Source organism: Nyctereutes procyonoides, unplaced genomic scaffold (assembly GCF_905146905.1).
Source record: "Nyctereutes procyonoides isolate TBG_1078 unplaced genomic scaffold, NYPRO_anot_genome, whole genome shotgun sequence".
NCBI lineage: Eukaryota > Metazoa > Chordata > Mammalia > Carnivora > Canidae > Nyctereutes > Nyctereutes procyonoides.
In genome coordinates, this window is record NW_026575046.1 from 37,409,632 (window position 1) to 37,479,030 (window position 69,399).

The 69,399-nt window shown below is 44.7% G+C and overlaps 1 protein-coding gene across 1 annotated transcript; it reads left to right on the forward strand.

Moving 5' to 3' along the window:
• The first annotated feature begins 1,333 nt into the window (after positions 1–1,333).
• On the forward strand, positions 1,334–50,161 carry ADRA1B (adrenoceptor alpha 1B). The gene is made up of 2 exons (XM_055325867.1): positions 1,334–2,412; positions 49,563–50,161. The coding sequence occupies exons 1-2, from the start codon at positions 1,464–1,466 to the stop codon at positions 50,159–50,161; spliced, it is 1,548 nt and encodes a 515-aa protein (XP_055181842.1). The 5' UTR covers positions 1,334–1,463.
• The last annotated feature ends 19,238 nt before the right edge of the window (positions 50,162–69,399 follow it).

The window sequence follows — 69,399 nt, forward strand, 5'->3', positions numbered from 1 at the left end:
TGTCCCTCAACCCGTAACTTCTCTCCTAAGTACCATACACCCACCTTCGGGAGTGTGTCCCTACAACTGCATGTCCAACATGAATATCAGACAGAAAAGGAAAAATAATCAATAAATAACCCAGATTTCACAAGTCCCTTCCCCAAATGCCTGGAGATCTCTTATGCTGTCACCACCACCGCCCCCGCTCACCCACAGATAGTCCATTGGTTTGTTCCTCCCTACTTTCAGGACTTGACTCAAGCATCACTTCAGTGACGTGGGGAGAACCCATTTAAAACTTCCAATACCCTTCCCCGCAACATACATCACCACGCCATTTCTCCTTCCAGGCTTTATTTTCTGTCACACCTGTCCGTGGAGGACACACCTCGTAATTGGACTACTTATGTGCTCATTGTCTGTCTCCTCCCGGTGGAGTGCAAGCTCCTGGAGGGCAGGGGTCTTTGCCGACTTGGTTCAATTGCTATGTCCCCCAGTGCGGGCAGCCGGTCCTGGGTTAAAAAATTGTTGAATGAACGAATGAGGGAGGGAGAGAGAGAGAGCAAATAAACAAATGAACGATGAGAAGCGTCTGGGCTTTATTAGGAGACCAGAGAGGCTTCCCAGGGGAAGTCAAGGCGGGGGGTGGGGGTCTCAGATCCCACTCAAGTCCCTCTCACCTGCCTTGCCTCGCGATCCTTTTCTTTCCAGGCGCCACGCAAGTTGCACATCCCCCCTAAATCTGGGTGCTGCCTGCAGGCGCGCCCCCATTAGCAGCAAGCGCCCCATTCCACTCTTGGGACTGCAGCAGGGGGACTAGAAGGGGCAAGGATCCCGCCAGGCCACCTCGGGGTGGGGGGACACGGGTCCCCACTCTCGGGTCGCTCCTCCCCCCTCCTCTGCGCGAGGCTCGCGTCGTTTGGGGGTTGGGGGTTGGGGCGGGGCGGGGCGGGGGGCGCGGGGCCCGCGGCCGCCCGGGGTGGCGGCGTCGGGGCTGCGGGCGCCTTGGCTGGGCCCGCATTGCCCCCTAGTGCCGCGCGGAGTCAGGGCGCCGGGCTCCCCCGCCTGATGTCACCGCCGAGCAGTCAGCCCAGAGGCGGCCGGGTGCGAGCAGACCCTCCTCGGCGCAGGCTGGGCCGGGCCGGGCGCCGCCGCCCGCCGCCCGCCCCCCGCCCGCGGGGCGCCCCCCGCCCGCGCCCCCGGCCGGCCCCCGCGCGCCTGACGCGCACCATTAAACTTGGAGCCGGCCGCCGCGGCCCCTGTGTCGGCCGCCTCCCCTGGCAGCCGGCGGGCGGGCGGCTCGGTGCGCGCAGGAGACGCGCCGCGGGGCCGCGGGGCCGCGCCGCCGGGGAGATGCGCCCTCGCCGGGAGGGCGCCGCGGGGAAGCCGAGCGCGGGCCACGCCGAGGCGCGGGGCAGCTGAGCCGCGCGGCCGCAGCCCTTCCAGCCCGCTCACCCAGGCTATGGAGCGCCGACTCTAAAATGAATCCCGATCTGGACGCCGGCCACAACACATCCGCACCTGCCCGCTGGGGAGAGTTGGAGAATGCCAACTTCACTGGCCCCAACCAGACCGCGAGCAACTCCACACTGCCCCAGCTGGACATCACCAGGGCCATCTCCGTGGGCCTGGTGCTGGGCGCCTTCATCCTCTTCGCCATCGTGGGCAACATCGTCGTCATCCTGTCGGTGGCCTGCAACCGTCACCTGCGGACGCCCACCAACTACTTCATCGTCAACCTGGCCATCGCCGACCTGCTGCTGAGCTTCACCGTGCTGCCCTTCTCGGCGGCCCTGGAGGTGCTCGGCTACTGGGTGCTGGGACGGATCTTCTGTGACATCTGGGCCGCCGTGGACGTCCTGTGCTGCACGGCCTCCATCCTGAGCCTGTGCGCCATCTCCATCGACCGCTACATCGGGGTGCGCTACTCGCTGCAGTACCCGACGCTGGTCACCCGCAGGAAGGCCATCCTGGCGCTCCTCGGCGTCTGGGTCTTGTCTACGGTCATCTCCATCGGGCCTCTCCTTGGGTGGAAGGAGCCCGCGCCCAACGATGACAAGGAATGCGGGGTCACCGAGGAACCCTTCTACGCCCTCTTCTCTTCCCTGGGCTCCTTCTACATCCCGCTGGCGGTCATTCTGGTCATGTACTGTCGCGTGTACATCGTTGCCAAGAGGACCACCAAGAACCTGGAAGCCGGAGTCATGAAAGAGATGTCCAACTCCAAGGAGCTGACTCTGAGGATCCACTCCAAGAACTTCCACGAGGACACCCTCAGCAGTACCAAGGCCAAGGGCCACAACCCCAGGAGTTCCATAGCCGTCAAACTTTTTAAGTTCTCCAGGGAGAAGAAAGCAGCCAAGACCTTGGGCATTGTGGTCGGTATGTTCATCTTGTGCTGGCTACCCTTCTTCATCGCTCTACCACTTGGTAAGTTGGGGACTGCTGGAGGGGAACCGGGTGTTTTCAGATCTTGGGTTCACCGATGAGCTTACCGAAAAGTTTTGTGGGTGTGGGTGTGTGTGGGTGTGGGTGTGTGGGGGGGTTGTTTTTTATGCAGTCTCTGTGTGTTTGGAGATTGAAGAATACTGTTTGTTCTGCAAAGGCTTTGCAGATTGGGCAGCTGGCTAAGAACCGACTCAGGTGTTAGGGGAACACAGTAAGTAAGGTGCTAGTCACTCGAAATAGAACCACAGGAGGAAAATCTGGTATGTAGCATGACTCATTCAACAGCGTCAGTTTAATAATTAAAAAGGACACTGGACTTGAACATCACACCAGTGTTATCTCAGTAGTAATGATGTGCCGGCTAAGGCAGCGTCACTAATGCAGCATACAAAATAGTTTGTAGTTACCGCAGACGCGGCATTTGGGAAGCAGGCAGGCAGCTCGTGTACGCAGAGAGGCAGTTTTCATTCAGCATTTCCAGGGCTCTTGCAGAGACCCACGTTCCCCCGTGAGCTTTGCAGAGGCTGCATTCTCCCCTCCTCCCTTCACTGCCTGCTCTCACCTCAATGCACTTCCCTTCACTATGAGTTAATAAGAACATTTTAACACCCGCACTGCCCCAATCAGCCTTTGAGTTATCCAAAGCTTGAGATTTGAAAGAGAAGGAGGACAGCCAGAGGGCCACATGTTTTCAGTTTTTACCCAAAAATGTTCCTAACTCTGGTGACTCATGGAATACCCAGGTTTAAAGTACAGCGGCCCCTCACCTTAGGCTGCCGGACACCAAACCCTGCTGGGATGAAACGGAGTTCTTCCTCTCCTATACAAATATGTCCATCTTCTTTTGTTTAGTGGTCTTACTAAGTTACTCAAAAAGCTTCCTGATTTTTCCTAAGAAGACAAGGTCTGGTTCGGAGGTAAACCTACAGGAGGGCACTGTGACATGCTGTCCACAAGGCTTGGGAAACACTTGTCCCTTCTCTAAGGCACGGATCTGCTTTGGTTTCCTCTCCCATCCCTGGGGGACACTCCAGAAAATGAATGGAGGGAGGTGATCATTGCAAAGTCATGTGCCATGATATCAGAAGAGGTAACGGCTGCTACATGCCATGCACCGTATATGCCTGTGATCACACCCGGGGCTCCATTAGCACTGAACATAACCAAATCCCTCAAATAACTAAAATTCTGGAGACACACTGCTTTCACAAGAAAAAGGGCAAATGGAAAGAAAGCAAATTGACATCACGAGTTTCCATTTTAAAAAGATAAAGGGAAAAAAAGGTGTTTAACCTACTCTCCGTGTTGTCATTTCTAAGGCAGGCTTGCAAGTTAAGTTAATGCCTTTGGGAAATATTTTTAGTATGTTACGTGGAAAGCATTTGAAGCTGTACCCCACCCCCAGGAGTGGTCACATCTCACTGCAGAGAAGCTTTCTTTTTTTTTTTTTCCAAAGTCTTGGGGTCCTCTTGCAGGCTTGTTGGGTTAAAGTGGGTAAGAGTTCACACTGGTTTGGGCTATGTAAAGATCATGGTTGTACATGGAAGCGATTTGGTCATATACTAGCTATAGACCTTGGGCAAATGACTGATGGTCTGTGAGCCTCAGTTTCTCCATCTGCAAAATAGGGCTAATTATTATTTGCTCCATGGGGTTTGCACTAATGCATGGAAAGGACTTAATGCAGTGTCTGGTGCACAGCAAAAGCTTAATGAAAGTTAGCTTTGTACTACAAACCAAATCCCAACCGCCCCTCAGCTATAATTGTGTTTCTCCTTCTCTACTCAGTTGCCAATCCCACACCGCTATTAAAGGCTCAGAAGAGAATTGAGTCTTTCTCCTTTCTTCCTTCTGCCTCTGCCCTCCAGCCTGCAGAGGCTATGACCAGAGCATCCTCAGGAAGGAGAAGGCCACAGCAGGATGCAGGGAATGGATCAAAGGTGCAAGCTTTCACTTTAGGGGGCAATGGAAACAGGTCCAAATAGGCGCAGAGGCTGCCTGCATGCTGAAAGGGAAAGAGCACTGCCCTGGGGGCCAAGCGCAATGGAGTCTTCCTGTGAGGTTTGCCATCAGTCAGCTCTGTTACCCTAGGTTTGTTGCTTAACCTCTCTGGACTTCAGATCTCACTTCCAGGGAAAAAGAGAGTTGGACTTAATCAAGGGCTCTCAGATTTTAATAAAGATCAGAGTCATCTGTAGAACTTGATAAACATTCACCGTCTTAGACATAATCCACAGACAATCTGATTCAGTAAATCGGATGGGTCCCAGGAATCCTCATGTTTAACCAGCACACCAGGTGATTCTGAAGAAGTGGTCCACAAATCAAGGCTTTGAGAATCACTAGCCAGAGGACCTCTCAGCAACCTTCAGGCTCCAGCCTCCTGGACACCAAGGTTTTAAATGCTGCAAAGCTTAACCCTTCCCCAGGCACGTGGTGGTATAGGTTGATGTGGTTTCTCTGTGGGTCCTGCTCTTCAAACTCAGTTTCTCTCTCAGTTTCTTCTCACCCATGCTAGCTCCTCCACTTTTCTTCCCTTTCTGTTCATGACTTTCTGAGACTTTAACCCCCTGACGTCTCAGGTCCCTGGCCTCCGTGGCATGCTCTCAGAATTTGTTTCTCCTCTCCTTGCCATGAAACCTTTCTGAACACCCCTGACACTGCCTCCTGGAGATCTCTTGATGTGCTATCCCTAAGCTACTCTACCACCTCTTCTCCCTTGGCTTCCCAAGTCTTGACAGGTACAAAATATGGACTTCAGGCCTTGGGTTTGAGATGGACTCTGAACAACAGAGAAGGTGCTTAATTAACATGTTCTTAATAACTTAGGGAAAGTATCGCAGCAAAAGGGAGATATGGGTTTCTACTTCCCCTGAGTTCAAATAACACCCAAACAAAAGGAGCATGATGTAGAACAATAACTCTTTGGAATCTGAACAAGGTTGCAAATTCAAAATTTTCCATGAAATGCTTCTCACTCACAAGGAGAGAAAGCGGATCTAGGGGGAGCTGGTCATTGGCAAGCAGAGAAGTGCAGGTAGGAGTACCTTCAAATTAGTGACAGACTTCCAGGTGCCTGGATGGCATGTGATTTCCATAGCTGTGTTTGTCTTCTCTGTGGGAGAGAAGGGTTGGGATCCCTCCTGGGAAGGAGAGAAAATATCCGTGCCCTCTATGGGGTACTGGTCAGGGGGCCCCAATTGTTTTCCTTCCTCCCTTATTTTTATTTTTGGGAGCAGGGTTGGGTTGCATGCAGGGCTGGGCTTCTCATCTCCTGTGGTGCTCTCCCCACCTGTAACACCCTCCCTACCTCCTCCCCACCCTTCCCCTGTGGCCTCAGACCAAGTTGGGCCAGGGACCAACTCTCACTTACTCAGGAGCAGGGATGGACTCCACCAAACAAGGACCTCTTTATGCGGCCCCTGGAACTGGGCCATGGAGGGACAGGAAATAATTGGAATATAATACAGCAGCATTTCTACTCAATGGGCCATGTGCAAGATGTCCAAGGAATCTTCAGCTGCCAGGCCCAAGAATGAAGCCTAGCTCCCACCCACCTGGGGAAGACCTGGGCTGGTCAGGGTCTCAAGGAGCAGCTGGGCTACTAAGGGATGTACACTGCATTGTGGGGATAGATTGGCGGGTGGGGGGTGTGGGGGCAGGAAGTGCTGGGCAGCCAACTGGTAGCTGAGTTTAGTGCGTTGTTTAGAAAACACTGGAACCTTGCCTTGCTCCAAATCTTTCTTCCGTCTTTTAAAATGCTGAAAGGCACCAGGAAGCCATTATTGAACTAACTGCTTTCCCCTCCAAATAAATGAAGGTCAATTTCAAAGAAACAGTTGTGTTCTCATAGTGCTGGGACCAAATAGGAATCCCTCTCTCCGTTGATTTGTTTCTCTGCTCCTCTCATTCAAATCGAGGCTGATGAGGCTGACGAATTCCTGCCTCCCACAAGAGCACAAGGGAGGGCAAGGGTCTCAGAGATGACTCAGGACAGGGCCACCGCCACAAATATACACACTAACCCTTTGGCTCTGAGGTTTCAAAACACAGGAATTTGAGTCTCTCACAAAGCAATTGGTTTGAATGAGGGAGAAATTTTTAGACACAGGGAATCCTTCCTGGAAAAGGAAATCCTTCTGAAGGAAAATACGTTCAACCATTTATGAAATCATTAACAAAGACTTCCTAACACACCTACTAAGTGCTATGTGGCCTCCTCCTGCAGGATGTTTACAGACTCATGAGATCATATTTTTATGAAGCATGTACTATGTGCCAGACATTCTTCTAGGCTCTCCACAGACATTCTCTCATTAATCCTCACAGCTACCCTGACAGGAGAGAGTAATTGCTCCCTCTCTAACGATGAATATGCAGGAGCTCAGAGAGGTTGGTCTTCTTGTCCCAGGTCGCACAGCAAGTAAGTGATAGAGCCAAGGGTTGAATCCCAGTCTGTCAGGACAGGCACAGACCTATTCCACTGCAGCTGGGAGATGTCTGGCCTTCTTGGTCCCTAGTCCCAATCTGCTCCCATGGCAAATATGCTCCAAAACTCCAGAGCCACCGTATCGAAAGCTGGGTATTGCGCTTCTCTTACAAGACCCTGCCTTTCTTCCACTCTCTGCTCATCCCTGCAAAAAGACTCACCCAGAATATGTCAGCAAAGTCATCTACATTCTAGCTCAGGGCTAGATTTGCTCCACACCTCCAGCACTGCATAGGATGTGGGTCTCCCAGTGCTTGGCCTTTCATCACCCCAGCCAGAGGAAACAGTGAGACCTTGCCCTTCATCTAAGAATCTAGCTCTACATCTTTAATCATTCGTTCATTCATTCATTCATTCATTGAATAAGTATATATTTATTGGATGCCTACTGGGTCCAGGTGTTATGCTAGAGATACAATGGTGAGCAAAACATCTATGCTCCATGTCCTCATAGAATTTAGTTCTAGTGGGAAACAGATCATTGGAAAAACACATGCACACAATTAAACATGAACACAAATTGTAACAGGCAACCTGAAAGTAAAGGGGTGAGATGCTATTAGAAGTAAATAACAAAGGCAGCCTGTGTGGCTCAGCAGTTTAGTGCCACCTTCAGCCCAGGGCCTGATCCTGGAGACCCGGGATTGACTCCCACATCAGGCTCCCTGCATGGAGCCTGCTTCTCCCTCTGCCTGTGTCTCTGCCTCTCTCTGTGTCTCTCATGAATAACTAAATAAAATCTTAAAAAAAAAAGTAAATAACAAGAGTCAGCATATCACAGGGGTCCCTGAGTGACATGGTGTGGAGGGGCTAACTCAGTGAGTGAAGGCGGCAGGTAGAAGAAGAGGGTCCAAGCAGAAGGAAAGGCATGCCCAAGAGTCCTGAGGCAGAAGCTGGTGGGGAAGTAGCAAGCCTGGACAATATGGGGAGCCAGGGGCAAGTCAGGGCTGCAGGTGTGGGAAGAGGCCAGGCCAGACAAGGATTTTAGGCCACTTCTAGGACTTAGGATTTTATCTTAAGCTACACTGGCCACGACCAAAGCATTTGAAACAGACAAGAGATACCATCTGAATTATATCTTGAAAAGATGAATCAGGCCTCACTATATGGAACACATGCCAAAGGCACGGCAGTTAGATGTCCACCATCCCAGTGAGAGCTGATGATAACTTAGACTCAGCTGGGGGCAGTGAAGGTGGAGAGAAATGGACAGATACAAGGACTTGGAATTAGTTGGTACTATGATTTAGGAGGGTTGGTGAGAACAAGAAATGTGTCTGGAATAACTCTGAAGTTTCTGAGCAATGCAGGTATCATTTATTGAAATGCCAGCAAGACACAGCCAAGAGGATTCCTCCTGGGACCTTCCTCAGACCCTATTCATCAGGGTTCATAGGACAGCATGCTAGGAGTGACCTGCCAGACATTCTTCCGAGTAGATAAAATGTCCCAACTCAAAAGCTTGGAGCCGTGACCAATTACTGACCAGCTATTCATCAGACACATCTAGCTCTTCCCAAAAGCATAGATTCTTGGGCTCCATCACAGACCAGCTGTTTCAGAATTTCTCATGAGGAGTGGAGAACTGCCATTTTTAACAAGTTCCCAGGTGATTCCAATGCAGCCAGAATAGCGCCAGTCCTCCCCATGCCTGGGAAACCCTGGAATGAACACCCCATGGGGAGCCAAGAGAACTTGCTGATGCTTCCCCAGTGAGGCCAGAAGTACTTCCAATCCTGCCTAGTCCCTTGGGTTAGTCCACATGGAGAAAGGCAGAAGGCTGGCAGGAAGGAAGGTGAATTCTTTAAACTAGAGCTTCCCTGGAGAAGAGAAGAGCAGAAGAATAGAAGCAGCTCTTCAATGTACTGGGTACACTGCTCAACACTGAATGTGATGTATTGCTCATAATTCTCACAAACCCCCTCTGGAGAGCAAGTATCATCATCCCTGTGTTTAAAGGTGAGGGAACAAGAGCTCAGAGAGGTTTGGTAACTTGCCCAAGGCCACACAGCTAGTAAGTGGTCAAGTCTATCAGACTCCACATTTGACACTCAATAAGCATTTGTTATATTATTCTTGTCATTACTGCAGTACTTTCTGAACATTTGTCTGGGGTCTGGTGCCCATGGATGTAACATTTTCACTGGCTCATGACAAAATGAGAAAAAAATTAGAAAAATTCTGTGTTTTTCCAAATGTATTCAATATAAATGACTGTCCTTTTATTCTAAAGATTATGTCCTTTCTATTTTGGGACACTGAAATAGCATTTCTTTGATGGAATGATGGTAATAAGTAGTGATGATAGTCATGTGTGTACGTGTGTGTTAAATGTCCTACTTGGCAAAATAACAAGTTGGTAGCCCTATGCCTATCCACACCAAAAATGTTTTGAAATTTTACTGTGAGTCTCATAAAGTCCTGGAATCGTAGAAGATACCAGGTAGTTAGATGCAATACATGTTTGTGGAAGAAAGCAAGACAAAAAAGGAGGGAAGGAGGGCAGAAGGGAGGGAGGGGATGGATAATGAGTTAGCCTCCCTTTTGTAGTGACATTCAAAGGACTGGGGCAGAAGGGCAGGAGGGGGAGGGACAATATGTGAAGGATACGACAGGATGGGGGGCCATTTGCGGAGGTACCGAATCCTGCTGGGGCAAAACAGGCCACAGAAATGCCAACGGGTGTGTGTGTAGCTGCAGTGCCATCACAGATGGGCCCGTTCGGATCTCTAATGCAGGAAATGCCTTTACCTGAGTGTGTGCGTGGCTCATAAAAATAACTGATGGCCGCTGGGCCACACTGGGAAATTGCTTTCTCCGATATCTGCAAGATGTTTCCGCAGTCACTGTGCTCCCAGACCACATCTGATAATAATAATACTAATAGATCCCATTTATTAGGTCTTGCTATGTTCTGCACCCACTGTGCTACACAGGGCTGAGGGGTGCTTCTCTGCGTTCTCTCATGAACTCCTCTCTCCAAAGGTTTACGAAGCAGGCACTGTTACTGTCCTCATTTTACAAATAAGGAAACTGAAGCTCAGAGAGGTTGAGTGATTTGCCTCAGGCCACTCAACTGATTAGGGATAGAACCTAGATTCACATGTAGGCAATCAGATAATACTAAAGGGTCATCACTGGGGGTACCCAAAGTGTGGAGCTCTGAGCTTCCATTTTTGAAACCCAAAAAAAGGAGTTGGGGGAAACCAGAGTTTATTCAGAGAGGAGGAAAGGAAGGGCAAGTGACTGCCTATCATTTGGCAACTGAGAGGCATCATGTCCTGGTGAGAACATAAATATAAAAATGATTAGGTCTTTCCTCTAGCAAGATAACTCAAAATTTACCTCTTATTATGGATACTTAGACATTTTGCAACCTTATGATTGGTAATTTCGCATACTTTTTTAAGGATTTTTATAAAATTTGAGGGCGCCTAGGTTGCTCACTGGTTAAGTGTCTGACTCTTGATTTTGGCTCAGGTCATGATCTTGGGGTCAAGAGATCAAGCACTACATCAAGCTCCACACTCAGCATGGAATCTGCTTATCCCTCTCCCTATGATCCTCCCACTGCTCTCTCTCTCTCTCTCTTGCTCGTTCTCTCTCTCAAATAAATAAAATTTGTATTAAAAGATTTTTATCAAATTTGGGAAAATACAGAACTTGGAAGACTTTTGCACAGTTTAGTTTAGTTTCTGTCTAGATATATTTCAGACCATGATTCACCTCTGCTACCCACATACGTGTGGTTGTAGCACCATAGGACTTATCATATCATGACTCAGCCTCCGACCCCTCTTGATGCTACGACCTCTTGATGCTACGAGTCAAGGTGAGTCAGCATCATGAACAAGAGAGTATTTCGAGAAGCTATCTTTCCACCTTACAAGTTACTGACTAGTGATGACCAAGCTATATAGAATGAAAAGTCTGCAAATTATATATATATATATATATATATATATATATATATATATATATATATATAGTAGAACTCAAATGAAATACATCTCGACTCTTAATAGCTCCCAAAAAATGCTTGTGGCCCCTATCCTAACACCGATGTGAGGGGAAATATGACAGAAGTCAAAGTGGAAACAGACAGTGGCCCTAATCAATTGCACTTAATAGATCTTACTTTTGAAAACTTTATAAAATCATACAACTATGAGGAAAATTCCTGAGGGTCCCTCCCAAGACCTTGGAGTTCTCATAAAGAGAGGAACCCTGGCTTAGTTGGAACCCTGAGTGGCTTAGTTGGATAAGTGACCAACTCTTGATTTTGACTCAGGTCATCATCTCAGTGTCGGGGGATGGAGCCCCACATGGGGCTCTGTGCTCAGCAGAGAGTCTGCCTCTCTCTCTCTCTCTTTCTCTTTTTTTCTCTCCTTTTCTCTCTGCCCCCCCCCAAAATAAATAAATCTTAAAAAGAGAGAGAGAAAAGAACACCAAGGCTAGGCAGAGGCCCTTCATTCACACCCCAGCACTGCAGGGATGCTCTCCCTAGCAACCTGGTAACTAACTGATCACTTACCTCTCTCCTGTACAAACTGTGAATGTCTTGTAAGCAGTGACTTCATCTTTCCTGTCTGCCTAACATGAGTGTTCACAAAAGCTAAGCAAATGAGTAAATGAGCAGCAGTGTGGGTTTAGCAGGAGAATTAGGAGTGTACTATAATTCAGAATTAGTTGTGGTTTCCCGAATACACCTTGCATGTTCTTTCCCAGTGCATTTGCTCAGACTGTTTCCTCTTTACTAGAAATGTTCTACCTGTACCCTCTGAATATCCCAATCCTGCCTATGTGTAAAACCCCGGTTCTGTGGACACCTCTCTCATGGAAGTTTCCTTGGTTCCCATGCCTTTCCTGGCAGTGACCCCCCCCCCCCGCCTCCTGGGTTTCTGATGCTGGCTACATCTGTCTATGGGGACCAGGACGATGTGCACATTGTTGGCAGCGCTATCAGGCTCAGACCTCTGGAGGACAGGGTCCAGGTTTGACTCATCTCATCCTCCATGCCTAAAGACATGTACCTAGTAGATTCTCGGTAAAAAATATCAATTGCAGCTATGACTCATACAGTGCATTCCAGACTTTATCTACCACTTTCCCATCAGATAGGTATTAGGGTATTACCCATTTTATAAATAAAGAAATGGGCTTAGAGGCATTAAATGACTTATCTCATTCCCAGAAATGATCACAAGCACATTGAAAGGAGACTATCATGAATGCTTCTTGTAAAACCAATGCCAATATGGGCCTGGTCATAGGGCCAATGAAGAAAGATGGGATATGTAAAGACCTGAGGGGACACAGGCATGAGCTTGCAAATTGGACAGCATCTTCATTCTTTATTAGAAGGTTATTATTCCACCCACCTTAGAGGGAGACTTTGTCCAGTACCAATTGACCCCATTTCCACTCACCTTACTGGCCCCTGTCAAGTGCCTCTCATCTCTTGGAAGGATATGGCCAAACGTGGTCCCCAAAGAAGAAGGGGAGGAGACAATTCTGGTGACTTTATGGCAGGGCCAGATTAAGACCTTTAGTGAGGCCCAAGGTAATGAGAAGTGAATGCTGCTCCCACCTCCAACTATAATTTTAAATTAAAATACATACATGCACACACACGCATGCCCAAAATAAATGTTAGGTCCACAACATTCTGATTAATTCATGAAAACTATTTGATTTCTTTAATATCAAACTACTTCCCAAAAATGTGGAGATGTCACAGGTTTGCTAATGCACTAAAGATCACTGGGTCTGATTGTTGGGTAATACAGTATTGCTTTATAATGAAGTGACCAGATGTCCCAGCCTCCATTATTATGTTACCAACACATGATCATGATCATGATCATGATAACCCCCTCTTATTCTCAGAGTGAATTTATCACTCAAAATTTGAGTGCTAAACATACCTCCCTACCTGAAACCTTAGAGTAAGAGCATTTACAGAGAAGCATATAACAGTGCCTCAGGTCACTGAGCACCTGAAGTGGGGAGAAAAGAGAATCTGGTACCCACAGCCTCAACCATCTGAAGAATGATGAATCATGAGAATGAAGTGAAGAGCAATTTCAAGGGGAAAGATGCAACTTCATTTGTCTATTTTTTGTGGGAAAGAGGAGTTACTAAAAACGTTTATTTGAAATTTTTAGATCTTCATTTAGCTGACTTACCCTGGTTACACAAGTGATAAAGGTGGGGTCTGAAACCATGGCTGGCTGGCCTTAGATACTTAGTAAATGAAGGAATGGATCCATCTCACCCAAGTGGTGTGATCTAAAGGACACATGTCTCCAGAATGCAGAATAAAGAGAAGGGTTAGGCCGAAATGATACGATCTGGGGAGGAGAAGGGAGAGTAAGCTGTGTCTAAAGGACTCCAAAGGCTGGAATATCTGTGGGCCATCTTCACTCCATCCATCACCCCCATGGATGGCATGACAGAGCATGGCATGACAGCATGAGTCAGCCCAGGGTATAGTCCTCACTGGCAGGCCTGTGTTCCTAGGACTCTGTCAAGATTACATCTAACCACACCCACCACCAGCAGCACATCTGAGCCCCGTTTGAACACTCAAGCATCCCTCTGGTGTGAGCACACAAACTGTGCTATAAGTTTGCATCAAAGAGCAGTTCAGGCCAAAAAGTTCAGAACAGAATGTTCTAGCACACACGAGGGACCATTCCTCACAGAGCCCCATTTAACTTTTTCCAGGGGTATCTGCTCACAGCATCTTGCTCCCCTAAAGCTGGGATGCATTTGGGGCTCTGGCTTCACGATTTTTTAAATTCTTTTTTAAGATAGAGCTTCTTGCCAGGCTGACGTGCACTGCTCAGAGGCTGAGCTCAGCACCCTGGCTGTGCCCCAGAAGAAGGTTAAAATGGGACCAAGGGCAAGCCGGGCTTACTGTCATTCGCCGGCACGGGCCCCAGGGCTCACACCACCAGCACAGCCGGGCAGAGGTCCAGGGAGGCAGCTGGTGGGGGGAAGGAAGGTCCACCAACTGGAACAACAACAACGAAATTACATCTCCAATTTATATATTCAGGCCATAAATCGCCCCCTGGCATCAAAAGAATGTGGTAGGGCCCCTCTCCCTGCTTGTAGGTACACCCTCACAGCATCCCTTTGTGACTTCTTGTCTCCAACCCTTCAGAAGGTATCTTAACACAAGGGCCCCTGGACCTTCTTGCTCCCTGGGCCCCTTCAGCAATCTGGTGAAGCCCCTTCTCACCAACAATACATAAAATAAGAGACAGGATTGCAAAGAAAACCAATTATGTTGAAATAGTTATTCTGATGTTGAAAAAAAAAACAAATTTATGATTGAGTAAAGAATGTTCTTCTTTATTAACATATTAAATAAACAAGATCTAGCAGCAAGTCAAATAAATAACTACTATAATTTTGAAGTAGTGACAAGTGCAAATATTTCAAGATTTTGAAGTAGTGACAAGTGCAAATATTTCAAGATATCTGCAACAAATGTAATGTGATATCATAAATCTGATTTCTATTGGTGACAAATCCTGCTAGTAATTCTACTATGGTTTGCTGCCCACATTCCTGCCAAAGGAAATGCTAACTTTCAGCCAAAAGGTTAGTTTAAAAATTTTTTAAGTGATTTTTCCCATCCAAGTTCACAGATCCCATCCCGCAGCCCCAGAATAAGAGCCCTGCCACACAACATTGTAAAGATGTACTTCAGGATGTGAAGTTCTCTAATACATTTTTCTTTCAAATGGTGCAATCTTAGGACACAGGGAACTTGGACTATGTCATCATGCTTTGTAACTATTTTTCATAATAGTTGTAGCAACTTTTTATCATCTAACTTTTTTATTTGAAAATAATGCATACATTTTTAAATCAGAAAGAAGAAAAAAAAAGCAATGAATAAAATTCTTCTGCCCTCAGGAGACCCAGGTCTGCCTATATTGTGCACCCTCAGTCTTTTTCCCAGAAGCAACACTATTATCCCAGATTGTGTATGCTTCCAGAAATATTCTATTTATTTGTAAGCATACATATACATAAGTGTATGTCCATATACTTGAATGTATATGTGTATGGAATCTGTGTTTCTACCCTGTTTACCTTTACTAATGGTATCATTTTGCGAAAGCTATCAGATAATGAAGGCTATGTTTTACACTCAACAAGGTGTCTTGGACACAATTCTATGTCAATGTATAGTTACTGCTTTCCTTTTCATGACTATATAGAAATCCATTTTATGGAGCATCCTATTGTACTTACCAGTTTCCCCATTGAGTGACATTTAGGTTGTTTTTGCCCTTTTACTGCTACAAACACTAGTGCAATGAATATTTTTGCATACATGTCTGTGTGCACATATGCAGCATAAATTTCTAGAAATGAATCACTGGAGCAAGGAATGTTCAGTATTTAGGTTTAGCCTGATTATGTTCAATTTTATGTAAATAAGAAATTTAAAATATAGTAAAATAAAGGTATCATTAAAACAAATAAGTTAGGGGCCACTGAGTGGCTCAGTCGGTTAAGTGTTTACTCTCTTCATTTCAGCTGAGGTCATGATCTCTGGGTGGTGAGATCAAGCCCCTCGTCTGGCTCCACCCTTAGCGAGAAGTCGGCTTCTCTCCTTCTCTCTCTCCTTCTGTCCCTCACCCCACTCACGCTCTCTTTCTCTCTCTTTCTAAAATAAACAAATAAATTTTTTTAAAAAAATAACCGTAATAGGTTAGATCTATGTCTACCAATCTATTATTTAGGAGGGTGGCTCAGGATACTTAGTTTAAAAAAGTAACTCATAGAGTAACATGTAATACCATTTTCCAAAGCCATTAATTCAATCACCGGCAGGGTTAGAATGAAGGGAAAAAGAGTTGATTATTAACTTTTTTATATACTTCTGTATTATTTCACGTTACCATGAGCACATATTCTGCTTGTGATTAAGAAATGTGATAGAATATAAATTGAGTTTCGATAGAGTTATGATGGGGCTCTTCATTTTTTATGATTTTAAAAGAATAATACCAATGGCCAAAAAGAAAAAATTGCACTTTGTGATTTTTAATATAATTTCACTTTGCTTACATTTTATATATTTTTCTTGATAAACATATACATGTATGTGTGTGTATATGTATATATACTGTTATGTGATCACCAGCTCTAGAACACTTGAAAATTACTTTGTCCCCTCTCTGTTGGATACAGCCCTGCCCACTGCCCCAGTTGTCAAGTTGTTTGTTGATTTTTGGTTTTGTATATGTTTTCCAAAATGGGAAGAATATTGTCACTTTTGGTAGCAAAAAATAATTTGCTACAGTGAGAAATAAAAAAGAAAGGAAAAGTCACCTATAATCCTCTATATAATCATGTTTTAATATTTTTTCCTATGGAACTTTCCAGAATTTCCTATATGAGTGTGTGTGTGTAAACAAATTCCATCACCTAGTGCTTTTATCACTAAGCATCAAGCGTTGACTTCTTTCCATTTTAATAAATCTGAATCTTTTCATTTTCTTATTTATTTTTCACATTTTTAATGCTGCATTGCTTTCCATAATGGAAGGTGCCCTAATGTATTTAACCAATCCACTTATGACAACCCATTTAGGTAAGGAGGTGAGATACACGAGGTATCACATTCACAAAGTGTAGAATGAGAAGTATGTCCCTCTCACTTCACTGGCCCCCAGCCATCTGCTTCCTCTCCCTGGAGGCAGTTGTTGTCAATTTCCTGCATAGACACTCAGGGATATTCTATGCATATAAAAATATAATTAATATGTTCTTTTTAATGGAAATCACATACTAAAAAACACTTTTTGGCACTTCAGTTTTTTTTTTCACTACATGATTACCTTGGAGATCTTCCCACTTCAGTATAAATACAGCAATGTCCTTTTTTAATAGCTGCATAGTATTCCATGGTGCTTTTTTTTTTCTAGTAGGCCTCTATGGAAGGATATTTAAGTTGTTTCAAAATTTTTGTTATCAAAAAAAAATTTTGTTATCACAAGCAACACTATAGTAAGTATTCTTGTACTCAATTCATTATTTTCTACATCATCTATAAGACAAAAATCCTGGAAGTGGACTATTCTGAGTAAATTTTTACATTTTTATAAATATTGCCAAATCATCCTCCATAGGGATTGTACCAATTTGCATTTCCATAACTGATATTTGAGAGTGTCCACACATTCGCCAAGCATTCTGATCTTTGCCACCTTGACAGGGGAAATGAGTCTAAGCATCTTTCTGTATGTTTAGAATAATCCATCCTCTCTTGATGTACCTTTATTTTGAGTTTTCAGCTGTGACAAATATTCTTCTATACACATTTTTCCTTTAGGATCTTTTTGTACCTGCCTTTTAGGTTTTCCTTAGGATAAAGTCCACTTTGAATGGCTAGATCAAAAGGTAGATTCAGGTGAAAGGCATCAGACATACATCATCACCATACACCTTCCTGTAGGAAGGGATAGCAATTTCCACTCCCACTAAGTGTGTTTCAGCATAGCTGAGGAAACTACTTTTTATACTGATATTGCCACTGGAGAAATTTCAGGCATCTGCATGACAAGTCAGCTTCCCCTCAGAGGGGATAAGATGGCTTGAAAGGTTCAAATCCTTCCAACTAATTTGGTGTCAGCTTCCCAAATTCAGGGCTAGCAAGCTGCCCTCTTGGAATGCAACACCCCATCCATCAGGGGAGCCAGAGCAGGCAGCGGCTTTGGAATGTGTGTTATTTTACCCAGGATGTAAGAACAAAAAGCAGTCACCCACGGTGTGTAAACGGATTTGATCTTTTGCAAGGCTGCCAGGCCCACCACTGTCCGCATCAGTGGTTCAAGGCTCCAGGGCTCCTGATGTAAATCTATAACAATATAAAACAAAATGCTGCCCCCCACCCTCCAGGAAAACACTTGAGTTTGAGGCATTTGGAGGATGAGTTAACAAGAAAGGATTCCTCTGGGCATCCAAACTTGCCCCACCCCACCATGGGGGCCTGTTGCAGATCCAGGGAATGCAGTGGATGGTCTATATTTAGATGAGAGCATGGTAAATGCATCACATTTTACTTGCAAAATTCAAATTGGCTCTGGAAGATGCCAGCCTCATGAACTGAAAATTGAATTGAGCACTGCTCAAGAAGCAAGGAGATGGCCTGTTGAGCACATTCTGCTGTGAAAGGAGGCTTTTCTAGAGGCAGTCAATGGGTCCTGGTCAGTCAGGGGTGAAATTTAATACTGACCTTGAACTGCTGATCTGGAAGGAGAAGCAGGGTTATTTTCAGACTGTACTAAATCTAGAGGTGTTGGAACCAGCATCTAGGACAGGGCAGGGACAAGACGAACTTTGACCCACTGCCACAGGACCAGAGATGAAGAAGAAGCTAAGCCAGGTGCCTGCGACCAGCCAGTGATTCTCAGAACCTGACCAGGAAAACCTCTCCTGCCACCTGTCTTCTGCCACTGCCATCTCAGCCAGTGGAAGGAGCTGGCACCTTCCCTTCTCTGGGACAGCCTCACAGCCCTTGGTGACTCCTGTTTGAGTGGCCACTTACAGTACTAGAAAGAACAGGGACATCGGAATCAGACAAATCCAGGTCTGGAGTACTCTCTAAGCCTCGTCTCTCTAAGCCTCAATTAATTTATCTGTAAAATGTGACCCAAATCATCGGCTCATAGGATTGTAAGTGAGGAATAAATAAGGAAGGATGAAAAGGACTCAGCTGGGCATCAAACACTAGTAAATATTTCATAAATATCAGCTACTAATATATGTGAAGGCTCTAACACACTATCCACTTTGGAGGAGATATTAAGTTCCTGTCGATATGGTCATGATTATGACATTCTGCAAAGGAGCTATGCCTTTTGGGGAAACAAAAATGTAATTGATTCCTTCACACAAGAAGGCTGGGGGATCCCTCTGTTAAGAAAAAGGAAAAGAATAATAAAAAAAAAAAACTAGGTAAACAGCATGCCAAGTGTGATGATCACATGCTCAGAAAATATCAGAAGATATTTACATTTCTACTTGTGTTTCACTTTTTAAAATTATTTTGATATTTAATTATGAGATATCTCAGTCATTCCAAAAAAGTACAAAAAATAATTTGAGAGAGACACCCATGACTCCTCCACCCAGATTTAACAAATGTTAACATGTTGCTGAATTAGCTGTTTTTTCTTTTAAGAAATAAAATGTTACAAATACATCTAAAAGCCCCCACTGGGCTTCTAGTTCACCTCTCTCCTTCTCGGAAGCAACCACCAGGATATATGTATGCGATTAAATAGACTCATCTCCCTACAATTTCTTAAATGTATACTCTTAGAAGCAAGAAGAATGACCAAGACTGAGGCTGTGGATTTCAGTCCTGAGTTCAAATTCTCTTCCTGCTCCTTTACTAGCTGTGTGGCTGTTGGCAAATTGCTTGACCTCTCTGTTCCTCCTTTCCACTCTAAACTGAGACAAATAACACATCCTCCATTGGGTCCTTGTGAGGATGAAATAAGATTACTCATGTAAAGCAACTGTTCTTTACCAAGGATGACCGCCCCTAACCCCTAATAGGACATTTGGCAATGTCAAGAGGCATTTTTGCTTGTCACAACTAGAGTGTGCTACTGGCATCTAGTGGGAGAGGCCAGGGATACAGCTAAACATCGGACACTGCAAAGGACAGAAAACTATCTGGCCCAGGATGTCAATAGTGCCAAAGTAGGCAAACCTTAATGTAAAGCATGCTGTCGTATTTTATAAGGGCTCAAAAAACATTTGTCTAATAAACATAGCAAATCATTTTTTTTATTTCACTATCATTCTCACATCTACTTTTATTTCATTTTCACATACATTATCTCACTGGTATCTAGTAAGATGTCCCTTCGTGATAAAAAGAATGATAGAAGGCAAGCACTGTTGTTTCTCCGTATCTGAGAGTATCTTCTCCTGTTAAGCCAGTGATAATGTAAATTTTCAGGCTAATAGATCAATTACAAATTGTTACTTAGAGCCTAGACCCTCCCTGCTCTCTGTGAAGAACAAATTGTATCAGCATATTCTGCTACAAAATTGGTTCATTTAAACCAAAAATATCCCTTCCACCTTAGCAGGCCCAAAGACTGGTATGGCAAAAAATAAATAAGGCTGTCATAACTAAGTGAACATTTTTGGCCCCTGTTTGCAAGAACGGGATCCCAGTGGCTCCAAAAAGCACAGAAGCAGACTAAAAACATGGGGAAGAGCTCTGCTTCTCTCCTTCATCCCAGGCTCTGAAGGACTCAGAATATTATGCCCATGGCCATCTCCAGGGTTGGAGCGACCATCTATGTTGGTTAGAGACCATGCACTATGAGTGACCTTATCCAATGAGTTTCCAAGTGTGCTGCAGGGTCAAGCAGCACCAGCACTGCCCAGGAACTTGAAAGAGATGACACTCTTGGCTCCTGCTCCAGACCTACTGAATCAGAGACTGAGGTTGCATCCCAGGGTTGGTGGGGTGTCTCCTGAGCCCTGCAGGTGAGTCAGGTGTGCACTCAAGTTTAAGAACCACCAGCCTAATAAGACATGATCCTCCCCTTTCCTGCGGGTACATTTCCTGTTGCCCATGGCCCTCCCACTGTAGCCACACTGCTCATCAGTTTAGAAGTGGAGGAGGTGCTACTTGCTGGCACTTTCTTTGGACTGGATGCTTGATACACAGCCTGTAACTTTCACAACAGGAATATGAGGAAGACACCTGTATCTCTTTTTCCAGATGAGAAAATCACAGCTGAGAGACTTAAACAGCTTGCCCAGGTTCATACCTACAGAAAAGAGCTGGAACTGGCCTCTGAGTGTGTGTCAGCCTGAGGCAAATCCCATGCTCTTAATAATGCCAGCACATACTGCCGGTTGATGACAAAGAGAGACAACACAAACACATCAGCTCCACCAGGGCCAAACCTGGAGCCCAGTCAGGTTTGTTTTTAGTGCCCCTCAATCACTTGTTCTGGGTTTTACCTCCCATAGGTAATCCCCTCCACTCCCAGTCCCAAGTACTTAATTTAACCCCCAGTGTCCTGATACTGACCCCTAGAGGCCAAGTATCTGCCACCCTCTCTGAGCTTTTCCCTGATGTCCTGGGACTTCAAATCCCCATTTTCCTTCTTGCTAGCTGTGCACCATTGACACTGATTCAGCCTCTTTGTGGTCTGTTTCTCATCTATAGATCAGTTATAATCATGCATATCAAGGTTTTAAGAGGATTAAATGGGGGATAATAAATGTGGAAGTATCTAGCCCAGTGCCTGATACACAGTAGAAAGTAACTCTTGGTTTTTCCCCATCCGGCTCTACACACCAACAACTATCAAAACTACTCACTCCCAGGATTTATTTTCTTGAGTCTCATTTATTGGCCAATTAGCTAATATTATGAGCTAATCTTCAGTAAGATGTTAATTCATAATAATGGTTTTCTGTGTTTATTTCCACAACACCATTGGCATTTCAACCAGGGGTCCTTAGTCCTCAAAATTATGCCATTTGGGAGTGATTTATGGTAAAAATATTAGGGAATATGGGAGGCCAATGGGATAGCCTTTCTCTATCCTTCATATCATTCCAATACAACTCCAGTGTACAAGGAATCCCAGAGAAATAGGAAATTAGATTAAAAAGGGAAATATGCCTTCAAGGTTGCACCTGGCTTTGAAGAAAAAAACAAATCAACCACAGGCATCTGCATATCAGGAGGGGGAGGGGAACCATGCAAAAAAGTAGTGAAATCAAAGACTAATGGGTCATTTGCCAACATTTAATACAATTGCTTGGGATCTGCGTAGTTGAATGTAATAAAGCTTCATTAAAAAGTAGTTATAACAGCTAATAAGACCTTAATTAAATTAGCTTTAACTGGGCAAGCTGCTTGTGAGGTCCTAATTAGGTTATTTGCTTCTATTGGCCTAGTCTGCAAACAAAAGAAGATTCTGTTAAATTTTCAATGATGCCTAGAAAGCCAGATCTCTAGCCTCGTGCAGGAAAGGCCAAGAGGCTCTAAAATCTGGGGGCAGTCTCCAACTATCTCAGTTCCTCCAAAAATCATGGTGTGCAGCCACAGCGGAATCCCTTAATAGGTCCCACTGCTTTTAGGAGAATTTTAAAGATGGAAAGGGTGTTTGAACACGGAAATTCCAACAATTTCATTTTGCAGAAGAGGAAACTGGGAAGTGATTTGTTCAAGGTCCCCCGGCAAGGAGCTATGTCTTGTGCCCCTCAGCCTTCTTCCACTGTGGTCTGGAATAGACACAGAACTCAGGCTGCTGGTACAGAGCTTCACTGCAGAAGGGAGAAGGCAACAAAAAGTGCTGGATTCTCAGAGGCTCCTATCATTGAAGCTGTGGTGTGTGTGTGTGTGTGTGTGTGTGTGTGTGTGTGTGTGTGTGACTCAATCCCAGGTAAATTGCTGACCTGCTTACAGTGTGGGTGGAGCTGTCTCCAAAGCTGTGCATTGCAGCCACAAAGATCTCTCTAAAACACAGACCCAATCACGCCAGGATCCTGCTGACCTAGCCGCGAGGTAACTTCTCAATTCCTTGCACATGGCAGAAAAGTCTCTTCACAACTGGGCTTCAGACTACCTCCTTTCTCAAGACAGAGCTTTGTGCTCAACAAATCAGAATCCCAGCTCTGCCCCTCACAAGCTGTGCAACCTTGGGCAAATTACTTAGTCTCCCTTAGTTCCCACTCTCTGCCTATAAAAAAATGGGAATGACAACATTTTATTTATCTCATCAGGAGAATAGGAGAATTCAATGACACTAAAGCAGATAAGCCACATGTGACCCATACTATTAACCCCTCCGACTAACAGGAGCAGTCTCTTCCTTGAACATGTCCAGCTTATCGCTATCTTATGCCTTTTCACATGCTATTCCCTCTGCAAACAACAGCCTTCTCCTTCTTCTCTTTGTCATAAATTCTTCCAATTCGAATGTCTGGCTCAAATGTCACTTCCCCTTTGCAGACTTCCACAACTCCCCAGGCAGAAGCTACTCCTCTCCTGGGCTTTCTCTGCTCTCACTCCTCCCTACCCCCTATGAGCACCTAATCGTGCTGGGATGGAATGGATTTTTGATATCTAGCTCCCTTCAAGAGACTTCAACTCACCAAGCACGGGCCTGGCACACAGTGAGAACGCAGTAAGTGAATGAAATCTTCTCACAGGAACTGTGAGGAGGAAGACTGGTTCCAGTGGCACTTCTATTCCTGTCCCCAAAGCTGAAATAAAAACAGATTCTGTGTAGACACACACACACACACACACACACACACACACCAAGATATTAACAGTAGTTGCCTCGGTCATTTTTATGTTCTTCTCATGCTTCTCTACAGTGAATATGTATTCCTCTTGTAATAAGAAACAAAACAATAAAACCAGTTCTTTAAACCAAGTGAGCTTAAGGAGATATACAAAGTGCCAATTTCCCAAACAGTCCCTGAAAAAGTTGAGAGTTACCTGAATGTCAACGTGGTGCAGTTCTAATTTAAGGCATCATAGTCTCCAAATCTATTCTCTGTAATGTCTGTGACAGGAGCTAGTTTGGAACTATGAGATACAGACCAAGAGGCATATCACTCTCCCAGTAAATTAAGGCAACTATTTTGGGAACTATACAGACAGGAAAGATTTAGGACTCTGCGGACCAACACAGTAGCCACTGGCCACATGGGGCGAATCAAATTTAAATTTGTTAAAATTAAATAAAATTAAAAATTCAGTTCCCCAATCAGACTAGTCACATTTCAAAAATTCAGTAGCCGCATGTGCCTGGTGGCTGCCACATGAGACAGCGAAGATTTGGAACATCTTCATCGTTACAGAAAGTTCTACCAACAGCACTAAGTTAGTATGTTTCTCAGCTTGTTCCACACATGGTTGATGTCTCAAGTTAATCAACACATCCATTTGCCCCATGAATATATTCTTTCTTGTTTAAATATATATATATTATATTCATGGCAATGTAAAATGATGCAGCAACGTTGGGAAACAGTTTGGCAGTTCCTCAACAAGTTAAACACAGAGCCGCCTTAAGGATCCAGCAATCCTACTCCTGATATATACCCAAGAGAACCAAAAACATATGCTCACCCAAAAACTTGTACACAACTGTTTACAGAAGGTTTGTTCGTAATTGCCCCAAAGTGGAAATAAACCAAATGTCCATCAGATGAAAAATGGATAAACAAATTCCATATATACACACAATGGAATGTTACTTAGTGCAAAAAAAAAAAAAAAGCACTGACTCATGCTACCACATGGATGTAGTTTGAAAAGGATACGTGAAGGAAAGAAGCCAAACAAAAATGTCCTCTGTTGTATGATTCCACTATATGAAATGTCCATAACAGGCAAATCCATAGAGGGGAAAAAAGTAAATTAGTGGTTGCCAGAGGCGGAGAAGAGGGATGGTAGGATTTGCTAGTGGGCACTGGGTTTCTTTTGAGAGTGATGAAAATGTTCTGGATAGATAGTGGTGATGCTTGTACAACTCCTAAACACACTAAAAACCACTAATTGTACACTTTAAGATGGTGAATTTTTTGATATGTGATATGTCTCAATAAAACTGTTATTTGAAAACAGGGCACTTGAGTGGTGCAGTTGGTTAAGCATCTGACTCCTGATTTTGGCTCCTGTCATTATCTCAGAGTCATGAAATCGAGCCCTGTGTGTAAAGCCTACTTAAGAATCTCTCTCCCTTTCTCTCTCTGCCCCTTCCCTGCTCATGCTCTCCCACTCTCTCTAAAAAAATAAAAAAGAGAAAAGAAAAAAGTTATTTAAAATAAAATATTCTTCATATTGGAAAACAAGCTAAATGGCCATGTATAGCAAGTGAGGAAATTAATCCCGACATAGCTGAACAGTGGACTTTGTACAATAGTTAGAAAGAATGAATTCAATGTGTATACTAATTAATAAATATCTTCCAAACAAATTGCTCGGGGAAGAGGGAAGAAAATTTCAGTGTTGCATATAGTATGAAATGTTACCAAAAAAAAAACACAAAAATTCCAAATATTCTATTTTCTATGAGTATATATGTATGAAAATGCATAGAAAAAAAAACCTGGAAGATTATGCACAAAAAGATAACAAGAATTTCCTCTGAAGGAAGAGTTCAGAATTATAGGTAGTGGTCAAAAGATATGTTGTTAATTTTTAGAAAGAAAAACGTTATGTGTGCAACTAACAGTTTTAAAGCCCTCTTTATTTAAATAAAAGCATAAATTAGATCTTCTCTGTGGGGAAGAAAGAGAGATATAATAAAGAGCAAGTTTCAAAGAAATTCTACCTAACTATAATCAAATATTTTGTTAATCGAACTCTTCTATTCCCCCAGAGAGAACAAACCGCTTTTAAACATTGCCTTGCTCTGAAAATACCCCCACAGGGCCACTTCCTCTGGTTTCCCTGACGAAAGAGCCCCAGACCTAAAGGTCCCTGACTCCCTAGCTCCAAACTGATTAAAAGCTGTTAGTTGGATGACTTCCTCTCTGTGTCACCTGTCATCATCTCTCAAGAACCAGATCTATCTAGGTAATGCCTTGAAATTCTTTCATGCTTCCTGTAGCCTGGGCCCCCACAGAGATGATTGAGGATGCTGCATGTGACCTAGTTAGGGCATTTTTTTTTTCCTAGGGGTTGGGGAAGAGATTTGCTTTTCATTTGACTTTTTCCCTTTTTTTTTTTCAATCTTTTCTTCCCTAGATCATAAGGGGGAGAAAAGATAAAATGAAAAAGAACACAATGAACACTTTCTCATTTTGCAGCTAAAATTTTGTGATGATTTTCTTCCAATCAGTATATTATTACCTGGGTGGCTGGCTTCCTATCCTACCACAATTGGCTCTCATTTTCATTCTTTCTCTCTCTCTCTCTCTCTCTCTCTCTCTCTCTCTCTGACTTTTGCTTCCCGATTTTATTTTTCTGGGTTCTCTCTTGCTTGCAAATCTGTAGCTTTTATCATTCAATGAGATTCTTCACCCAAGATCTGCCCATTAATTTACATCAGCATCTCACAGTGACCACTCTTACCTTTGTGAACTTCTTAAAGCACACAGGTCCTGTCCCCTCTGAACTTTTGAACATATTTTTGGTGGTTTTTGTTTGTTTGTTTGCTTTTACAAAACACTTCTAAAGATACCAGTTTACTCCAGTCGAGAGCCCTGGCAATCTGCTTTCTCACCAGCCAGCCGTCTCCTGGCCTGAGTGTCCTGCTCCTGTGTTTTCATTTCTTATGTATCTGGTCATAGCCAGGGTCTTGAATACTGCTCATTCTTCTAGATACAAATCCCATCTACCCTGTCTTATAAAGGATGAGCAAAGTAGCACAAGGTCTCTATTAATCAGTCAATAATTGCTCAGCACACAGAGAATCACTAACAGCCAAGGAAACATCAGAATAATGTTGGGAGAGCTGGCCTATCAACATGCCATATTACAATTTCATGAAAGTACCCCTAAAAAAGATGGGTTTTTTTCTCATGATAAATAAATCAGAGGCCTCTGGTGGTTATAAGGCTAACAAAGCCCTGCAATTAGCACCCAGGGAACACAGCCACCATTTATACAATGTGCCAAGTATGGTGCTAAGTGCTTCACATACTTTATCTCCTATCACCTTTACAACAACCCTAGGAGTAGGAGGAGAGGCTTATTAGTAGCCTAATTTTACAGATGTGAAAATTGAAGGTCAGAGACTGAGAAGCTTATAACGATCATACAGATTCTATTAAGTACCTACTTTGTATCAGGCACTTGTAAGCAGTGTAGATACAAAAGTGAACAAGACAACAAAGTCCCCACCTTCATGAGGCTCCCAGCTTTGGCAGGGGGGGGGGGTGGTGGAATACATGGACAAATAGTACATATACAAATGAACCATATGATATCAAATCATTGCAAGTACCATGGAGGGAATAAAATGAGGTGGTATGCTAAAGAGGGACAGGAGGGTGAAGATCATGAGAAAGCCCAAGAACATGAGAAGGGAGGGAGGGAGGGCTGGTGAAGGCCATGGATGGGAAGCTGAGTGAGACTGGAAGGAGCCAGCCCTGCAGGGATCTGGGGGGAAGCCCTGCAGGCAGCAGGGATAAGAAACAGAGGCCCTGATGTAAAGATGTTTGGCATGGTTGAGCAGGAACAATGGCAGCCAGAATGCTGGGGTGAAGAGAGAAAGGAAAGAGGTGACAGGTGATGCCTGATAGAAGGATAGCATGGACATTTTGTAAGGTCTTGTAGGTCATGATAAAGAGCATAGAGTTTTCACTACATGCAATAGTAAGTCACTAAAGGGCTTTCAAAAGGGAAGTAATATAATCAGGTCTATGTTTTTTAAAAACTACTGTGGATAAACAGAGAAGGATTATAGAGGCTCAAGAGTGGAAGCAGGGAGGCCACTCAAGAGGGCATAGCAGTGGTCCCAGAGAGAGTCGAAGGCAGCTTGGGATTGTCCGCTGTTTTTTTATGTATACCCAGATCAGGAGTGCTGAGGTGGCATGGTCTGTTAAGTGGCCGACTCTTGATTTTGGCTGAGGTCATAATTTCAGGGTCCTGGGATCAAGCCCTGCATCAGGCTCCACGCTCAGCAAGGAGTCTGCTTCAGGATTCTCTCTCTCCCTCTCTTTCTTCCCCCTTTTTAATTTTAAAAAATTAAAGAAAAACCTAAACCACCGAGGAACAAGTATCATCTAGGATTTACAGAGAATCTCCCACCTTTCTCAATACACTGACTTGAGACATCTTTAGGCCCTCCCCATCTAGTACTGAATGTGTGCCAATGGCTTGCCACTTACTTTTCTTTAGACTTTTTAGCAAAGTTTACATACACACAGAAAAGCCCACCAGTCATAAGGATAACACCCTATCTGCTTTCACAAAGTGACCACATCTTCTGCAGCCAGAACAAGAAAAGGTTATACCCCCCTCCAGGGGGGCTCCCCACATGCTCCCTTCCAGTCACTCACTAGCATTCCAAGTGCGTTTTGCCAGGATGATATTCTGTGAATCAATTTTCTCAGTCTTGTTTAACCCATGACCCCTTTACCTAAACCGAAAGTCGCATGCCCTCTGCAATTAGAGATTCATATACCACCAGACAAGATTCATGCTTTGTATTTTGTGTTGTGTATTATGAAAAACAACAGGTTTTCACGTAAAAAATTAGAGTATGATATGGAATATGCTCTTTTAAAACTTGACACAAATTCCCAATGCACATTCTGTCAAGCCCCCTCTTAAGAATCACCTGGTTCGAATTCCAGAAAGATTGCCAATAGCCTTGTCAAAAAAGAACAGTAGCACAGACAGCAGACCTCAGATGCACGAGTTTGTCTTATAGAATGAAGAAGTGATTTCAGGGCTTGGTTCAGGGGACAGAACACTGACAGAGAACCAGCATTTACTGAGCACTCATTGCGTCTCTAGCACCGGGCAAGGGGTTTCCATATGTTATCTTATTTAACCTGCCCAACCCTTTGAAGATGGCATCATTGTCTTTAGTGTATAACTAAGAAAATCAAGGCTTGGAAAAGTAAAATAACTGGCCCAGGTTCTCAGGGCTGAAAAGTGACAAGAGCTGAGCTTGGAGCCTCCTCTGTCTGTTCCTGTATTCCACACTCATTTCACTCCACCCCAGCAGCCTATCTCTCGCTTTTCTTCCTTTGATCTGTACTAAATAAATTGAAAATGCTGGTCTCAACATTAGGTTGCTGCAATAAGCCTCATTTCTTCTAATGGTTTCCTTTTTACATTCCTTTTTAATACATTGACTTTCAAATTAACAGTGAAGCTATTCATAAATGAAATGGGAACCCTGGCTATTACTTTGCTTCTTTCCAGAAAGCAAGGGCTCTTTAAGCCTGATCAACTTTAATGCTTGCTGTAAATCCAGGAAAGAAATGAATGAGCACAATTCAAATCGCCCAACCCAGAGCCTGGCCACGCGAGGGACATGGGAGCCACATTGCATCACTATATCATCCATTATTGAAAAGGGAGCCGACAATTAACAAAGCAATCTCGATTAACCATGTTAACATCTCGGGAGAGCGATTCACGTTCTCTGCCTTTCTGGAAGCTCTTCCAAGCTCAAGCTGTCCCTGGGTTCTTAGGCTTTACGTCACGAAGGGAATTGATTTGATCAATTTACATTGCTGCCACCTAATTAGTAAGCATGGCCACACTTGCCCATCGGTTTCACAGAGATTAAACTTGCGATCCTGACTGCAGACTAATTTTCGCAGCTGAGAGTCACTGTACCTTTCATCCTCGATCCATACCAAGTTCCCCAGAGTTGATCATACAGGACTGTAGCCCAGAGCCAGAAACAGGTTTTCCAAGCCCAGACAGCTGGGCCTACGGGGTCCTGCATGACAAGGCAGATTGGTGAGAGCTGCGCTGGTTAGGAGCGCCCGCTTTCCCGCACGCCGCGCCAGGTGTCACCCTTCCAAAGCACACTCTCCCTCGCTCTGTCCTTTGAGTCGTCTCTCTCTCTCAAGAAGGAAAGAAGGTGCAACTTTCATTTCAGACCTGCAGAAAGGAACCCTCACAGGAATGACTACTCAAGGTCACAGAGTTTCTCAACTCAGATTCGGCATCCTTTTTTTCAAAAGTAACTTTTACCGAGGTTAGTTTTGTCTTTATTGCAAGAAGTTATAAATGCTCATTGTAGAAAATTTCGAAGACATAGAAAACCGGAAAGAAGAAAATAAAAAGCCACCCTTTCAACGTAATCATTGAAATATTTACTGCATATTTATTCAGCTACTTTTCTGTGGGATGGTATAATACATACTATTTTGTAAACTGCTTTGTCTTCTGATATATTATGAACATTTTTTCCATGATGCTAATTTAATCTTTACTAGTTGAGTTGTATGGATCATGAAACCAGTCACTTATGTTGGATATTTGGAGTTGTTACTAATTTCCAGTTATGATAAATAATGTAACAATAAAATCCTTGTGTCTGCATAATAATCACTGATATTTATTGTGTCTTGGGCATCATACTATATGTTTTATGTGTATTATTATCTAGATGGACAAGTAACATTACCTCCATTTTATAGGTGAGGAAACTGAGGCCCAGAAAGTTTCAGTACCTTGCCTACAGTGACATAGATGATGATTCCAGAGCCACCACCCTTAATCATTAAGATCAATTTCTAGAATTGTAATCTCAGGGTAATTGAATACATAAAATTATAAAGTCTCTGCATCATATCACCCAGTTGCCCTCCGGCAGGCATATCCCAATTAATGCTCCCACCATCAGAGTCTGAATGCCCATCCACTTGCATCGTCACCAACACAGGGCACCATTAACTTTTACTGTTCATTTGAGACATGAAGCCCAGACTCCCCATAGTTTAATCTGTGCCCTTTAGAGCATGCATACAACCCAGTTCCAGACTGAAACATCGATTTTCTTTAAATCAATGATTCTTATCCTTTTTTTTTTTTTTTTTTTTTTTTTTTGGTACATGGAACCCTTTAAGATTCTGACGGAATCTATAAAGCAGCCACACAGAAAACACACATGTGCCCATCAAATAACCACTTATTTTACAGGAATTCATGGACACCACTAAGAACTGCTGTGCTTGCTAAAGGATTGATACATCAACAACATTGAAACTAAAACTAACAACAGGACCAAGTCAAATGCAGGTTGACCAGATTGTTCTTTTTAACAATCCTGCAGCATACAGAACCAGATCGGAAGAGGCTGCAGTAAGATGCCCAGGCATGACAATTTGCCACGTTGGGGTGGAGGCAGGTATCCAGGTCAAGACTCTCTCCTGAGGTCATGCTGTCCTCCAGCAAAGCAGCAAGAGCTCAGAGCAGATGGGCAGGCCAGCCCCGGCCTGCCTCCACCATGCACTTCCACCAGCCTCCAGAGAACAAGTGCGGGATCCTACTGCCAAATGCTGCTTCTTCACATGCTGGTGTTTTTCATGATCTCCCCCCACATCCTGCTCCTTTATGGTTTGGAAAGCTTCATCCCAAACCAGTCAAACGTACACCAACCCTACCCACCTGTTCCTGTCACAAGCAGTAGATTAGGACAAGACGGGAGGGGACATGCCAGCCAGAGCCTAGCCAGTCCATCCACCGTGAATGCTGCTTTGCCAGGCAGGTTTTTCTGGGAGCCCTCCTTGGCCTGAGCACAGGTTTCTGGAAGTAATGGGACCATTTTTCATAACGATCCATTGAGGTTCAGTGACATCTTGAGAATTGGGAGGGAACGTCTGGTCCCAGCCTGGAGGAAAGGAGGTGGACAGAGGAATTAGCACCCTTAAGTGAATTGCCCTTTTGGGTGACCTAGTGGAAAATTTAGCTCCATCTGGATATACACGTTGGGGCTGCCAGACCACCATGAGATACACACAGAGAGTGCAGGCAGCTCCTCAGGCTAGAACCTGAGCTGCCTTGGACTTGCCGCCCAGCCACGGCCAGTTTTGGGGTCTCGTTTTGCACAAGACAGCCCCATCCTTGTCAGAAATATGGTCAGAGTCATGATGGGAAAAGCGGCTGTTCTGCCCTTATGGTTTCATTCCATCTTTTGAACTCTATTTATTTTTTTCCAGCCTACAAAAACTTTGCCCTAGTCTCTCGCTTTTGCTCTTGGCATTGCCCCTCTGCAGATGATGGAAGAATCTGTGTTTAAACATCTCTTCTCCCCCCATCTTCTTGGGCCCCTAGGACTTTATAAGGCTCAGAGGTGGCAAAAGGACAACTTTTCAATTCTGAATAATTATAGTGCCTCATGGACTTGGCTGGGAAGATGAGTCATCTGAAAACTAGTATATTCACACCCAAACATGGCTCTTCTGTTTCCCTCTGCACCCCAAATTACCCTGTGGAATCTGTTCCACTTTTTAAAATGTTCTTTTAGCCCTCTGTTTCTTGGTGGCTTGCCTCATAGTCAAAACAGTGGAATGAGGGGAGAGCAAGAACCCGTGGATTGCAATAAAACTCTACTATCTCATAGCTCTGTGATTGAGCAACTTACTTCTCTTTCAAGCCTCAATTTCAATGCCTGTAAAATGGGGACAGTAGCTGTACCTCCCACATTGAATTGTTTTCATTTAGCTGTACTAAATGAAATTATGCACATCAGAATTAGATACAGCCTTTGCCACCTATAAGTCCTCAGCAGGTGGTACCTGCTGTTGTCACCATTGTGCTTAAATTTGGATCACCACCATCTTCTGTCTTTTCTTTGGGACCATCATAAAGATTGAGTCCATTTCTAACTATTTTGAGAGTCAGCATGCATTCTCCACCTTCCTTGTAATCAGGACACTGTGTAGGAAGTCGAACCTACCCTCAAGGACTAAATAACCTTAAGTTACAAGCTCTCTAAAATACACCTGCTTCATCGCCTTTGCAACCTCACCAAACCCCTACCAAAAAGGGGATGCAATTCCCTGCCCTTCCAGTTTCTGGCTGCTTAAAATGTGTGAGGAGGGAATTGTTTTTTGCAGGAAAGTTCCCTGAAAGTACCAAATTCAAATAACACCTCCTTCCCAAACCATCACCCACATACATCTCTCCAGGCCCACACATTACCAGCCCCTCCCAGTGTTCTCCCAGGCATTCTCACACCCAATGTTTCAGGGAAAGAATGAATCTCTAGTCTGTGAGAATCAGCACTGAAGTATCAGAAAGATGAGTTGTTCTGGGGTCAGGCCTATAATTGAATCCTGTCTCCACCACTCTGTAATCTTGAGCAATTTCCTAAATTTTCAAGTTTTTCATCCATAGAATGGGCACCTCGTGGCTTGGGGGGACTGAATAAAATAATCGTTGAAACCTCTTTGCTTCCCCAGTCAATGTTAATCTTCTGGATTAAATTCTCAGCTGGTTCCAGGCACCTAGGAAGAGCTCAGTAAAGACTTTGCTATGAAGTGGAGCAAAGCAGGAGAAATAATCTACAAACCTACACCGAATGGAATGGAGCATTTATTGACAGGGGAAGAGATGGAGAAAATTGTATTTTCTGGAAATTCAGATTTTTCTGTGAGGAAAGGAGCTGTCTTAGGGAAATAATTAGAGCTGAGGGTGGAAAGTGAAACCCATCTCCCTCAATCACTGTCCCCAAGTGTCCCCTCTCCGCTGCCCTCCATAAAGCTGATGACGAAGCAACTGGAAGAGAGAAGAGAAATGCTCACCTTAAGAAAGAAAGAAAAGAAAACAAAAAGAAAAGAATTCGGACCTCTTGGAGCAATCTGGGGAGGAGCTGAGATGGGAAGGGCAAGGAGGGGCACAGGGAGCCCAGTATTAAGTAGTACTTCAAATGTTTGGTGTGGGTGATTTTTCTCTGTGGGATCATTGCCTCCAGGTAGTATAAGCAAAGCAGGCTGTCAAGGTAAATGGAGCCTAAGAAGCAGGAGAGGCAGGAATGAAGTTAGTTCCCCTATGCCACTCTCGGAATCTAGAGACTTTGAGGGAAGATTTTGGACTTGCCAAGGTTAAGGAAATGTGACATTCAAGATAATCCTCCCTAGCTTTCAAGGGGCAGAAAGGCTCCCAGCAGACATCTGGGCTACACATATATAAACAGCACAGGCCATAAATATTGAGCCCATCCAGTCCTGTTTTCATGGAAATGCTCAGAAAACATTCTCATATGGCCTCAACAAACCCAGCCAGTTCTCTGTCCTTCAGGCACTTCTAACTGGAAAGTTTCCTAACAGTGAGGAGACTGTGAACTCTGAGAAAGGGCTGGAATTTCAGGGTCATTTTGTGGCATGTTTGTGAACCTAGATTGAGAAGCAAGATAAAGTCCCATTTTGCTAAAATATGGAGAGTGGCATGCATTCAGCAGCAAAGACTAATCATTTTATTATACAATATTCAGGAGGCCAGCAATGTGCCAAGCTCTCATGATACACAAAGGCTAGAGAGGGCTCTGGTGAGAAGACAGGACAGCCTAGAGACAGTGGAGTAGCATTGCCACTCGCTCTGTAGTTGAGAAGTTCTGAAGGCTGCAGGCCCCCCAGCTGGGAAAAGTGTGTCCCAGACCAGACCATGCACATGGAAAAGAGACACAGTGCTGTCCGTGGGTCCCAGGTCTGAGCCTGCAGACCAGTTTGGAAATAGGAAAAAACTTTGATTACCACCAGCCACAGGACAGAACAGAGGGATGAGTCAGAGACAGGAAGGCAGGGAAGTAGGTAAACAGCTACTGAAGGAAGGGATGAAAGGCCTTGCACAGAGCCTAATGGCCTAAGTGGCCCAATCTCGCCATTTTACCATCTGATTCCCTAAGGCCAGTAATTGTCCCTGTTCTCTCACGGAGCCTTTCATCCAAACACACCAAGCCTCTCTGCCAAGTGGCAGGTTCACATGCATCTTGGAAGGAAGGAGCAAGTGCACACAGCCTGTTTGTTCTGGGCTCAGAGGCATTCTGGCTGCAGGTATATGTTTGTACATTTTCCCCTAATTTTCATTCTGCCTCTAAAACCAGATGAACACAAAGCTTAGAATCTGAGAAGGAGAGGGCCTGGTAGCTAATGCAACCCCCTCATTGCATACGTGAAGAAATGGGACCCCAGAAAGATGATGATCTGTCCTAAAGGTCTGCCAGCTATTCCCCCAACTGTATGCTCAACCATTCTCTCTCTCCCCCCCTCCCTTTCCCTACTCCTCTCTCAATTTCTCTCTTGCTCTCTCTTTCATGACAAAATCAATGTGTTTTCATTGCAAAAATAATTCTAAATACAAAGTGAAAGTCTTCCTGTAAATTCATCCTTCAGAAATAACCACCAAGAACAATTTGGTATATATTCACCCAGATTGTTTTTTCTGTGAACATGCTAATACACACTCACAGCACACAGACACACAGATACACACAGTGTTTCTTTATAAAAATCAGATCACAGAAGGCATTGTTTCCTGAAACTTTCTTCTTTCTAGTTAATTCTGTCATGGGTATCATTCCTTGTAGACTTAGCTCACAATTTTAATAATGTGTGATTTTTTTATTGTGTGAGGCTCAAGGCTCATTTCACAATCTTCTATTGTTAGAAATTTAGGTAATTTCCTATGTGGGGTAACATAACTGCAGTTCCTTGTACTTTTATCTTTCCTCTCTTTTAAGAGTTCTTCTATAAGATAAATTCCTGGACATGGAGTACGTAGATCAAAAGCTATGCTCATTCTAGTTTTATTAGATAATGGCAATTTTCCACTCAAAATCTACACTTCCAACCAGAATATACAAAAATGTCTCTTTTTCTCACACCCTTGCCAAATTGAGCATAAGCTATATTTCAATAGATTCCAAACTAATAGACCTGAAATATTTTGCTATTTATTTATAACATTTAATTAATTTATAGCATTATTTATTTTGTAAAGGAATTTTTTTTAAAGATTTTATTTTATTTATTCATGAGAGACACACAGAGAGAGAGAGAGAAGCAGAGACACAGGCCTCTGTGAAGCCTGGCTCCCCGCAGGGAGCTGGACATGGGACCCAATCCCGGGACTCCAGGATCACACCCTGGGCTGAAGGCAGGTGCTAAACCACTGAGCCACCCAGGGATCCCCAATTTTGTAAAGGAATTTAACTATGTTTTCACTTATTCACTGGCCGTCTAATTCTTGTTATTTGCTTATCCATAATGATTTGCTTTGTTTTCTATTGAATTGTTTTTTCTGTGATTGATTTGAAAGATAGCTTTGTGTCTGGGAAATATTATTACTTTTACTACTGCTTTGAATTATATTTCTCTCAAGTTAGAGGAAGCCTCTGTGTTTTTTCAAAGTTTGCAACCTTATCAGAATGTCTAGGCAAACTCATCAGTGCTTTTCTCTACAGATCCTGAACTTCTATCATGCTTTAAAAGTTCTTTCCTATTTCAAAATTATAAAAATATTCACTTATATCTTCTAATGCTTTAATAATTTTTATACTTAAAATCTTGGATGCATGTGGGTTTATTCTGATTAGGAAATAAAGTAAGGATCTGGTTCTATTTGTTTCCAACTAGCGAGCCTAGTGTCCTAACACTGCCTAGAGAATCATCTCTTCTTTCCCATAAACATTGAAATGGCATATAAAATTCTCATGGATATTTGGCTCTCTTTCTAAACTATATAATTTCATTGATCTATCTGCCTTGTCCTGCACTTCCTGCTCTGGTATTTTTCTAAAAGATTTTATTTATTTATTTGAGAGAGAGAGAGAGAGAGAGACCATAAGCAGAAGGAGAGAGAGAAAGAGAGAAGCAGATTCCCCACCAAGCCTGTGTCAGGCTCTATCTCAGGGCTCGATCCCAGGACCCCAGGATCATTACCTGAGCCATAGGCAGACACTTAACCAAATGAGCCACCCCGGTATTTAATTACTGTGATTTTTATGATAGATTTTAATATCTGTAGGAATGGGTTTACCCATCTTCCCCACACCACCATTCTTTATTTCAATTGACCTGGATATTTCTTTCATAGTTATTCTTCCACATTCCATATTCTTCTATATATTTGGATCATTTAGTGTGCACCCCCCCAAAAAAATAAAACAAACAAAAAACCTCTTGTGTTGGCATTTTAATGAGGTTGTCTTGAATGTACAGATTCACTTGGGGAGAACTGAAGTTCTCTTGAATAGAGACTTCCTATACTAAAGCAAGCTATGGGGATCCCTGGGTGGCGCAGCGGTTTGGCGCCTGCCTTTGGCCCAGGGCGTGATCCTGGAGACCCGGGATCGAATCCCACGTCGGGCTCCCGGTGCATGGAGCCTGCTTCTCCCTCTGCCTATGTCTCTGCCTTGTCTCTGCCTCTCTCTCTCTGTATGACTATCATAAATAAATAATTTAAAAAAAAATAAAGCAAGCTATGTCTCTCCATTTATATATGTCTCCCTTTTATGCCCCTTTATAAAGTTTTATAGCTTCCTTCACATAGGTCCCACTAATACTCAGTTTCTAAAAGTGTTCTTTGGAGAAATTGCTGTTTGCAGTAAGGTCGAAGCATGGAACACATTCAGTTCAGCACCAAAAGTGGAGCCTTCAGTGCTGTGGAAATCTCTCTGTCCCATCTGCTCTCTACTCTGGGCCTAAACCAGGAGGTAACTTCCCTCCTGAAAGATGAAATTCACCAGTTAATCAGTGGGTAAATGGTGGCACTAACCGTATGCCCAGTGCTGTGCTAGAGTACAGGACACAGACCTCATCTTCAAGGAGTGCTGATGCTGCCCAAGAAGACAAGTGGCACAACCTTTAAGAATGGCATCCCGTATTAACCTATGAGTTGCAGCTCTATTCTGATGGGAAATAAAGAAAAGAAGAGGCCTGGAGCAATTGGGGAAGGCTCCAGGAAGGAGGGGGAAACTGAACTGGCTGTTGTCATGTGGTTACCACTTAAAGAAAGAAAAGGAAGGAAGCAAGGTATAAGCAAGGGAATCACTCACAACCATTTATTCAGCACCTCCTATGAATCTGAAACTGGCCTAGGCACATGAAGAGGACATTATATGCTCAACAGTTGTTTTTATACATTCACTATAAAGCAGGCTTAGTGTTAAATGATAGAGAAACCAAGACAAGTAAGATAGACCCTGGCCTGGAGAATCTTGTAAGTAAGGGATGCAGACTCTTGCCTAAGTCCAAACAAGTGTTATGATAGAAATCTGTGGAGTGAATAGCAAAGACTCTTAATCTGGTGACTGTGCACCTCCTGAGTACCCATGGATTGGATTCAGTGGGTCTGTGAGCCCCTCAAATTTGTGGTGCCAAGTTACCTGCATAACCAGCATTGGCAGGTTAAGAATCACTGGAGTAGAGTGATGTAAAACTCTTGGTTTCTAGATCTTGGCATCTTCATGTCCAGAGAAAATATATGTAAACCATTACACCATTACAAATAACAAGTAAAAAACTCTAGATGCCTCCCATCACAGAAGTGTTCTAAGAGCTCAGAGCCAATACTATCTTAGAGAAACTGCCCAGCTTTAGGACCAGGCAGATTTGGGTTGGAATCCCAGCTCTGCCATTTAATGACAGTGTTACCTTGAGTGAGTTCCATGCCCTTAGATACTCGATTTCCACATCTGTAATTGAGAATTGAGAATTAGAGACCCCCCCCCTCCTCCTGCCTATTGCAACGGTGAAATTAGGTAAGATGTACGAGTCACCTGGATCTTAGCAGGTCTTTATGGACTGCTTATTCCCTCCTCTTGTTTTTACACTTCCAAGGAAACCATGCAGCATGGGCTGTAGTTGTGTGTACGAGGACTCTGAGTCAGGCCTGGAAAGGATGGAGAGGAGGAGGGGAAAGCAAATGCATCTCAGACCAGTGGACAGTGTGAATAAAGGGAAAGGAGCCAGAAAAGTCAACTCATGTTGTGAAGATTCAGTCCATTGCAGCCAAGTTGAGAAGGTCTTAAATTCCAGGCTCAGCAGTTTGGACTTTATCCTATAAACTATGGGAGCCACTGGAGGGTTTGGGGCAAGAGTGTCAACCCCTTGGTGAGGTGGCTTTCAGCCCAGCCTCTGCTCATCCATGAATCTGAAGATACTCAGGAAAACAATTTTAAAAATAAAATTGTAGGGCAGCCCGGGTGGCTCAGTGGTTTAGCGCCGCCTTGAGCCCAGGGCCTGATCCTGGGGACTTGGGATCGAGTCCCACGTCTGGCTCCCTGCATGGAGCCTGCTTCTCCCTCTGCCTGTGTCTCTGCCTCTCTCTCTGTCTCTCATGAATAAATAAATAAACTCTTAAAAAAAATAAATAAAATAAAATAAAATAAAATTGTAACATGAGCTAAAGCAGTGCCTTTCACCTCAGGATCTTGTTAAAAAGCAGATTCTGATTCACTGGATCACTGAGGTTCTGCATTTCTAATATGCACCCAGGTGATATGGATGCTGTTTATCTATGAACCTTACTTTGAGTAGCCAGGGGCTAACATATTTCAGTTTTATTATTTATACTACTATTATCATTCCTGCAACACATGTTGGCTGAGTGCCCGTCACGTGTCAGGCACTGTGCTAGGCCCTGGGGAAAAAGAAAACTCAGACATGAACTCTCCTTTGTAGAAGCTCACAGTCTAACCAGAAGAGGTGAGCCTTCAGCAACTGTGATTCAAGATAGAAAGTGATGAATGCTATATTTTGGCATTCTGATAAAGTGCTTTGACAATTCAGCAAAGAGAGAGATTGTCCCCAGTTGAGGGAGAAATTTGCCTGGTGCTTAAGGAAGTGAATAGAAGCTTCTTTTTCTTATTATTAAACAATGAGTAAGAACCCAGACTTCAAAGTTGGATTTTCAGCCATTTTAGACATGTGACTTTGTTAATCTCTTAAACCTCAGTTGCTTCATCTGTAAAATGAGATACAGTAATAGCAGAGGTGCTGGAAGGATTGTATGAGCAAATGAATGTAAACATAGTACCTACTAACTGGTTCCTCATTCACTGCAAATGGTGGCTCTGGTGAGTATTATTGTTCTTGTTTGCTTTAAAACTTAGCGCGGTCCGTTGGACCCAAAGATATTGTATTTGTTGGACAACTTTATGATCTCATTCTAGGGTTAAGTGGCAAATGAAAATGGAAAACCTCAAAGGGAATTTCCAGATCCAAGGAAACTCCTTCATAAAACTGGTGCTGAAAGAATTAGCAACCATTTCAAATTTTTTGAGTTTTTATTGAGCCAAACTGTTTCAGCTAGGGAGACTTGGCTTGGCTGTAGGTGTAGTTAAAGGCTCCTACTAAGAGCCATGTTGAAAAGGAGTTTGATTTGATTTACAAGCTGATCAAAATAGTTTTACCACCCACTGGCTCCCCTGAGGTCATCAGCTTGTCTGATGCTGTGAAATAAGTCAAATCAAATCTATAATCCTAAAGTCCCAGAAGTAGGGATCATCCCACTTTGCTCATAGGCTATATGGGAATTAAATAAAATACAGTATAGGAAGTTGGCTGGCACATAACAAGGACCCAATAAACACAGTATCTTTGGTGTACCTCTTATTTTTTAAATAATATTCATTGGACTTTTTCCCAATTACAAAAGTAATTCATGTTTCCAATTTTGGAAAACACCGAAAAGCACGTAGATGATAAATTCTGTTGATGTCTCCTTCAGTGTGTATCCTTCAGTCCTTTATCCACATCCGCATGCATATTTTGTTTCCCTGCATACTATACTAGTAGTGATTGCCAGCTTCTGTCAAAGGCGGCCTGGATTCAAATTCTAACTGGATCACCCACTAACTCTGTGACATCCAACCACTTACCTTCCATTCCCCTGCGTGTAATGGTCATGGCCTTCAGGGGGCTCGTGCAGGTTGGCCATAGTCATCTAGAAGTGCTGTAGAGAACCGTGTGGAATGACACTGCCTAGCGCTGCACCTGGCACAGCCGTGCTGGGCTGCCTTAGAAACGCTGGCAGTTGAAAGCAAACTAAGGTTAAGTATTTACCCAGTGATTGGCACAGAGTCAGAGCTTGTCAAATGGTAGCTGCTATTCCACAAACGCACCCTCTGGTTTTGAAGACTGGAGGTTCACAGGGGTTTGAGACCTTGTATTCACTGTTCTGATTTGTTGAGTGGCACTTTAAGGATGACCCACTGGGACCACATCCAGCCAAGAAATGCTTCTCCCTGAGCTGATCCTGCTCAGCCTTGGCTTTTGATTCTTACACTTCCCAATCCCTCTAAATCACCCTTGCCCTCAGGCAGGCAAAACCCAAGTGGCGTGGGTGGGCTCACTGCACCATCTGCTAGCCTGTCTACCCCTAGGGGGAGCTTGGGCTCCCCCTCCTACACTGCTTACCCAGATAGAAGTGTTCCTAAGTGTTGTCCCATTGGATCTGCTTAAAAGGCCTCAGTAGGGGCAGCTCAGGTGGCTCAGCGGTTTAGCACCACCTTCGGCCAGGGGCATGATCCTGGAGACCCGGGATCCCACGTCAGGGTCCCTGCATGGAGCCTGCTTCTCCCTCTGCCTGTGTCTCTACCTGCCTCTCTCTCTCTCTCTCTCTCTCTCTCTCTCTCTCTCTCTCTCTCTGTGTGTGTGTGTGTCTCATGAATAAATAAATAAAATCTATCTTTAAAAAAAAAAAAGGCCTCAGTAGGAGACCACCAGGAAGCATCACAGTAGAGCCACAGAATTTCCCAGGGCTGCTCCTAGATGGCTGCTCAAATTCACTATGGATTTGAATTGGTGTGCAAGCTAGCTGGAAATGACAGCTAGAGATGGCACAAGAAACTCTGAGTCTCAAATTCAATCAGTTGGTCATTGAGCAAATATCTATTCAGCATGCACCCCAAGGCTGGGTTTTATGAGAATATTTTTCCCTGTTCATTTTTCTTTCAATCCCTTAGGTTCCTAAAAGTGGAATTCCTCTTAGTTTAGCAAGTAGTTAATATCCCCACAATCCCAGCTAATCTCCTTTAAAGAAAAAAAAGGGGGGAGCAGGTTGGGATGCCTGAGTGGCTGAGCAGTTGAGTGTCTGCCTTCAGCTCAGGGCATGATCCTGGAGTCCCAGGATCCAGTCCCACATCGGGTTCCCTGCACGGAGCCTGCTTCTTCTTCTGCCTGTCTCTGCCTCTCTCTGCATATCTCTTATGAATAAATAAATAAAATCTTTAAAAAAAAAAGAGAAAGAGAGAGAGAGAGAGAGAGCAGGCTTCAGGTTCTCCACTGTCTGGAGCAATCCAGGGATACTAATACCATTTTTTTTCATCTAATTTTTCTCTGCTGTGATATTCTATTTATAACAAGTGGAGCCAATTTAAAAATAGTGCCAAAAAGCTTCATAAAGAATGTTTAGTTTAGATACCAAAAGCAAGTTGATCTAAAGAAAAGCATTAAGAAACTGGTGGTCCAGGTAATCGAGTAACTAATGCTTAGGGAGCCCTAGACTTGAGATGGATTCTTCCCCAGAAAGACACATGAACACTGCATACAATTTCAGCATATTTGAGAATCATATGATGCCCATCCTTGGGCCTGTGTCAGAAAGAGCAATAGAGTGGAAGTGCCAGCACCGGGTCACCACAGTAGATCCTGTCCTTTTTGCCACATTCCTCATCTTTGCAGCAGCAATACTGGCGTTAGCAGCAGTGTTGGTAGTACTAATAACAGCTTGTTTGAAGCAGTCGGAATAGCTGTACTTACTGGGTGCTTTCAACATGCCCGGCGCTCATCAAGCCTAGGTTCATCTCCTCCACACAGGAAAAAATTATCACTGTCCCCATTTGCCAGGAAACTGAGCCTCACTGAGCTCAAGTAGCTTCTCCAAGGTCACACAGTTGGGAAGCCAGAGTCAGCATCTGAACCCAGATCTACCTACCTTTGACATCTGAACAGGTCCTTAACCACTGACCAATAAATGTTTGTTGGATCCAGTGAATGATGCCTGAACATGTTCTAGCAGTTGTTCTGCTAGTCACCAGCTGGGTGACCTTGCTCTCACTGAACTTCCATTAAGGAAAGTTTCCCAGCTCTGTCAAGCCAGGATTCTAAGATACAGGGGCAAGGAGCATCACAGCATTTCATGAGCAAGAGAAGTAGGGCCAGGCTCAGGACATGCACCATGAGTTGGTGCCTTCATCAAAAAGGCTGCCTCAGCCCTGACCTAAAGCAGAGACAGCAGGCTTCCAGGAACCCACATTTTCTCTTGATATTTGCTTTCCTCTCCCCACAGCCTTTTTCCCCCCCTGCCAAAGGTCTGTTTGGATGCCCAGGAGAAAAGATTCTTTTCACTGATCCTCTTTCATGCTCAAGAGGCCCAGTACCTCCCCTAATTCATCAAGGCTTCCTGGCTGCATCAGGGCCAGCCGGTGTAGCACACAAGACACCTCAGCCCAGTAGCTTTGTGCAGCTGAGGGGAGGGGAGGAGAGAAGCAGAACTACGCTGACAATCGAGAAGCCGCTGGTCCAGCCCTTGACACACACTGCCCCTCTGCGGTAGGTCTAGAGAAGAGGGCACTTCCCAGCAAGGATGGGCAGGGCTTGCATCTTCAGCTTCGTGGAGACTGTATTTAAATGCTGGAGAGAACCCAGATAAAACCAGTCAACTAAAGGAAGGAAAGTGAAGCCCAGAAAGGGAAAGCAACTTACTCTGAATGACACATCAAGTTATCAAACATAGGTCCTGCATATAGATTTCCTGTAATTAGATTTCTAGCCCAATGAGTGATTGACAAGAATAAGAATTATTTGGTTGGGGCACTTGGGTGGCACAGTCTGCTAAGCATTCTAACTCTTGGTTTTGGTTCAGGTCATGATTTCAGGCTCATGAGATCAAGCCCTCAGTCCAGGTCTGTTCTAAGTACAGAGTCCCCATCAGATTCTCTCTCCCTCTCCCTCTGCCACTCCTGCTTGTGCATGCTCTCTCTCTCTCTCTCTCTCTCTCTCTCTCTCTAATAAATAAATAATTTTTCTAAAAAAATAATTATTTGGTTAATAGCATTAATGCAAAGTTGATTGGGTATCAGGCTCCAGATACCCTGAGTGCTAATAAAGACTTTACATGTTTTATCTTCTTAATTCTCTTTTCATTTTTTTGTATATTTTTTATTGGAGTTTGATTTGCCAACATAGTATAACACCCAGTCCTCATTCCGTCAAGTGCCCCCCTCAGTGCCCGTTATCTTCTTAATTCTCAAAATAACCTAGAGGCATGGTATCAGTAGTAGGCCCATTTTGCTGATGAGAAAACTGAGGTTTAGGCACAGTGTGAAACCTGTTCAAGGTCACTTGGTTGCTGGTGAGAGAGAGCCTGGATTCTATCTTAAGGAGTCTAGTTCTTTTTTTTTTTTTGTATTTTTTTATTGGAGTTTGATTTGCCAACATACAGTATAACACCCAGTGCTCATCCCGTCACATGCCCCCCTCAGTGCCTGTCACCCAGTCATCCCATCCCCCCCCCACCCACCTCCCCTTCCATTAAGGAGTCCAATTCTAATAAGGAAAGAGACTTTTATCAGAAGTCACTAAAGGTTTGCTCAGGGTGGGTATGCAATTGTAGGGTCTTCCGGAGGACAAAATAAAACAAAATGCAAGGGGAACAAGAGGGCAAAGTCATTACTCAGCTTTTAGACAAGTAAGAATTAAAAACTGACCAAACCCAGAGTTATAGAGAAAATATCACAATCATACACACCCAACAGGAAGGTAAATTGATATAACTAGTTCAGAAGGCAGTCTGGCTAGCTGTGAGCACTTAAATGTGGCACTGACTCAGTGATTCTTCAAGTAGGAATTTATCCTACAGAAACACTCAAACATGCAAAAAGCAAAATGTATAAGGCTTTTTATTACTATAGTTTGTAACAGTCAAAATTGGAAATCACTACTTGACTATCATTAGAAAAGAATTAAGTTTGGAGAAAGTTAAACTAGTGTATATCCAGACAGTAGGATGTAATGTCCTGATATGGGGAAAGGTTTTATAGATATAAATATATATTTTTAAAGAATTATTTATTTACTTTAGAGAGAGTGTGTGCATAAGCATATGGGAAGGAAGGGCAGAGGGAGAGGGAGAGACAATCCCAAGCAAACTCTGAACTGAATGCACAGTCCAATGTGGGACTTGATCTCACACCCCTGAGATCATGACATGAGCTGAAACCAATAGTCAGATGCTTAACTACTGGTGCCAACCCCTGTCTTAGATATATTCTAAGTGAAGAAAGAAATTTGGGGATCACTTTTTTTAAGTAAGTGAAGTGGTTGCTGTTTTTTATTTAAGATTTTATTTTTAAGTAATCTTTAATGCAATGTGGGGCTCAAACTTTCAACCACATGCTGTACCAACTGAGCCAGCCAGGTGCCCCAAGTGAGGTTTTTTTAACAGACTATTTTTCAAAGCAGTTTTAGACTCACACCCAAATTGTCAGGGAGGTTCTGAGATTTCCCATACTCCTGCTGCCCCATATATGCACAGCCTCTGCCATTATCAACATCCCCTACCAGAGTGGTACACCTGTTACAGTGGATGAACCTCACTGGCATGGCATTTTCACTCAAAGTCCACAGTTTACATTAGGGTTCACTCTTGGTGTTGTATATTCTATGGATTTGGACAAATGTATAATGACATGTATCCACCATTATAACATCATACAAAGTAGTTCCAGTGCCCTAAAAATCCTCTGGTCTCCCTCTATTCATCCCTCCATCTGTTATTTGTGTAATAAAAATATACAGGGATCCCTGGGTGGCGCAGCGGTTTGGCGCCTCTGCCTTTGGCCCAGGGCGCGATCCTGGAGACCCGGGATCGAATCCCACGTCAGGCTCCCGGTGCATGGAGCCTGCTTCTCCCTCTGCCTGTGTCTCTGCCTCTCTCTCTCTCTCTCTCTCTCTCTCTCTCTGTGACTATCATAAATAAATAAAAATTAAAAAAATATTTAAAAAATAAATAAATAAAAATAAAAATATACAAATCTGGAGAGGAAAAGAATAGAAATGAAGAGGTAGTTCTTGCCCAGAAGGAATTTAAAGTCTGGGTGGTGAGAAGGACTCAACCATCCCTGGGATGGCTTAACATAAACAGGCAAACAGTAAAATAATAGAATAAGATGTGACTGTATACCTTCTGCGGGGTACAGAATAAAGAAGTCAGTGTGAGTTGGGTGGGGTCCATCAGAGCAGAGTTCCTGGAGAAGGCTCCTGATTGGGCCAGGATATAAAGTATTTTTGGAAAAACAGCCTCTATTTATTATTTATTATACCTATGTCAAGTATTTTACATGGATATTTTCATGTGTTCAAAATAACCCTATGGAACTGATACTGTCCCCGATTTATGGATGAGAAAATTGAGTCTGAGAGGGCCAATTAACTTTTCTAAAGCCAAACCATTAGTACCCAAAAAAAGGGATTCAAAAGTAGGTCTGAGATCCCACACCCTGTGTTCAAGCCACAGGATCACACTGCCTAAATTGGCGGAAGGGTGACAAAGGCAGGCAAAGAATGGAAGGCAAAGAATGACCTTCTTCTCAGAGGAACAAGTAGCTCAGGGAGTCCAAACTCACAATGTGGCTATAAATAACTGCTATGAAAAAAAAAGTCAGCATAATTCCCTTACTTTTAGCTGAATACTTCTCAGAGCCATAGTCCTTGAAAAATACTTTGTAAGAAAATCAAGGCAAAGAGCCAGCCCATCTTTGTCCTTGATAAGGGGCTTCCAATATGATGGCAATGAAGAACCAGAAAGAAATGCCATCTGGGCATGGGGGGGGGACACAGTAACATTTATGCCACTCTCATAATGCCATGTGTGCTCTGTTGCAATGACCTGTTACTATGTCTGTCTCCCCACTTGCCTGTGGGCCACCATGGGGCAGAGACCACACCCCAAGTCATCTCTGTATCCCCGTAACTTGGCTTCATGCCTGGCACTTAGCAGGAACTCAGTATTTGTGGAATGAATGAATGAGCGAATGAATAAATGTATAAAAATGTAAAGAGCTATTACTATCATATGTTGGTGCCCTGATCCGTAAAACGAGACCAACAATAATACCTTCATCAAAGGATTATTTCAATAATTAAATCGGCTAATGGTATAAAGGGTTTAGCACAGGACCTGTACAGAGCACACATACAATATAAACAGTGGTTCTGATGAATATTAGCAGTTAGCATTATGGTTGGCCTTTAAAAGAGCCAATCCCTAAGGATGTATCCCTGTCAAGCCATTCACATTTTACTATCATCTTCAATGGGGTTGGCAAGCAAAGCTACGAGTTTGTTTTTAGCAAGCATGCTCTCCTAATCTTAATGTCCTTGCTTTTGCCACTACTGCCTATGCATCCCCACACCTGGGGCCTGAGGGTCCTCATTAAGACAGTGTGCCTACCTGTACACACGCTCATCAGCACTTACCCTCCAGGGTAATGTACAAGGCTTCCTACTTTTCTGCCCTCTCTCCACTTCTCCCAAAATGTATTCTCCAGCTTTGCATTTGTCAAGACCAGTGCCTATGCCCTTCAGACTCAGTGACAGAAACAAGGACATCCCCATGGTCAGAGACAACTCATCCAGTCATGGATATTAGGTGTTCACATGCCATGTGTGTATTTCAGTGGGGGCCTTCCATACAGCGAAGGATCTGGGATGGTGGGATGAAAACATAATGGTGCTGACCTTGCCACAAATCAGACCACAAAGTGGTGCCCTTATCTGTCTCCTTTAAAGCAAACCAAGAATGTATAGCCCACTCCCACATTTCCCCCTGAGTTGGGATAAGAATCAGTGTAGTGAGTTGCCTGGCTGGCTCAGTTGCTACAGCATGAGCTTCTTGATCTCAGAGTCGTGAGTTTGAGCCCCACGTTGGGTGTAGAGATTACTTAAATAAACTTTAAAAAAAAAGTACATTTATAATTAGCACTTACATCCAGGTATGGGTAGCCCTCTTTCTTTTTTTAAGACTTTATTCATTTATTTAGAGGGGGGAGAGATAGAGGGAGAGAGAATTTGGAGCAGACTCCATGCTGAGCAATAAGCCCAACACGGGACTTGATCTCACGACCCTAAGATCATGACCTGAGCTGAAATCAAAAGCTGGATGCTTAACTGACTGAGCCACTCAGGTGCCCCTGGATAAATGCTCTTTCTAAGTTTAAACTCTTGCAGGGCTTAGCCCTGCACCAGGAGCCCAGAGACATGGTTTGAAATAACAAAAAAGAAAGAAAGGAAAGGAGGGACTGAGGGAGGAAGGAAGGTCCTATAACGTATGATTGCATTTATCAAAACATTTAAAAATGCGTTATACAACAGGGGAAAAAATCTGAAGGTATATACACCAAATGTGATTACTCTGCATTGCAGGGTTATGTGTGCTTTCAAAATAATTTTTGTTTGCTTTTTTGTATTTTCTGATTTTTCCACAAAGGGTCTTATAAATACCATTTGAAAACCATATTTTGTATTCAAGCAGAACTTAGTTTAAATCCCAGCTATACTGCCAACAGGCTGTGTAACCTGGGGCAAGTCATTTACCCTCTCCAAGTCTTAGTTGCCTTGCATTTAAAATGAAAATTGTTTTTAATTTAATATTGCCATAAAATGTTTCTGGCTCTGAAATTAGAGGGATGAGTTAATCATGTTTTTCCATCATAGCATCTCACTGGAAGGCCTCTCTCTTACTTTATTGATTTATTTCCTTGTATTCCCATTTCCCTCTGCCTACCCCCTCAGGCAACCATTTTGTGTTTGACATTATTTGAAAGTGTTTTTTGCAAAATGTGTGTGGTTGTTTGGTGTGTTACTTAAATAGTATTATGTTGTAAATCTCCATTCTGTTTCCTATTTGTTCATAAAGAATGATGTTTTTAGGATCTTTCCATATTGCTACATGGACATGCCATCCAGGGCTCTAAGTGTGGCACAATCGCTGCACTAGGCATCTAGCCCACTCACCCTTTCCATAATTCCCAGTGAGGGACACCTAGGTTCTCTCTAACTCTCCGTCATCATAAGCAACACTGCTCTGAGCATACTCATGCATGTCCCCTTATGGACCTGTGTGAAAATTCTTTGAGATCTATGCCTTAGCGCAGAACTTTTGGGTTAAGAGGTCTGTAAATATACTTAATGAGACCAAGTGGGGCCAGAGTCTTCAGCACTGCTTCACAGCCTGTGCCTCCACTAGCCCTTAAGAAGGCTCCCCATGTCCCCACAACCCTGCCTACACTTAGCACTCTCCAACTTCCTGATTTTTGCCAGCCCAACAGACACGTTGTATCTCTGTGTGGTTTACATTGTAATTTATTTGACTCCCTAATATTTCGAGCATCTTGGCCTATGTTTCATTGTAATTTACTTGACTCCCTAATATTTTGAGCATCTTGGCCTATGGTTTTCATTGTAATTTATTTGACTCCCTAATATTTTGAGCATCTTGGCCCTAGGGTTTCCTGTTTTGTAAATTGCCTATTCATTTTCTTTGCCCACATCGGGAATGCTCCTTTTTCTTGTCGACTTGCAGGAGTTCCTTTTATATCCTTAAGTACCCATCCCTCGACCGTCTTAAACATTGGAAATACCTTCTCTCATCCTTGCCTCATAGTTTATGTGTCTGAGGTGTTAAGTCGTTTTCTTTTCAGGATCAAAAACATCGTCCTTTACCTTGTCTTCTCTAACTTTTAAAGTGTGCCCTTTCACATCTAGGTCTTTAAGACCTCTCCTATTTGCTGCGGGAATAAAGGGGGCGTCCGCTCCGAGGCCTTTTGTAGGACAAAATGACGCAGCTACAGCGCCTACCTGGCACAATGCCCGCGACCCACGAGCTGTGCAAACGCAGGTGATGATAGCTACGGCTGAGCTAGAAGGCCGTGAGCCCTGCCTTGGAAAAGCGAGAGAACGGGGAGCTCGGGGGCCGGTCAGCCAGGCCAGGAACGGTCTTATAGGGGTGAAGGGGGCGTTGCGGAGGCTGGCCCTGGAGATGAAAGTCGGATTCGCTCCCGGGGAGCCGGAGAGGCGGGCGGTGCGGGCGGAGAAGGCGCCGGGCGGGGCGCGCGGCGGGGCGCGGCGGGGCGGGCCTCACTACTCACCACTTGCTGTCTCTTTCTGCCCGTGCCCCGCCCCCCCGCAGGCTCCCTGTTCTCCACCCTGAAGCCCCCCGACGCCGTGTTCAAGGTGGTGTTCTGGCTGGGCTACTTCAACAGCTGCCTCAACCCCATCATCTACCCGTGCTCCAGCAAGGAGTTCAAGCGCGCCTTCGTGCGCATCCTCGGCTGCCAGTGTCGCGGCCGCCGCCGCCGCCGCCGCCGCCGCCGCCGCCTGGGCGGCTGCGCCTACACCTACCGGCCGTGGACGCGCGGCGGCTCCCTGGAGCGCTCGCAGTCGCGCAAGGACTCGCTGGACGACAGCGGCAGCTGCCTGAGCGGCAGCCAGCGGACCCTCCCGTCGGCCTCGCCGAGCCCCGGCTACCTGGGCCGCGCCGCGCCGCCGCCCGTCGAGCTGTGCGCCTTCCCCGAGTGGAAGGCGCCCGGCGCGCTGCTGAGCCTGCCCGCGCCCGAGCCCCCCGGCCGCCGCGGCCGCCAGGACTCGGGCCCGCTCTTCACCTTCAAGCTCCTGGCCGAGCACCGGAGCCCCGCGGCCGGCGACGGCGCCTGCGAGGCCGCGCCCGACGTGGCCAACGGGCAGCCGGGCTTCAAGACCAACATGCCCCTGGCGCCCGGGCAGTTTTAGGGGGGCCTGCAGGGGGGGAGGGGGGCGGAAACCCTCGTGGGGGGAGGGCGGGCGGAGGGGGGGGGGCGGCGGCGCCCGGGGGAGGCGGGGGGGCGGGAGGGGGCAGCTGCTTTGCTGGCAGGGGCATGGGTGCCAGGTACAGCGAGAGCTGGGCGAGCATGCCGAGAGCCTGGGGGCCCCGGCGCCGGCCGGGATGTCCGTCTGTCTCTCTGTACATACCCAAACGAGTCCCTGTGTGCACGTATGTAACCGTGGGTACACGTGCGTGTGTCTGTGCGAGTCCGTGTGGTCTGCGTGCGCGCGTGGGTGCGGCCGCCCGCGCGGGGGCGGAGCGAGCGTGCGCCGGGGGCAGCGGGGGCGCCGTCGGCCTGGCACCTCGCGCCCGTCCGGCCGCTCCTCCGCCCTCCCCGAGTGTTGGGTGGCCCTCGGCCGGGGTCGGAAACAAATCGGACATTAAAGGTCGTTGCTCCCGTGCGCCTTCGAGCAGTTTGTGAACAGGGCGGTGGGCGGGATCTGGAGTCCCTCTTCCTCTTCAGCTGAGTCCCCGTCGGTGCCAAGGGTCCTGGGTCCTGTGCGCAGGAGCCCCTCGGCGCCCGCCGCTTCTGCCCTTGCCAGTCCCGCCTCCCACAGCTAAACAAATCTGACCCGGTGGCTGCAAAGTGAGGCAGCCCGTGGGAGAGCTTCCTTGCTCTTGACCTTCAGCATATCTAATCCTCCTGCTGTGGGCAACACTGGGCAATGCCTGGCCTGGTCCTGGGGATCCCGGTCTCAGCTGGGGTTCTGTGGCCAGGACAGCAGGTGGGCCTGTCGCTTGAGAGGGGCCGGGACTCAGGCAGAGAGGGGGGTTTGTTCCTTTCACCTCCTCCGCCTCCCTAGGCCAGACACTCCATTGCTTCCCTATGTCCACCGAGCCCGATGCAGAAATCCAAACTGAAGAATTTTCTGGATAAGATAAGGACCCATGTGACCAAGCACTATACCTGAGCACAAGGACCCTCTGAAGCTCTGCTAACTGAGGAGCTTGCCTGGGAAAGAAGTACTGAGGAAGTGGAGAGGTGGAGCACACCTGGGAGAAGGTAACCTCCATTCTAGCCTCAGGTTTTCCACGGATTCACTGCATGACCTTGAGAAAGCCACATTCCCTTTCTGGATATTGGTTTCCTGTCTGTGTAATGATGGGATTGATTCTAAAGTCTTTTCTGCCTCTAAAAGCCTCCAGTTTGCTATAATAATAATTATTATTATTGTCATTGTTGTTGTTGCCATTATCATTATAGGATGGGGAGCAAAACAAGAAGCGTTTTTCTTCCCTGAATTTCAAAAAGCAGGACAGAAACATACCCACCTCAATCTTTTTCTCTTCCCAATTTGCTTTTTCTATCCTGAGCTTCATACTTTTTCAAATGGCAGGAGACTTTTCCAGTAAGGTTAGTACATCAATCATTTATTCTGTAGGTGATTGAATAGAAAATGCTTAGTGAAAAGGAGCAATAGTTTATGTAACTGAAAAGTGTAGGGGTATCAGGCATAGCTGCCTCCAGTGAAGAAGGAAAGGGACAACAGAGCCTCAACCCCTTGATTGCCCTCCTGCACAGCCCCTTGCTCTGGCCTGCCCCAAGCACCAGAGGAGGACTCCACAGAATGAGGTTTGAAAATCACTGGTCTTGGGCAGCCCCCGTGGCTCAGCGATTTAGCGCCGCCTTCAGCCCAGGGTGTGATCCTGGGGACCCAGGATCAAGTCCAACGTCGGGCTCCCTGTATGGAGCCTGCTTCTCCCTCTACCTGTGTCTCTGTCTCTGTGTGTGTGTGTGTGTGTGTGTGTGTGTGTCTCATGAATAAATAAATAAAATCTTTTTTTAAAAAAAAAGAAAGAAAGAAAGAAAAGAAATCATTGGTCTAGTGCAAGCGAGACTTAGAGTCAGTAGGACCTGGGTTCAACTCTTGACCCTGTGTGACCTTGAGCAGTTCACTCCCCCCCCCCACCCACCACCTCTTCTGGTGTTTTCCCATCTATCAAATGGACATGATCATCACAGCCTACCAGGAAGCCCAAAGGATTCAATGAGATAATTGTGGTATCAACACCAAACTGTGACTCACTGGGTAGGTGCAAGTTGTAATTTGGACCACAGGCACCAAAGGCATTTCCTGAGCTGCTCGGTTCTGATAACTTCTCACATCACCAGTATTTGGAGTCCACACAGGCAACACAGGACGACAGCAGCAGCCTCCTGCCTTTTTCCAGAAGGAAGGTTGGCCAAGCAGTGGCACACATCCCCATAGGGCCTGGCTTCCAGAGTCTGCATTACACTACTTCTTCAGGTTACCTCAGTATGGTCAGGCCCAGAGAGGGCCCAGAATTCAAGAGCCCTTGGGGGAAACAAGTCCCTTCTACTCTGACTTCCCAATCCACCCTGCTTAATCCTCTGCAGCCACCCAAACACCACTGGGTCCTTGTCACCACTGAGACCTACACAGGAATACATCTGCCAACCAAAGTAAAGTGGCTTGGTAATATGGGGTAATGGTTAATCCTCCAGATCTGGGTTCAAAGCCCACCTCTGCCATTTAGTAGCTCTGTGACCTTGAGCAGCTCCCATCACCCATCTAAACCTCAGTTTCCTTAAAATGGAGATAATAATAGTACTTCAGAGGGGCATTAGGCAGATCAAATGAAACCATAAATATAAATCAACACCATGTCAGTCACTTGGAAACATCCCATGAGTGATAGCTATTAGCAGAGGTATTAACTATTCAGTCTTGACTTCGATATATGAAGTTTAGAAAATCTGAATAAACGGGACAAAGAAAATGAATTCGGTATTATTCATCAAAGTCCAGGGTTTTAGGACTCAGGCTCCACCTTAAAGAAAAAAGACAAGTTTATAACAGAATACAAGAATTTTGGGTCCTACAGCATGAAGAAACGTGTTACTCAAAGAGGAGATCAGCCCAGATTTGAAAGGAAAAATGAAATTTAATAAAAGTTATAGAACATTCCAGGGTGACAAAGCCAGAATGGGTGTGTGATGGAAGGCTGGATGTCTTAGGGATTGTGCATCCTATGATGCGGAACAAGGTCAGGGGCAGGGAGACACTGCAGGGCACACACAGCTGCTCTAAACACCTGGGTTCAAAGCTCACTCCACTACCTGAACCAGGTGCCTTGGCCTTCCTGTGGCCAACTGCCTTGTGTGTAAATTGAGGATATGGTTAGCACACACACCCCAAGTTTGGGATGAAAAAAACATAAAGAGCTTGGCCCATATTAGGCACTATTTTTAGTACCTGTGGGTGACATTATATATCCCCCATTCCAGAAGTTCTCACCTTTTCCTGCATCAGCAGCTCCTTTAAGAATCTGATGAAAACTAGAAAGAAGTGAGTGTAACCACCCAAATTTCCCCTACAATTCATGCCCCTCGAATTTCCCAATGGACGCATGAAACCCAAGTTATAAGCTTCTCAACAGATTCAACTCCCTCAAAATATGGAAGTAATCAAATCCAGAGAGAGGTATACACAGAGAGGAGAACATATTTGACCCGGGTCTCCTGGGGCTCAGCCTGGGTGAGAGGTGGGCAGGCACCAGGCAATCCCATTGGGGTGTATAACCAGAGTCGGGGATCCAGAACCTTCCTCACTTGGTGAGACCCTGAGTGTCAGGCTCCATCATCCATCAGGAGCTTGGTGGTGAGGGTTAAGTGCCCTGGATTCTTGGAAGAGGATTGGATGGCACTTGGGCAAAGCATTGAGCATCACTCCCCCAGATGAAGAAGAGGCCTTGGCCTGGCTACTGTCAGCCTCTTGGTGGCAAGAATAGAACAGCAACCACTCCTCACTGCAGATTCTCGGGGTGAGAACTTCTCATTGGTCCTGGAAGCAGACATGGTGGCCTCTAGCTGCACCACCTCCTCTCAGCTGGTCTCTTCAGAACCGTCTCCACCCCACCCTGCCAGTCCATGGAATCTTCATGTAGTCCAGCTGAGAGTGGGGAAAGAATCTGGAGGGAGGCCTGGGTCAGTCTGGAAGAACTTGCACCCTCCTACAGGTTTCCCATCTTATACCTGGCCCTGCCTTCTGAGACTTAAAAGCCAAGAATTTGACACTGTTTTCTTTGGCTTTGCCTAGAAAACCTTCCCCTAGACGATGAGTGGCTTACTCCTGGCTGGCTTAGCTAGAGTCAGAGCCTCTGTTTCACGTTAATATGCTAAAGCATGGGTGTTGAGAGGTGGGACAGGGCATAAAGGTGTAATCTGCCCCCATTCCTTCCCCTTCTCCTCTGTACCTCTACCCCCCCTCCCACCCCTGCAGCCAGGCCACCTCTGCTGTTCTCCAAGTCGGGGGAGCCCAACTCCCCACTCTGGGCCTTTGTACTTCTGGTCCCTCTGCCTAGAGCCCCTTCCTTCCTCACCTCCTTCACCATCTGTGCTCCAGTGTCACTTCTATCCAATTTCTCTGACCGTCCTCTTTCAAACTGACCTTCCTGCTGCCAATGCCGCCCAGCATGCCCTGTGGCCCTTCCCTACTTCATTCTTCTCCATAGCACTTATCACTACCTAGCATGTTATATATTCCACTGTTCACATGTTTGTCTCCTCAAGCACACGCTAGAAACGTACACTACATGGGGGGGGGATTTTTGTCTGTTTTGTTCACTATCTCAGCCTCTAAAGTGGTACCTGGCACATGGTAGTTGCTCAAATATATATTTTTTCAAATATGTTTGGATGAATGAGTATATAAGTCCCTGGCATGAATATGGATGTGCTGTAATAGCAGTAGAACAGGGGGCTAGGGGGCTCCTGACAGAGGCTCCTGCCTCTTCCCTGATGATGGAGGAAGGGACAATTCTAATCAGGGAAGGCCTCCTGGAGGAAGTGACATCTGAAGAATGTTAGTGAAGCCCCCACTGCCTGACACCCCCTGTGTTTCCATTGTTAGGGCTTTCACATGCACCCCTCAGTGGAGATGGGAGTCTGAAGGCCAGGCCCTAGGTCCCCCCGCTTTCTAGACCTCTGTCTACTGACTGACCGACCATCAGGAACACTGAACCAGAGACAACCACTAAGCCCTGCCAATCTGTGATTCCAGCCTGTAAGGCACAATCCTCAGGGACAAGCTGTTGGGGAGACAACTCTATTGGGATTAGTAAGACCAACAGCTTTGGTTCTTGCTAATGGCCTCATTCAGAGATGTCGCATCTTTATAAAAGGCTTGCTTTGGAGAAGAGGAAAGCACTAAAATCTGGTGACTGATCTCATGTGTAGTGTCAGCCTGTGTGGGAGGCATATTCCATCTCCACCAAATGCTATCTGAGCCAGCAACCACTTATACCTGTACATTCCATGTTCTTTCATTTATTCCACAAATGATCATACAGCATCTACACAAAGCTGGGAGCCAAGGATACAAAGAAGATCCGGCTTTGCTCTCATGAGAATTTCCGTCTGGAAGAGGAAATTGGACTCAAAAAAAAAAAAAAAAAAACCTTATATGAGATAGAAAGACGTACCTGTAACACAAAGGTTAAGCATGAGAACCACAGAGTCAGGCAGAACCAGGTGAGAATTCTGATTCAGCCACTTATTAGTTTTGTCTACTTGGGCAAGTCACCTAGTGTCCCTGAGGGGCAGTTGTCATGATCTGTAAAAAAGGAACAATCATACATGTCTTCGAGGTGTTAGAAGATTTCTTCTTCAGCACCCTCAGTTCTTGGTCACACTGCTTCGAAGAATGAAGAGGTAGGGGGATCCCTGGGTGGCTCAGCGGTTTGGCACCTGCCTTTAGCCCAGGGCATGATCCTGGAGTCCCGGGATCGAGTCCCGCGTCAGGCTCCTGGCACGGAGCCTGCTTCTCCCTCTGCCTGTCTCTCTCTCTCTCTCTCTCTCTCTCTCTCTCTCTCTCTCTCTCATGAATAAATAAATAAAATCTTAAAAAAAAAAAAAAGAATGAAGAGTTAGACCAGACAGACCAGTGGGCAGCAAAGCAAGATCTACTGAGTGATAGAAAAGTGATAATATGAAGTTCTGGAGGAGGGAGAGGACCCAAAAGGGTTGCCACTGGCGTTTCTAAGTCTAGCCGTTTTTATGGGCTTGTTGGTCAGCTGTTTTAATCTGATTCACCCTCCAGGCACCTGTCATCCGATCAGGTTTTTGTCATCTATCCATCAGGCAGGAAAGGGTGAAGGACTCCTTCCGGGGTAGTGTAAAATTCTTTTAAGGGTGGTTTCTTTTGAGGGTGGGAGGAGGGCCCTTGTCCCTGCCTGCCTTTCTTCCAACTATCTTTCATCAGAGGGTCGTTGTGAAGATCAGTTTCAATAGGGTATTATGGTGTGTGTAGTACAGTGCCTGGCACATGATATTGCTCAATAAAAGACCATTGTGATTACTCAATGCCATTGAAGCTATGTAAATAAAGGGCTTTGGGAATTGGAAGGAGAAAGTTCACATCCATCTGCAAAGAATCAGAAAGGCTTCATGGAGGAAGTGGCACCTGAGCTAGGTCTGAAAGATGCGGCCAAGTAGAGATGAGCAAGAAGCAGGAGCAGAGGAACCTATATGCTATTCTGTGAGGAAGCTGAGGCGACATGTAGATGTTTCTGCAACTGAGGGCCCAGCCAGCCTCAACTATCAGACCTGTAAGTGATTTTTGGGTGAGAACTGCTCAACTGAGCCCCATCTACCCCCAGAATCATGACAGGTAACAATAAATCACTGCTGTTCTTTTCCACAAAAGTTTCTTACAGAGCAACAGATGACTAGAAAGGAAAGATTTTTACTTAGGTAGTCTGACCCTGGAACCCCTGCACATAACCATTACCCGTAATGCCTAACTGGTGCCCAAAATGTGTTCACTCTCTTGACGAAGCTAATGAAATACTGGGCAACATATGAGGTCTGGCCCCTTCTGGTCTTGACTTGCCAAGGAGACAGAGGATGATAGGAAAGAATAGGAGATTGGGCCAGGAAGGGATGTACTTTGTGGTTTGATTATTTGTCCCCAGCTTTATTGATATACAACTAACAAATAAAAATTGTATGTATTTAAGGTATACAACTTGATGTTTTGATACATGTATACACTGGGAAATGGGACTACCACACTTTAATTAATTAATATACTCATAGCCTCACATAGTGACTTTTTATGTATATCTGTCAAGAGCACTTAAGATCTACTCTCAGCAAGTTTCCCATATACAAATGCAGTATTTTTAACTATAGTTACCATGCTGTAGATTAGATTCCCCAGGACTTACTCATCTGGAATCCAAATAGCTAGAATTTTATACCCTTTAACCAGCTTCTCTCTTTCCTGCCCCCCTTTCTATTCTTCATTTTTATGACTTCAACTTTTTAGATTCCACATATAAGGGATCCCTGGGTGGCGCAGCGGTTTGGCGCCTGCCTTTGGCCCAGGGCGCGATCCTGGAGACCCGGGATCGAATCCCACGTCGGGCTCCCGGTGCATGGAGCCTGCTTCTCCCTCTGCCTGTGTCTCTGCCTCTCTCTCTCTCTCTCTGACTATCATAAATAAATAAAAATTTATTTAAAAAAAAGACTGTTATAGATTCCACATATAAGTGAGATCATACAGTATTTGTCTTTCTGTATCTGGCTTATTTCACTTAGCACAATGTCCTCTGGGTTCATCCATGTGGTCTCAAATGGCAGGATTTCTCTCTCTCTTTTAAAAAAGACTTTATTTATTCATGAGAGACACAGAGAGAAGGCAGAGACATAGACAGAGGAAGAAGCAGGACCCTCACAGGGAGCCCAGTGTGGGACTCGATCCCAGGACCCCGGGATCACACCCTGAGCCAAAGGCAGATGCTCAACCGCTGAGCCACCCAGGCGTCCTGGATATCTCTCTTTTTTAAGGCTGAATAATAGTTTTTTTGTATACATCCAAATGGCTTTAATTTTTTCCCCGTCCAAATTAGGGGAGGCAGATTTGTGCTCTCCAACCTCCAGGACCTCCAAAGTTTATTTAGTATTGTGTTAGTTTGCTAAGGCTGCCTTAACAAAGTACCAGAAGGAGAGGACATCAATCTACAAGCCAAGGAGAGAGGCCTCAGAGAAAATCAACCCTGCTGACTCCTTGATCTTTGACTTCCAGCCTGCAGAACTGTGAGAAATAAATTCTTGTTGTTTAAGTCACCTGTGTCCTCACACAATCCTTTCTGCCCTGTATCCAAAGTCCTCTTCTTATGTGGACACCAGTCACAATGGGTTAGGACTCACTTTAATAACCTCATTTTACATTTTTTAACTAACCTCTGTAAAGACCCTATGTCCAAACACAGTCTGAAGTACTGGAGGTTATGGCTTCAACATACGAGCAGGGGATGGGGGGTTGGGGGAACAAGTCACCCCATAACAAGCACAAACAATCCAGAAATTTGGGACTAAAGCTATAATGTTACAAACACTTGTAACATGTTCACTGAAGTAGGCACCATAATTGTCTCATTTGTAGGCTTAGAGAAGTTTAAGTGGTCCACAAGGATGTGGCTTCCAGGAGGTAGAGCCAGGCTTTGAATCAAGCAGTCTACCAGTCTCGCTTTGCACATACCCAGCCTACAGAAACCTCCTTTGTGTGTGGGAAGAAGAAATTCTCACCCTCCCGCTTCTCAAACTCCCTTCTCCTCTGCACACTCCCAACTCTGCCCTCTCTCTGGTCTTGGGCTTTTAGAAAATAAAGTGAGGACACCTTGTATGCTTCTCCTGCTTCCCCCATCCAGGCCTCACAAAACCTGCGGCCTGCCTGAATGTAAGGAAAGGGATGTATGGGGCAGAAATGTGCATGAACATCACAAATTGTCATCTAGTCATTCACTATCCGAATGTCCAGTCAATCCCCATCCAAAGGGTGAATCCAGCCATGAAGATGTTCTGTGTGTGTGCACGTTTATGAAGGATGAAGCACCCTGACTCAGCCAGGTGTGGAGGGGTCCAGCCCACACAATGAATCCAGCTCAAGGCCACTGCTCCTGAGCTTCTTCCATAGCAGGGTTTGGTAAGGAAGCATCTGCTGCACCATTCAGGGCTAAAGCATCCTCCTTCCTTCCCTCCTTCCCTGATCCTAGGATGAGCTCAACAGATTTCTCAGGAACAGACTCCAAAAGCAGATGCTGGTGGCTTCCCCAACACAGCAGACTCAGCAGAGTTTCCTCAGCCAGACCACTCTGCTGCTCCAGAGAGCCCCAGGAGAGAGCCAGCCCCCAGCTATGGTCCTTCCAAAGGAACACCTTGGGCAGGTCTTCTCTCTCCCCACACCACTGGGAATTACCTGCAGGGAGATGTTAAGGGGCACCAGGTGCCTTCTCTCAGGATCTTCCCCACTGTAAGTTTCAAGCCCCAGATATTCCAGTGCAGTTGCTCTGGACCTTCACTGGCATTCCTAAGGTCTCCAAGAGTCCAATGTTCTTTCAGCACCATGTACCATATATTATTGACCTCTTGTCTCTCTCCCACAATGGCTTCTCCCCCAATTCCATTTGATGATTAGATGTCATCACCTCAAAGAGGCCTCCCTTGATCATGTGCTCTAAAATAGATCACCTCTCACTGTAGCTCCTTACCCAGCTTTCCCTTTTTTATAGCACTTGTCATGAACTGATCTTATTTATTTATTTATTTATTTATTTATTTGCTTGCTTGCTTGCTTGCTTGTTTACTGGCATTAAAATGTGAATTCCACCCTGGCAGGAACTTGATCTGTTGTATTTACTTCTGGATCTCCAGATTAGAGAGCAGTAATTGGCACACAGCAGGCACTCATTACAAATTTGTTGCATGAATCAATGATGTCTTGGTATCTGGTCCCTGGCCAGGCCTCAAGTAGTGGCATGCTAAAGTTGCCTTTTACCAGCTATGAGGCCAATAATCAGCATGTCTTTCCAACTTTGCACTCAGTGACGAGACACTGGTAGCTTGAAGTCTGCTGACGTAGGAATATTTATACCACAAAAATTGGCAAATATGACAAATCAGGGCTTTGGTTTTCTTTCTTTCTTTCTTTCTTTCTTTCTTTCTTTCTTTCTTTCTTTTCTTTCTTTCTTTCTTTCTTTCTTTTTTTTTTTTTTGAAGGCAGTTTACCAGCACACCACTTCTAATCTCTGAAGAAGCTCTTTCCTCAAAGGACTTTGGGTCACCTGGGAGCCCAAGCAATGCTGCCTCTGGGCCCTGGTGACAAAATCTGATCCTGAGCTAGAAATAGGGGCATTCTGCTTGGAACAAAGCATGATTGGGGCACTGTGAGACCTGACAGGTGACTTCCAGGTGTGCCATGCCTGCCATCTGCCTTAAACCCAGGATGGCTTTAGAGAAAGTAAGCCTCTCACCTGACCCATAAGTCTTAGATTGTTGACCTCCCCACTCCTGCCTCCAAGGAAGAAGGAGCCAGGCCTGGAGGCAAAGGGCAGTGTTGTAAAAAGCTCCAGGAGACCATTTTCAGAAATCCATCAGCAGTTGTTTCACGCTTTAGTTTAAATCACGCCGAGAGATTTCAATTTCCTTCTTTTGCAGGCTCACAAATATTTGGTGTTAGGTTTCTGCGTTTTCTGCCACAGCCTGGAGCCCAGATCTTCCGACCCCGGGCGGGGGCGCAGCGCACCCAGGTGCGCGGGTGTCTCCTGTGCGCGCCCTGTGCGGGCGCCCTGGCGTCTCCAACTGCGCGCGGCAGAGGCCCCAGCTTCCCGGGGCCGCCCCTCGGCGCCCTTGGGCCAGGCGTCCTTCCTCCGTACGTGCAGAGACTGGGAAACGGTTCTTGAGACACCGCAGTGACCCAGACCACTCCACGCTCCGTTCCCCTGAGCAGGTGCTCCGAATGGGCCAAGTGCGGCGGTTGAGGCGGACCCCGGCGCCACCTGCTGTCCCCCGTGCCTAAGCGACAGTGTAAAAGGACAAAGTTGCTTTGCAACTCAGCTTGTACTGCTCTGCCTGCTTCCTCTGAGCCCCGCATTGGTGTTTCAGCGAGCCAGACATTCTGGAAATCTGAGTCCGGACAGAAAGACATTTGAAGATGCTGCGCAGCTGACTTTGAAGATGAGAGGAGGGGACCAAGAGCCGGAAGACGTAGGCGGCCTTTGGAAGCTGCAAAGGGCAAGGAAACAGCCTCCTCTAGAGCTTCTAGAAGGATCTGCTGACACCTTGATTTTAACCCAGTGAAACTAATGTCAGACTTCCAGCCCGAAGAGAACACATTTGTGTTGTTTTATGTCATTAAGTTTGTAGTGATTTGTTACAACAGTAATAGGAAACTAACATACATCTTAGCAGGCATCACACCCTGAAAGTGATTAGAGACCTCCATACTCACAACCCTTTACAACGTCGACGGTCTATTACGGATCCTTCTCCTCTCCAGGAGGAGACAGAGGCAGAAAGTGCAAGTAATACTGATTTGCTGAACTTGAGCCCTGTGCCAGAGAGGTGCGTCTACATCTGAGTCCCTTTCCTGGAGAGCTGTGAGGCTCGGGTGGAGAATAAAACCCAGGCTGTTTTTTTTTTTTTAACCTGGGCTGTAGAGATGTGCCAGGGACTCCACACCGCTGTAGGATAAACGTGGGGCATCTCCTGGAGCAGCAATTTTACTGGATGAGATGAGATTTAAAACATTTTTAATATAAAACTAGAATTTTGAGTTAAAATAAGGTACTTCAAAGAAATTTTCCTCTCCCTTTAGCCACTTGCAATTGTGCTTCCCAGGAATATATTCACTCTGCCATTAAGGATATTTTGGTGGGAAAATCCAAAAAGCTCCAGATTAAGAGATGTTGAACAAATGGTGGAATGTATAGTTAGATAAACCTTGACTACACAGAGGCCTCCAGGCAGAGGCTGAGGCAGAAATGTCTGAGGAGGGAGAACTGCAGCCCACCTGGAAGGATTTAGAAGGGGAAGAGCACCAAAGTGGCTCAGTGGTTGAGCATCTGCCTTCAGCTCAGGGTGTGATCCCTGTATTGGTATGCTGGGATCAAGTCCCGCATCTGGCTCCCCTGCAGGGAGTCTGCTTTTCCTTCTGCCCATGTCTCTGCCTCTCTCTGTGTGTCTCTCATGAATAAATAAAATCTAAGAAAGGAAGAAAGAAAGAAAAGAAGAGAGAAAAGAAAAGAAAGCAAGAGGGCAGAGGGGAAGGGAAGGCGTTCCTGGAGGGAGAGATTCCCAGAACATAACCTGGCGGGTTGGCTACTGTGTCATTAGAAAAAAAAAAAAACACATGCAGAGTGGCCTGGGTTCTAGAGGCCTCTGAAAGCACAGCAGGAATTTTTTTTTCCATTAACCATCTATTGAGTGAGTAGAGACAGAGGCAATCACATATAGTGCTGGGGGATGGAGGTGGGTGAGGTAGTGCAGATATTTTGGAGGCAACTTGGCAACGTCTAAAACATTTTAAGCAAACACCCTTTCAATAAAATGTATGTTCTTGTACAAAGATGTGCAAAGGTGTTTACATTGTCTGTAGCAGAGAAAAAGCAGAAGTAATAAACTGTCTATCCTCATCTTTCCCCAACTATGGAAGAAGGAAGTCAACCTCATTATGCCCTTCTGGTCCTAACTTTTTAAGATACCATAACTGCTCAAGTGGTGTACTTTGCAGTGAGCTTACTTCATGATGATTTAAGAAAACACTGAATGGGCTGTAATACTGAACCATAGAATGAGGAAGTACTCTCTTTTACTTATGATTACATCGAATTGAAAGACTCACTTCAGTGCTCACAACCCTCTCACACTTGCCAGTCTCTCCCCCGAACCCCGACTTTTTTCTTTAAGTAAAAAGATAGCAGATCTCCAGATGAGAGCTTTCAGCAGACGACCTCAAAACTCCAATTTAATCATACTGTTTTATTTTCATTGTATTCAGTGTTACTGAAAACTTCTCTTTAGAGCAAGCGGCACTAGTGTTTCAACTATGCAGATGACATAAAATTTTCCTTTTAAAACAAATTTTATTAAGTGATGAAATCATTTTTCACTTTACCTAAATAATAGAGGACCTCAGAAATGACAGAAATCATGACGTGGTTGTGCTAATGACTGCAGTTTGGGAGATGTAAGTACACTGTTCAATTACTGCTGTTAATTCTCAGGAACCATAGCACATCAGACCTTGAGAAATTATATGCTGTGGACAAAGTTCTGGTTCAGACTTGGATTGTACAGCCCCATTCACCCCCACCCTGTCACTGTGTCACTGTAGTGGAACAAGGAGAGTGAGCCAGGGAGGCCTGTGGTTTGGAAATTAAAGCTGAGCAGACAGGAGCTGGCTTCTGGTCCAAGGCTTTACGAGCTGATCCTGATGGTAATATAGGGCTCTGCTGTGACTCCATCACAGAATTTCTCTGCAGGGGAAGTGATGGCAGTTGGCAAAATAAATGCCTGGTCGATCTCACTGCCTCCAAAATCGCACCTCATCTTCTAGATGTGAAAGAATCTTCTAGAAATAGGTCTTCCTGAATTGCACTCACACTACTAGTCCTAGTTATCTTCTCAAGAGGATGCCACTGGCAGGATCAGTCCCCGTGAGAAGTGAGGTCAAGATTATAATCATTCAAAATTTTTCTCATCATCCATCCTATTCCAAGAGCCCTCAGAGCAGTGATTACTAAGAAGCCCCCAAATGAACACCATCTCTAAACCTGAGATCTAGAGGGCTATTCACTTTAAGTTACAACAAAAACAACTGTCTATGGTTTAACCTTTAGAAAGATCTTACTAGATAAGAGAATAAGGAGTTCCCAATGTGCCTCAGGCTGATACCTTGAAAGGCCTGGGATTTTAGAGTAGACAGCTGGGTTCAGTAGTCAGCCAGCTGTGTAGCTTCTTGGGGAAAGGGGGACTCTAGAAGAAATGCTAAAACATCACTGGGATGAATTAGTAGAAAAGATAATTGGTTTCATTCCTGTTCCAGAAGATAGTTCTTAGAGATTTTTTAAAAAATCCATTCCTTCCTAACACAGACCTGACTCTGTACATATTTGGTCAGAGTCAACAAAAATGTTAGTAATCACAGCATAGAGCATATTTCATAAAGTTCTTGTTCTGCCTGTGTTTGGGAACATTCGCATGCAAATGCTTCTGCTCCTTTTAAATAAAGTTAAAAAATATTTAAAAAATAAAAAAAATAAAGTTAAAAAATAGGTGTTCAAATAGTGATTTTATTTTGGCTCAAAATGTGTCACAAATCAAAATATGATTTTGTGCAACCCCCTAGGAAGCCCAGCTAAAAGAAAGCCCTCGTTAATTGAACTCAGCTCCTAGGACAGAATAGTCCTGTTTACAAATGCGGGAGAGTTGGGCAGATAGAAGCTGGTTCCAGGAGGGACAAGACTAGTAGTTCAGGCATGGAGATCCTTGTCACATCCTTGTACTGCTTCTTTGTGTCATTGTGGTCATCAGCAGCATTCCTCACAATCAACCCCATCCTCGGCTCTCCCAGACATGGAAGAGGGGAGATCCAAGTTCTGAACACTGATCAGCAGAAGCCACTAACTTTGGGTAAGAAGACTCTATCAAAAAATAGCCCCACCTTGAAAAAAGTGGGCCCCAATCCATGGTTATCTTCTGCCCCGAAGTCAAGAGACAGGAGAATGAAAGTTAGACAATTGATACCAATTTTTGCTCTTCCTTTTTTGTACACATTGGAAAATAACGAATTCCCTTTCTTCTAAGTGTCTGCTGGTAAAGAGTAATTGATTCTCTTGAACTATGTGGGTGGCTATAACAAGAATACATTAAAAATAATAGATGTTAGGCGCACAAAGTCAATGGGTGCCTCACCATCACTGAAATTCTGAAACCAAACAATGTATAGTGTGGGTCTGTTCCTGAGGAGTGGGTGATGTGTTTCATTATCTTAATTTTGCACTCTTTAACCTGTGTCCCCAAAAGTTATCCAGTTCAGGAAAACCACAAAAGAGACTTAGAGAGAGAAAAAGTATGTGAGATGCTCTCCTGAATTTTTCTTTGGAACATTCGTTTGCTTTACCAGTGCAAGGGGGCATCACTGGGTGATTTCTCTGATTTTTTTTCTTAAGATTTTATTTATTTACTCATGAGAGACACAGAGAGAGAGGGGCAGAGACACAGACAGAGGGAGAAGCAAGCTGCATGCAGGGAGCCCAACGCAGGACTCAATCCCAGGTCTCCAGGATCACGGCCCTGGACTGAAGGTGGCGCTAAACTGCTGAGCCACCCAGGCTGCCTGATTTCTCTGATTCTATGAATTTTTATTTCTAAAAAATCAGTTCTTCCTCATTCTCACTAAATAAAATCTACAGGCAGAGTTTGACAATTTGCCTTTGAGGTGGACGTGGGCAAACAAATATTTTCATGCAGTACTCATGGGAATGTAGATAAAACTTTTCAAGAGAAGGTACATGTTAGCCATCCTTCTGCCAAGGAATTGCAAAAGCTGACTGCCTACTTGGTAGAAGGAGAATGGGAAAAATACAGAGATTATGCACATATTTCATACTTTGATGAATTGTCCTGCTTGTGTATTTAAATAATTAAGTCAATGTATTAGCTCGTGCTTCCATAACAAAATATCACTGAGAAATTTATTTTCTCATGGTTCTAGAGGCCCAAAGTTCAAGATCAAGACATGGTTGGTTTCTACAAAGTCACTCTCTTTGCCTTGCAGATGACTGCCTTCTTGCTGTGTCCCCACATGGCCTTACCTCAGTGAGAATGTGCATCCCTGGTCCCTCTTCCTCTTCTTATTAAGGCCATCAGTCCTATTAGAGTGAGGCCCCACCCTTAAAAGCTCCTCTAAGCTTTATTACCCCCTTATAGGTCCTATATCCAAATACAGTCACATTAGGAGTTAGAGCTTCAGCATATGAATTTGGGGAGGACATAATTCAGTCCATAACAGTGTATTGAAATCTTCTGGAAGGATACACAGCACACCATTATTGATGTCACTTTTGGGGAATGGCACTGAGATTTCAAGTGAGGCCTGTTCTTCAACTGAATTTTTTAAATGGTGCGCTTTATTATTATTATTATTATTATTATTATTATTAGATTGGGAGAGAGAAAGGGGGAGGGAAGGAGAAGGAGAAATAATTGTAAGCAGGCTCCACACCCAGCACAAAGCCCGACGTGGGGTTCAATTTCACAACCCTGAGATCATGACCTGAGCCAAAATCTAGGGCCAGACTCTTAAGTAGCTGAGCCATCCAGGTGCCGCTAAATGATGTTAATTTAAAAGTTGCTGGATGTGCAGCCCTGGTGGCCCAGCGGTTTATTACTGCCTTCAGCTTGGGGCATGATCCTGGAGACCCAAGATCGACTCCCACGTTGGGCTCCCGCGTGCAGCCTGCTTCCTTCTCCCTCTGTGTCTCTGCCTCTCTCTCTCTCTCTCTCTCTCTCTCTCTCTCTCATGAATAAATAAAATAAAATCTTTAAAAAATATAAGAGCTGTTGGTGATAAAAGGATATTAATTGGGAGGGGTGCCAAGTTTTAGCCTGCCCAGTACATGTACAGAAGCCCCACCAGCCCAGAGGGTGGAGAGACACATGCCTCCCTTCTAGGTCCCACAGAGAAGGAAACCTACTTTGGCAGGCAGCAGCATCCCACTCAGTCCCCAATCCATCAGTGCAAAGGGATGGAAAAGGACCCAGTGGGGAAACAACTCTGTGCTGTACCAAGTCAGTAGCCAAGTGTATCTTTGGGAAGCCCAACTTGCATGCATCTTTACCCATTGGCCCCTTCTAAGGCCCATGGCATTGCCCATGGCATTACCCATGGCCCTTCTAAGGCTTCCGTATGGGCCTTACAGCTTTGATTATAGGAGGTACAGCAAAGTGGCCACTGGAGCAGGACATGACCAGGGGTGGGATGGCATTTGGTGTTAAAAGATCCTTCTCAAAAAAAAAAAAAAAGATCCTTCTCAACCTCCTCACAACCTCTCCAATCACTTCTCATGCCACATTCTTCCTGTAAAGTCAGCACAACTGGCAGAAACCACTCTTGCAGCTGATGCAAGAAACCTGAGGACTAGCGGGACGCTGCCTCAGTCCCTGAATTTGTATAAACCACGTAATTGCCTCCATGTCTGTGGTTGTTAGCCACTAATTATTAGGTGTTTTGTCTCTGTCAGCATTTTTCATCAGCTGTCTCTTTCTGGGAGACATGATAAGCATTCAGTCAAGGCCAAATTGGAGGCCTGTGTCGCAGAGCCACAGCAGGAGGGTGGGCTGGGTGTGGGAAGCTGTATGTGGTTTTGAAGCTAGGAACCAGTCGGGTAGAGAGCAGAGAACCATGGGGCACTGAAACCATGATGGTAATAACAACTGCCTGTTTCTGTGCACTTGAAATTGGGCCGGGCACCACCTTAAGTCCTCTCATCCTTGAACCCTTGCCAAGCAACGTCGAATTGAGGCTCTTCTAGGGAAGAGCCCCGAGAGGCTCCATCACCCTACTAGAAGAAGGACTGTGTCAGGAAGAGAATGAGTTTGGCTGCACAAAAGAGAGCACAAGTAACAGAGGCTTGAAGAGTCAGAAGATTTTGGTTTTCTCTCATGTGGGTAGACTGGAGGTAGGCCATCCAAGGAAGTTGTGGCCACCTCACACTGCTGGGAAAGGCCCATGTCCCATCTAGTATTTGCCTGTACCATCCTTCTGATGTGGCCATGATGTCTTTCCTTCACTCCCAAAGAGGAAAGGCACAAGGGCAAAGAACTGACTCTGTCCCCCTATTAAGGAGACTTTCAGAAAGGCCCATATGTGTGCCTCTACTGCATCACATTGACATTCTTTTCTGCAAGATGGCTATTGTGTGTCTGATACTGTGCAAAGCATTTACATATATTAATATGTTTATCCTTCATAAAAACCCTGTAAGAAAGGTCTTTTCAACCCCTGAGTTCTAGTTTATTCTTTTTTTTAAAGTAGGCTCCACGCCCAGCATGGGGCTTAAATTCATGACCCTGAGATCAAGCATTGCATGCTCTAATGACAGAGCATCCAGGCACCCTCACCTGGGTTCTAGTTTAAGCCCTGGTAGTACATGGCTAAGTCATCCCAAATAAGTCTCTTTCCCTCCCTGGCCCTCAGTTTCCTCATGTTTATGAGGGATTGGACTAGAGTTCAAAGTTCTTGCTTGGGCTCTATAGACTCCTATAGGGCCATGGATAAAATTCAGGGGGGATGGTCAGGAATTTGGGGAAGAACATTACATTCTTATTTTCACTGACCTCTAATTGAAATGTAGTATTTTCTTTTATTACGACTGTAGGCAACAGACCACAGTAATATTAGCAGAATCTGTGACATTTTCAACCAAAAGAAATCACAGACTTTTTATAGCATATTTTAGTTGTTTTAAATATGTTAAAATATTATTTATGCTCATCACTACTGCAAAATCATGGTAGTTACTACTCCTGCCATATTTAATGGGTTATATACATATATAACATATATATCACAAAAATATATTTTTAACATTTCAGTAACTTTATTTCAGTATGATTTATTCTGTTCATAATCCTGTGGATTTTGTCTCATGCACTTGAAAACATTTTTTCTGAAAGGGGGTCCACAGGATTCAGCAGACTGCCAAAAGAATCCACAGAACGAAAGGAGATGAAGAACCCCTGAACTGTGAGATTTCTGTGTCCTTCTGGCTATAAATGAAATTCTGCCATTTATGGCCACCCTGAACAAGTCCCTCAGTTTTGTCTTCTGTAGAATGGGAATAACACATGCTTTGCCTAGCTCAGAGCTGCCAGGAGAACCAAAATAATTACAATAGGCACACTCAAGTACACAGCTTATGCATGTTCAGTACACAGGGTCACCTTCTGAAATGCTAAGTAATTGCTGAGTGTTGTTAAATCATTTAACTTTAGACCTATTTTCTAGAGATGCTGATGTTTTTCTATCACTTCCAGATATGTCTCCTGCTCTAGCCATATATTCTCTAGTGCCAGATTGCAATTAAACTAGTATAAAATTCAATAATAATGGGGGAAATGCACCTTGAATGCACTTGGTTGAAGCTACTTAAGACCACAAGGAGACAAAATGAGATTTTACCAATGGGCCATATAGCCATAATTATCTTAGACTTTTTGAAAAATTTGAGCCAACATACCATAGTTTAAAAAAAGTCATGGATCAACCAGTCATTTCCTTTGCCATCTCTAAACAGAGGCAAATAACAGGGAAGTTGGGAAAGTTGGTTTCCTTCCTAATTTGTGCTTTTAAAATAT

Coding starts and splice junctions, on each gene's coding strand:
- ADRA1B (XM_055325867.1), top strand. CDS start 1,464: ATGAATCCCGATCTGGACGCCGGCCACAACACATCCGCACCTGCCCGC. Junction 2,413..49,562: donor CTTCATCGCTCTACCACTTG/GTAAGTTGGGGA, acceptor GCCCCCCCGCAG/GCTCCCTGTTCTCCACCCTG.